The sequence below is a fragment of the Euprymna scolopes genome, chromosome 34, assembly GCF_053919585.1.
Source record: "Euprymna scolopes isolate OS-2025 chromosome 34, ASM5391958v1, whole genome shotgun sequence".
Taxonomy (NCBI): domain Eukaryota; kingdom Metazoa; phylum Mollusca; class Cephalopoda; order Sepiida; family Sepiolidae; genus Euprymna; species Euprymna scolopes.
In genome coordinates this window covers 79,372,127-79,444,215 of record NC_136515.1, presented here as the reverse complement: position 1 = coordinate 79,444,215, position 72,089 = coordinate 79,372,127, and the positions used below count along the sequence as shown (strand labels likewise).

The following is a 72,089-nucleotide window of genomic DNA, read 5'->3' as shown; positions in this document are numbered from 1 at the left end:
AAGTGGCATCAAAAGTTGACATTAAATTAACTTATCAATTGGCAATATAAAGTTCACATATTAATAATTAAGTGGCATTAAAAAGTTGACATTAAATTAACTTTGCAATATAAAGTTGACATATGAAGTTGAAATATCAAGTGGCATCAAAAGTTGACATATTAAATTGACATATCAAGTTGCACTAGAAGTTGACATATAAAGTTGACATATTAAATTACAATATCAAGTTGAAATGTACAAGTCAATTGCTAAATCCAGTTGGCATAGAAAGTTTACTAATATTTAACTCTAAATGTAAAACTTGCTTTTAAATTTCTATCTTGACTATTTTTTTTACATTACTTTCTTCAACTTTTTGCTCATGTTAATAAAAAGAATATTTTGCAAGTCAAAATGGCGTTTTCTGTCGTATTTGTGTGTTGATTATTGAAAACTAAAATATCATCTCAATGTCCATTTAAACGTTTGATTTCTATAGTGAAGCTTCAGTTTTATGTGTAAGTCTAATATAAAATCGCCCACTGTTCGAATTCAACATCAAAATATAATTTGATATGGCAACAACAATAATAAACAGGCATGAAAATTGAAGACAATGTATAATATAATGCCTTCCACATCCAAAATATAGTATCCGGGAACACTTTGGGGATCGTCTCATCTGTAAAAGGTGTTATCCTGAATGTGCTAAATTCATTAGAATTTAATCACCATTCCAGATTTTACTTTTTGGTATATATATATATATATAAGATAAAATTAAAAGCCAAGAACAATGCGAGATTTTTTTTTTATATAGAGTAAAATTAAATGCAAACAAAAGAAAAAAATTTCTTTTTTTTTTGTTGTTGTTTGTTTTTTCTTTTTGACACAAATTTTAACTCTAAACAACAGTAATTTGTTTTTTCTCTATTGTATTCAATGGTGTTGTAAATTTATTTCTTTTGTTTGCATTTAATTTTACTCTATATAAAAAAAAAAATCTCGCATTGTTCTTGGCTTTTAATTTTATCTTATAATTTTCTTCAACAATGCTTCAAGCAAACTACAACCTACTTATATATATATATATATATATATATATATATATATATATATATATATATATATATATATATATATATATATATATATATATATATGTCAGTACCGTCAGGGAAGCAGGAAATTGGGAGGGAATTCCAAAGTCTACCAGTCCTATGGAAGAAACTATTAGAGTAGAAAGTTTTCTTACATCTGGGGATTTCTACTGTGTAGGGGTGGGATTTTGCTGCTTGTCGGGTTTGTTGGAGGTATTTATGTTGACCATTCAGTTTGTATTTTATTTTATTTTTTTTTTTTTTTCATTCACCCCCAAACAAGACACGAGTTACAATTCCGAGGTATTTCAAATAAAGTTGTCAGTAACTGTTTGCATCCTCACTTACAAGCATTCCAAAACGTTCATTTTCAAATATTAATGGATGGTCATTTGTAGATATAGAAGTATTACATTAGTCATCAGATCAGTTATCGGAAAAAGTTGTTTGCATAGTCAAAAAAGTAAAATAAAACCATTTTCAATGCAGACCTGAGGCATTGTTAAATGCTAAATATTTCCCTAGAATATGAATTAGCATGCAGCCTAATATATAATTCAGAAATCCAGAAATGGAGAATCTGTTTTATCATTGTGTTGTTTTTACCTCAAACAATCCAATATGACTGAATCTTATGTCTCTCGTATCTTAATATTTTGTGTCAGGCTTCAAAAAATTGAACACTCACAAGTATTTTTCCATGTGTACACACGCTTCAAAAATTCAATTTTATTATTACTTTTATAAAAACTTGAGAATTTAATACAGGGTGACCCCCCCACCACCAAAAAAAAACGGGCCCCAACTCTAATTAGGCCCCGTTTCTTAGTGTTTTATCTGAATGAAATGAAACTTTGGTCATAACAAGTTTATTATATTCGAAACATCACATCAAAACATTAGGGTCTTTGTCCTTTTTTTCTCTGTTGACCGTAAAATGCTCAGAAAAACAATTGAATGTCCTCTGTTTTTTGGGGGGGGTCACCCTGTATTATTACTCTCCGGTACATATTCTTTATTAATTCCAATTTATTTAGGTTTCATAACTGACAAAATTACAAACTATTGTGCTGTCACACACACACACCCACACACACACACACACACACACACACACACACACACACACACACACACTCACACACACACTCACACACACACACACACTCACACACACACTCACACACACACACACACACACACACACACACACATTTGCACAAAAAAATATGTTTTTCCAGCAATGACGTAATTTCAAATACGCCCACACGTTTTTCTCACAACAACAAAATTTAAATGGACATATTTCTGGTGGACGTAGTTGAAGACAGTACCACATGACACAAGCGACTAATGAGAAAATTTAGAAGATTGTCTTTTTAACGCTTTTCCAAAAAACCAAATACCAGCAGCAGCAATCTTGTGCTGGAGCCGATTCAAAAAGTATTTAAACGCAACAAACGTTCTTTCTTCACTTTTTTCCCCCTTCTTTCTTTTTCTCTTCTCACTCCAACATGACACGAGAACATGCCTCTCGTTTTCATCTCATCGTTGTTTCCAAATCTGTCAAAACCATAATTACACACGCCACGCGAGCACCCAAAAATCACATTTATGCACACATGCACCCATTCTGTATATTTTTCTATAAGAATTAATAACAATGGACTACTTTCCTCATGGGACTTTTGAATAAGGCGAACTTTGCCAGTTAAAACACAAACCTTGAAATAAGGACATTGTTTTCAAACAAAACTTTCACCTTCTAATCTTATTGATTCAACGAAAGACTTTCATCTAACATGACCTTTCCACAAAGGATTTTTCAATATTTCAAGATTTTGGAAGAAACGGGGATATTCACAATTGACTTGATAACACTAAATAAAACATTATCTGAACACTTACTGAATTAAAATAAAATTAATAAAAATTTTAATAACACAAAATAAAACATTTCTTAAGTTTATTTTTATCTATTAAATGTTCAGATGGCTGCAATGTCCTTGACTTGACAAAAACTTTAAAATAAGAAACAAAACAAAATGGTGTTAGAAACCCACTCAAAACTACTGATCTTAAATGGAACACATACATCAAATCTGTTGCCAAGGCTGCTGGAAAAATGGTGGGATCCTTCTATCGATCCAGTAGATGTCTTACTGCTGATGCAATTCTTTATCTATATAAGAGCCAGGTACGTTCAAGGATGGAATACTGTTGCCACATCTGGGCAGGAGCTGCTAGAAAGGACTTGTCCTGCCTTGATAGAGTTCAAAATAGACTTTGTAGCCTAGTAGGAGATGTCCTTTTCTCTTCCCTGCAACCTCTATCTCACAGAAGAGATGTAACGAGTTTGTCTCTGCTGTATCGTTTTTTCAAGGAAAGTGTTTGACTGAGATTCAATCTATGGTCCCCCCTCGCCAAACTTTCACAAGAAACACTCGTCTAGCTGAAAACTGTGGGAACATGATGAGAATTAGCAGCGAACCGGATGTTAACGCATCCACCATGAGAGACAAAATGAAAAATCGTCTTTTGCACATGGCTCCACGCATTTATGGCCTCAATATTTATAAAAGAATTAGGGGTGGGAAAGGATGCCATAGAGGTCACAACAAAGAATACATGAAATGAACAACGTTGGAAGTGTGTAGATTCTGACTCCATATAATTAAAGACAGACGAATATTGAAGGTTGAGAACCGATTTTATTTACTACCAACAATTTGTATTAGGAGAGGCAAAGTGTTCGTAGGATGGAATGTGATTTAACGAAGAATGGATTGCCCGATGGAGATATTTGACAGTTTGTATTACGGTGAAATGTTCGTAGAATGTTTGCAGGTATGTACAATTTAACAAGGAATGAATGTTCATAAACTGTTTGTAGGTATGTATGAATTGACAAGGAATGAATGTTCATAAAATGTAACTTATCTTTTGGACGATGGAGATGGTTAGGGTAGGCCGGTCATCCTGCTGTCGGTGATGTGTGTCCTGGCTTGTAACTGGAAAGTGGGTGACTTTTTCATCAACAGCTAGCAGCCCGGCGTCTTCGTCTTCTTTTTCTTCCTCTCTTCTTTGGTTTGTATGAATTAGGCAGTTTTTAGAATTGAAGGCGTTTGGCCCATAACATGAGAGCGTAATCGGCTTCAGTTCACTGGTGCCTTATTTCTTTTTCTTCTTCATTATGTCTCTTCAGGTTTGGTGACAGAATCCGTCCATACGTTCACTGGTGCAGCGGGGCGAGTTCTCTTCTCTTCATCTCTTTAGGTCGGGTGGGAGAATCTGTCCATGCGTTCACTGACGCAGCAGGGCGAATCTCCTCTTCCCTCCTTTTTGGTTCCCTCAAATCCCTCATTTTATAGTTGCAAACTGGCTCCCAGCGACTGTGATATTTGAGGTGTTTATTTTAGGCGCGGAGCTCTGCCATTGGTTGATAATTATTTTGTGGTTATCTTATTTTTTTCTTCCCAAGCAGAAGCGATGCGTGGAGCCATGTGCAAAAGACGATTTTTCATTTTGTCTCTCATGGTGGATACATTAACATCCGGTTCGCTGCTAATTCTCATCATGTTCCCACAAAACACTATTAATAATTCCCCCCCCCCACTCTTTATCTGTGCCTAAACCTAAACATAGATTCCATAAACAAAGCTTCTTTCTTAGAACTGCACGCCTGTGGAATTGTCTGTTTTCCTGCTTTCCAGCTAACTACAATTTGGTCGTCTTCACGTTTAACGTAAACAAGTTCTTGATGAGCCGTTCCACTTGTTAACAAATTTACCGAATTTCCATTACTAACGATTACTATATTGTCCAATTGACTACTGTACACTCTTTAACCCTTATCCTCGAGTGGCCTATTGGCCTTGATAAGTGGTGATGCCTATGAAAAAAAAAAATGCTACCGTCACATTTATTGGGTGGATTTCTACCACCATTTGTTTTGTTTCTTATTTTAAAGTGATTATCGAAACTTCAAAGATTTAAAGAAACCTCACGGCCATTTTTTCTTCTTTTTCTCTGGAAGCGTTTAATATTAATAATATTATATTACTTGTTTTTCGGACCGAATAAACATTAAAAACAATTAAAAAAAAAAAAAAATTATCCAGTTAGGTAGGAAAGTAACTTATCTTGCCTTTGATATCATTTATTTGTTATATATTTGCTTTTTGGCAACTTTTTCATACCTCTGTGGATTGTAATACAAATCCCAATTATACTTTATTTTATTGCGTTGTTCACTGTGATTGCTGTGATCGCGGAGTTGTAGATTAGTGACATAAAAAAAACAAAAATAAAAAAACAAAAAAAAAACGAAGCAATAAAATCAGGAAAAAAAGAGAGAATGAACTTAGGTTGTCTCCCTTTATTTAGTTTCGTTCATCGCCCGTTTATTAATACAGGTTGTTTCCCTTTCATTTGGAATATCAGTAAAAGTTACGCCCCTTGAGACTCGCTCTAAATTTTCGTTTTTGTCGTATTGCTAATTGCAATTTCAAATGTTAAACATTGTTTTTTTTTGTTTTTTTTGCGTTGACAAAGGAATAGTTCTACCTAATCTCAACTTTGTTCTTGTGATACTTAAAAATAGATAGTTTTGCTTTATCCTAATTTTTTACTTATCGTCTTAATAATATTTTAAAATCATGATTCCTTACTTCCTCTTAAATTTTCACAATATTTCTCCCCCCCCTCTCCACTTTTAACTTTGTATTTTGCAAAACTTAACGTAGAGAAGTTGCGATCTCTTTTATGTAGGGAGAGTGGCGAGAACTTTTCTCTGTTTGGTAAAATAGTCTATTTACTGATAATGCACGCAAAATTTGACTTGCATGCATGCTCAATGAGCTTGTTCACTTCTGTGATTAAATGCCTTAAAAAGAAATTGATACAACCCTGTTTTTATACAGCCTAAAGTGTCCATTGGCAAATAAAAAAAAAAGAAAAAAATGGCTGCTGCTTCTTTTTATATATTTGCGATGTTGCCATCTGATATGCAAACGAAATGCGTCCGTTTTTTTTGTTTGTTTTTTGTTTGTTTGTTTTTTTTTGTTTTTTTTTTGTTGTTTTTAATAAAAACCTATTTTTTTATTTTTTTATTTATTTATTTTTTTTTTTTTTTTCAGAGATTCGAATAGTTTGGAGTTGGATGTTAAGTAGCAAGTTTTGACCGCAGTGTGACGAATTTAACCTCAGAAATTGTTGCTTGAAAAGTGTAGAATAGTTAACACGTGACTATTTGACCACAACTTTGATTTGTATTGTCGTAAACGACAAGACCAAAAATGGCGACCAGTGAAAAAACATAGGAAATACATTAGATAATAAACATCTTTATATCATAAAAACTACTCGTCTGCGACAATTTTAAAGTAACATTCGCTCAAAACAGACCCAACTACCTCTAAAAATCAACTTTTTAAAGGTAAGTTTTTAGTTGGTACATTTTAGTTGGTAGTTTTTAATGAAAAAATATGATTTTCTAGTCAAAATGCAGTATTTTGACTAGAAAATAATAATTTCATTAAAAAAACAAAAACAAAAAAAAAACATAACAAACTTGTCAGTATTTGCACAAAAGAAAATCACGAAACTTTCGTTTCGCAACTTCCGGCGTTTTCCATATATCGCCTGGACGTTTCCGACGATATCACGGTCATTATACTGCATAAATATAAATAAATAAGTAAATAAATAAATAAATAAATAAATAGAAAATCTGGCGCTTTTGCAATCGTCGTCATTGGTTAAAGGGAGATAACTGAGAGATTCGTGCTGTAGAGTACCAACTAATAACTTACCTTTAAAAAAGCTGATTTTTAGACGTAGTTGGGTCTGTTTTGAACGAATGTTACTTTAAAATTGTCACCAACAAAATATATAAATTATATATATATAAGTTTGAGAACTATTTGACATCATTTATCTTTCTAGTTATTTCATTACTTTTTAACGGAATTCTAATTATTTTTTATATACTTATTACCAAAAATATTGAATTTTATCAGGAAGCAATATTGTTCTATGTAAAATAGAAAACGTCGTTGCATTTTTCTTTAATAAAAATTAACTTAAATTGTTACATTTTAAAAAAGCCGTCACAACTTTTTCTTCTTCTTCTTCTTCTTCTTCTTCTTCTTCTTCTTCTTCTTCTTCTTCTTCTTCTTCTTCTTCTTCTTATTATTATTATTATTATTATTATTATTATTATTATGCAATGATCGTTCCAAAAACATTTTTAATAATAATGCTATTATTATTATTTATTTATTTATTTATTTATTGCTATTAATCTCATAAAACTTTGTTACATTAAATAAAGTAATTGAATGTTTTGTTGAAAAATTACAAGTCTTTTATAAGGTTTAATTTTCTTTGTATGAAAATTTAAAAAAAAAATGAACGAATCTCTCAGTTATCTCCCTTTAACCAATGACGATAATAAATAGTAAAATTCTTTGTTAATTATACTTATGCATTATAATGACCGTAATATCGTCGGAAACTTCCAGGCGATTTATGGAAAACGAAAATATTTGTGATTTTCTTTCGTGTAAATGCTTACAGTTTTTTTTTTTTTTCAATGAAAAATATATTATTTCTAGTCAAAATGCTGCAAATTACCAACTAAAAACTTACCTTTAAAAAGTTGATTTTTAGAAGTAGTTGGGTCTGTTTTGAGCGAACGTTAGTTTAAAATTGTCGCCGACAAGTAGTTTTTATGATATGAAGATGTTTATTATCTAATGTATTTCCTATGTTTTTCACTGGTCGCCATTTTTGTTCTTGCCGTTTACGACAATACAAATCGAAGTTGTGGTTAAATAGTCAAGATTTAACTATTCTACACTTTTCAAGTAACAATTTCTGAGGTTAAATTCGACACTCTGCTGTCAAAACTTGCTACTCCAACATCCAATATTATTACGCGCGTGAAGTTTCAGTCATAGATGAGTAGATTTGTTTATGGCACACGCGCACACGCATAAAAAGATGGCCGCCAAAGAATACAATGCATAATATAACATTTTATATCTCAATAACTACTTATTTCTGCAAAATTTCAATGTGGTTTTCGTATTCAGCAGAAGTCGTCATTTAAAAGAAAATTGTGGAGGTGAACCTAATCTGGAAATTTACCCAGACTTTTATCAAATTTTTTTTTTTGAAGCATTTCTTTTTCTTTTTTCTTTTTACATAGGAGTCACCACTTATCAAAGCCCGGAAGCCACTTGAGGATAAGGGTTATAGCGTGTACAGTAGTCACTGGGATAATATTGTAGTAATCGTTAGTAATGGAAGTTTGGTAAATTGGATTACATGGGGAGGGGGGCGGTTCATCAAAAATTGATTTCATCACAGAAGTGAACAAGCTCGTTGAGCATGCGTGTGAGTCAAATTTTGCATGCATGATGATTGGTAAATACACTTTTTTTACCAAACGAAAAAATGTTCTCGCCATTCTTCCTACCCGACAAATTACTTATTGGACAGAAACATCCGAACAAATTATTCTCGTCAAAAAAGTGCAACATGGTAACAGCACAGAGAGGAAATTACCAAATCACCAAGAACTATTCTCTCTTTAAGCCCCCCCCCCCCAAAACATAAGTGCCATATATAGGGAAAACAAGTTACGAGTTGCCTTCAATAAGTTTCTGTACTTTTTTGTGCAGGTATTTAAAATTGTTGTAGATTCATAAATATTCAGTATCTTATTGCTTATGAGATGATTGACTAATTTGTATGATTTCACGTTCAAATAAGCAGCTAGTGTAGGAATTGCAATACACCTTACTAAAGCCTGATTTTCACTTGTAAATTTCAAAAATGCCATCAAGACGTGAGAACACTTTAAAAGAACGATATGCAATTAAATTATGTTTTAAACTTGGAAAAAATGCCACAGAAACGTATGGAATGCTTCAGACTGTTTTTGGACCATCTTGCATGAATCGAGCATCAGTTTTTTACTGGCATAAGAGATTCAAGGAAGGCAGGGAGTCTGTGAGAAATGATGATAGGTGTGGGAGGTGTAAGGAAGTCAGAACACCAGAGTTGATTGGCCAAAAAAAGAATTTCATGGATAAGAACCGTCGTGTGTCTATAGAGACAATAAGTGCACAGTTTGATGTCAGTTTGGAACTGTACACACAATTATTTGCGAGGAACTGAAGATGGGGAAGATTGATATGAAGGCTTTTGGCAAGAGTGCTCAGAGAAAATCAGAAAGAAAGACGTTCTCATGACCAAATATGGGCATCAAGACAGTTACTCAGCCTCTCTATGGTCCAGACCTTGTTTCCTGTGACTTTTGGCTATTCCTTAAGCTCAAGGACAACCTTAGAGGCTGTCATTATGAGAATTGAGATGATGAAAGAGGATGTGACGAGGGTGATTGACATGCTTACACAAGAGGTCTTCCATGGGGCCTTCCAGAGGTTGTTGGAATGGTACTAGAGTTTTACGTGTGTAGTATCAATAAAAGCGGCCATATGAAAAAAGTCTGGAAACTTATTGAAGGCACCTCGTATGTATAATATTATGTTCCCCACCTCCCCTCGCCATGGAGTGTGGATGGAAGATACAGAATGCATCTGTCAACACAGTCAAAATCTTTTTTTCTTTTAGTTTTTTTTTTTTTTTGTTTGCCAATGGACATTACAAGCTGGATAAAAACAGGTTTGTATCAATTTCTTTTTAAGGTATTCAATCACAGAAGTATGCATGCAAGACAAGTGTTGGAACGCTTAATTGGAATTGGAATCGGGAATCGGAAAAACTTTTTGGGGTATCGGAATTGGTATCAGAATTAGAAAAATTATAGTCTAATTTTCGATTCCAAACCAATTCTTTAAAATTTTTGAATAAACACTAAAACAAGCACAAATTATTATTTTTTTTATTAGAAGCTGTTTCTTTACAGCATTAGACTGAGAAGGGCCACGGAATGAGTTATAAATCTCATTTACAGATTTAACATTGATTAGCAGAGTTTAATTTATTTTATTTAGTGGTCATTTATAACTTGCCTATTGCCTTTGTAATCGTTTCGCATCTATTCACTAAAATGTCTATGTGCCCTCATCTGAGGGAGTGCATATGATTATTAACAAATTTTAAATGCTTTGATTGGGAGGGGGGTTAATTTCGTTGGCGCCAGCTGTATATTGGAATGCTTATCATCAGCTTCTGAAATAATTAAAGTTTTATTGCACCTTTTTGGACGCAAGGAAATCCTCAGACTCTCCAAACCTAATTTAATTTGTTTTTATTAGTTTTTCTTGTAAGCAAAATAAATATTCTAGAGGTCACCTGCTTATTCAATATCACAGATTTTAAAAAGCCTTTCGCACCTATTTGATAAATGGCCTTATGGCATCTATTAGAGACTTGGGACTTTATTATCAAAGATTTAAAATGCTTAGGTTTTTTTCTGGTGCAGGTTTTGTATGATCACCAAATCCTTTGAAATATTTCATGTTTCCTTATATTTCGTTTGGTTTTGACACAAGTGAAAATATAGATGAAAATCTCACAAGTTTATCAAACTTTGAAAAGGCAAACATTGAGAAGTTTGTTCAAGATCAGAGGAGAGAGAATCAGAGAGAAGTTGGTCATTTACAGACTTTGAAGTGTTGTCATAGATGGTAGTGTCGTTGGCATAAATGTCTACGAATGATCTAATGATTTGATCTGGGAGATCATTGATGTAGATCAGAAAGAGAGTTGAACCCAGGATGGACCCCTGAAGGATTCCAGCATTAATACTGTGAGTTTCTGATTTCTGCTCATCAATCACTACTCTTATCAACCTATCAGAGAAAAATGACTTAATAACTGAAAAGACATTTCCAGCTATGCCATAACTAAGATCTTGTGGAGTGGACCTTTATGCCATACCCTATCAAAGGCCTTTGATATGTTAAGAGCAATTGCTGTAGAAAGGAAGCCTCCATTGAAAGATTTGCTAATCCTATGAGATATAACTGTTAGCACATCTGCTGTAGATCTAGTAGAACAGAAACAATATTGCAGGTCATTGAAGACGTTATTTTTACTGAGGTGGTTCACTACTTTTCTATTTAACACAGATTCCAACAACTTACTCATCACATACAGGAGACTAATTGATCTGCATTGGGTGGGAGATGACCGATCACCTGAATTCTTAAATACTGGGCATGCTGATGAGGTTTTCCAGAGTGTTGGGAAACAATTCTCTTTGAGACAACGCTTAAACAGCTTTGTAAGTACGGGAACTATTTCTGGTTGAAACGTTTTCAGCATTATAGTTGGAATGCCGTCAGGGCCAGTTGCTTTACTGGAATCGAGGTTTTTGATTAGCTTGGCAACATCACGCACACATATTTTTATGTCGCAGGGCGTGTTTTCAGACACAGGAGGAAATACAGGAAATTAGAGACCCTGATCGCATAGGGTAGAATTAGCTGCAAGGTTCTTGGCAAAGATTTTGGCTTTGTCCGATGCTGACAAGATTACCTCAAGTCCATTAATGATGGTTAGGATAGAGCACACACTTCTTTTCATAAATTACCTTTGTGTGAAATTTGCAAAAGATAGGTTCAGCCATTTCAAAACCTATGAGGAAGGAACTCACATACACAAAGTGATTTTTATATAAGAGTAGAAGTAGAGATAAAGAATCTGTAATTATGTCAGAATCAGGAAAATATCACTATTAGGTGGTTACGTCAACTAGTATTAGAATTAATATTCTTCTCTTTTTTTAAACCTTTTCTTCTGGAATACTATATTATACATATCTATGGCATTTTGTGTGTGCTTGTGTGCGTATGTGTGAGTTCGTTCCCTATGGGCTCTGAAACAGCTGGGCCATTTAAAAAAAATTCACACAATTGTACTTTATGTGTCTGGGAGTGTTCTTAAATATGTTTTGTATTGGAATACCTCTGGCAAGTATCGAAAATCAATAATCCCCCCCCCCACACACACCAAATCTGATGAAAGAAGGATCAGTCGGATTTTAACCAAAGCTAACACTTTTATACAGCCTAACATAACAGGCGCATTTGAGAAGTTTTATCATAACATAAGCAGAAGAATCTGGCATATAAAATCAACAGAGATGCATTCGAAATGAATGTTTATGTTAAGAGCACAAATGAACCATGATACTTGACTTTTGTTTTTTAAATTATATAAAAATAATTTCAAAAAATAAACACCAGATTCTCTACAGTGCAATGGAGATTACAATGCATTGTGGACTGCAGGGGGGGGGGCATGAGTTTCCACCTGGTGCACCATGCTGGGTTTTTGACTGGAGCAGGCAATCAATCGATTTGATTGACAAATGGACGTTTTTCCATAATTTCGATGACAATAAACATATTGGAAGTGTATCGAAATCAGAAAAAATATTGGAATCGTCCCAACACAATTAGATGCTTATGTCAACTAGTATAAGTATAAATATTTTTGTTTTTTTCTTTTTTCTTTAAATATTTTTTTTCTGGATTTTTTTAATTAAAAATCACACACACACACACACACACACACACACACACACACACACACATATATATACATATATATATATATATTATATATATACACACATACATACACATATTATTATATATATATATATACACACATACATACACACACAGATACACACATACACACACACACACATATATATATATATGCATGTGTGTGTATATATGTGTGTGTGTATATATATATATATATATATATATATATATATATATATATATAGTCATCCATATACAGTACTGTTTCGCTGTTTCACAGCTCATCAATGTGGCTAAACAAGCAACTACCTCAAGCCAGGATTGAAACCCGACCGTCCATATTACAGTATATATATATATATATATATATATATATATATATATATATATATATATATATATATATATATATATAGAGAGAGAGAGAGAGAGAGAGAGAGAGAGAGAGAGAGACTTTGCTTATCGTTTTGAACACCCTCTTCATTTTTTAATAGCACATTTTTTTAGGTCAGTGATGCCATATTTACCGCCTCAAAAAAAAAAAAACTGCGATAAAGGAAATAAATTCAAGTGTTTACATGTTTTATTTACATGAAAAGAATAAAAATAAAATCGGGACTTGAAGGACACGCAGATGCTGCAGTATACAGGATGCCGATGGAGGCGCACGCAAGCAAATACAAAGAAGGATGAGATGGTTTTGCTCCAGTTGAAATGAATGACAGATTATAACATGGTCGTCTTCAAATTTTAACAAGTATCTCTCCTTTCAACACCAATGCTCAGATCCTTGTATTTCTCCAGTTGAAATGAATGTTTCTCTCCCTGCGAGGAAATCCCTTGTTTTGATAAGCTCCTAGTGGTTATATAGAATATTGCCGTAAGTAACCTGAACAATTATTATAATGTTGTTATCGTTTTTGATGTTTGATATCAAAACGAAAAATAGTTTTAGGATGAAAATATTTATGTTACAAATTGTGTTGTCTCTCTCTCACACACACACACACACACACACACACACACACACACACACACACACACTCGCGCGTAAACAAACAAACGTTTATTAATTTTAATTTCCCCGTGCATTTGCACAAAAAAACAAGTTCTTCCAGTAACGACATAATTTCAAATACGCCCACACGCTTTTTTCACAACAACAAAAGTAAAATGGACATATTTCTGGCGGACGTAGTTGAAGACAGTACCACGTGACACCAGCGACTAATGAGAAAATTTAGAAGATTGTCTTTTTTTTTAACGCTTTTCCAAAAAAACAAATACCAGCAGCAGCAATCTTGTGCTGGAGCTGGCTCCAAAAGTATTTAAACGCAACAAACGTTCTTTCTTCCCCCTTTTTTTTTTCGGTCTTTCTTCTCTTCTCGCTCTGACATGACACGAGAACATGCCTCTCGTTTTCATCTCATCGTTGTTTTCAAATCTGTCGAAACCATAATTACATGCACCACGCAGGCACCCAAAAATCACACTTATGCACACACGCCCTCATTCCGTACATTTTTCTATAAGAATTAATAACAACGGACTACTTTCCTCATGGGACTTTTGAATAAGGCGAACTTCACCAGTTAAAACACAAACCTTGAAATAAGGACATTTTTTTCACACAAGACTTTAACCTTCTAATCTTATTAATTTAATGAAGGACTTTCATCTAACATGACCTTTTAATCTTAGTAATTCCACAGAGGATTTTTCACCTACTTTGGACATTCTAATTAAAATGATTTCTCAAGAACTCTTACTAATCGGACCTTTGCTTGTTCATCTTGTGTAACCAAGTTATGGGGTTGATATGCCGTTGTAGAGAAAGAGCAAAAAAGAACAAACAATAGGACGATCAAATGACTCTGTGGTTAGAACACACAAAGGAAAAAGTATGTCAAGAGATACTTATTGTTGTAACGGTCAGAGTTTGGAGTGAGCTGGCTGTTTATTTTGAAACACAGAATTCGAGATGAAATGATAGGCGGTTGTTTATTTTAGAAAACAAGGTTTGAAAGCTGATGACAGGCAGGTTTTCTTGTTGTAAACAAATACAAACTCGTGATGTTTAAAGGGCATTGATGAATATGTATATATTCCTCGAACACAGTAAACAGAGGGAAGAAGAGAAAAAAAGAGAAAAAGAGGAGAAGAGAGAATTCGATTTTGGCGAATTCAGATGGTGTTAAAGTCGGGCAGAGAGGGCTTTTGACTTAAAACACGTATCTCGTATGGCCGAAAAACTTATCCGAACTCGAGTCACAAGCTACCGTTTTAAAATAGCTACAGCCAACTTCCTTCAAACTCTGAAATATTATTAGACCATTATTATTGTGAATAAACCCAGATTAATTGTTTATTCGTGTGTGGAATTATTTTAATTTCCTTTTTCACCACACTAAAATCCACGGCTCTCTTATCGGCGATGTTCGCCGGTAAGTGAGTACACAACGACAGGTCCAGAGTATAAATTTAGACGATCAATTGATAATTCTGTCACTACCCCATATCAGCAACATTAAAACGGCTAAGAATTATCACCGGCAGTGGTCACTGGAAGGACGAAAATAGTGAGCTGCAAACCGCCAGAGTCGGGTCGTTTTCAGGCTGCCGTAATTGGAGTGGAAGAATTCTGAGGTCGACGATCGTCTCAACCGACCGGCTGAAGGAGGTGACACTTGTTATTTTTGTTGAAAAATAAATGCGGTGCATCTAAAACAAGGAGGTGTCATTTTATTTTATTCCTTTATTTCTTCATTTTGTTTGGGGCAGAGAAATTTAGTTTCACTTGTGGGGGGGGGTGCAGTTGGGTGTTGTGCTCCCAATTAAATACGTGTTCGTAAACGACAAACTTGTCGCATGCAGTGAGACAGAATAACTAAAACTAACAAATAGAGTAAAGTTTAAAGAGATGTTTTATTTCTCGCGTGCGCCTGTGAGAATAAAAATGTTATTATGTACGTGTGTGCGTGTGTGTGCGTGTGAGGAGTGGAATTCAGTCCGCGTACGTATGCGTGTCTGACGGTAGAGCTAATGTCTCTTGAAGGAAAAGGCTGGAAAAGTGTTCATTTGCTAAAACTCTTACCGGGTTGATGTTGACCGGCGGGCGCGTTGTCTCACCATTTCGTTGCGAGGCTGATTCCCAGAAGGAGCGAGAGAGAGAGAGAGAATTATCCGGGCATCCCCTTTTATATCTCTCCCAAGGGCAGATAACCAGGTCGCTTTTGCGACACCTACCGGCTCGTTGGTGCAGTTATAGCTGGAAAGGAGCAGATAACTGCTACACACTTAAACTTCTTTTCCCCTACAAAATATATATCAGCAATGTTAACGTAGAAATTAAAGTGAAAGGTATTTTCACAGTGTGGTGTTTTATCGTAGAACGGAAGACAGACCAAAACCTCTTTGCTAGGCTTTACCGAACTAATTTCACAGCCAATAATAAACGTAAGAGCAAATAGTAAACTTAAGAGCATGTAGCAGCAGTAAACGCAGGAACTGTTAGTAACGAAAATATTGAAGAAAAAAAAACTCAGCCCTTTTAAAAAGGAAAAGGAACGTGTATAAAATCACGTGCCATAGAAACTTTTACTTTAACGGAAATATAACACACAGACAAAATATTTATGTTAGAAATGTGTATCGGGGAATGTTAACGTATGAATATTAAAACAAACAAGAATGTTGGAACGTAAACAATGGAGATGATTTTAGTGATGACACCACATGATCTTTATCTTACGTTTAGTAATGACGTAATGAGATAGTTAGAAAAGACACGTACAGTTTTAGTTTAGAGTTTGAAGTCAAGACTGGAAAAGTCAAACAAGTTAGCAAGAAAGATATCGTCTTCGCGTTTTGGGAGCTGGGAGAAACGCATCTTTAGCATAATGTAGAAATTACAACAGTTTGCAGCTCCGATGAGAAATAATTGCCCGTGAATATAAAGTTATATAAAAAATATGACTTCGATTTGGTATTTTCTTCCTGAGAAACCTTTAATTACATACCAACCGAGAGGAAGAAGGTATGTGTCCAGCTAGGTGTGTCAGAATTTTGGGGGAATTTTTGACACCCCTAACACAAAACTGCGAATAAAATATAAAAAAAACTCGTAATTTCTCCTTTTAAAGTGGGTTGCTTATTTTCTTTATGGAATATACTTCCAAAATAAACTATTAAACTCCTTTAAAAATAATAGAAATATTATTTTTTATTTTTTTAAAAAACAATGTTTACAAAGTGCCTGCGCGCGTTCATGCAGACATTTTGTTTACATAATGAAATCAATAGAATTTTACGAGTTAAATTTTTTCAATTTTTTCACTTTAAAAATCTATCAAAATTTTTCTATTAGTTAAATTTGTACGATATTTTCAGGGTCAATGTGAAATTTTATGCTCTTTCCAATAAACCGAATATAATATTCTAGACAAGAGGTTCTTTTAATTCATGCCCTCATTTTGAAATGTCTATTAAAATGAAAATAATTAATTTTCTCACCTCAAATTTATATATTACAAATTGAAGATAAAAGATCAATAAATAAAATAAGCTAATTTAAAACAAAAAAAAAAGTTATTTGCAAATTTACCTGTAAAGTCCAAAGTTTAAAACCTTTTTTTTAACCACGTTGAATTTTTTTAAAAGTGAAACCTTATAATCTTGTTACATTACACAGAAAGTTTCATTTGATTACGACAATTATTTCTATTTCATTCACACCATAAAGAAGAATAAAATATATCAAATCAAAAACTCATGTATTTCTTAAAGAGAATAAAAAAGATCAAAAATCGCTCGACTGTTTTTTTTTTATCAGCAAAAACTGATAAGTGAAATGGGACTATTTTTCACCGACGGTGGCCCATATTTACTAAGTTTTGTTTACAGCCAGCAATAGAAACAGACATGAATTCTGTCGCTTACAGGCCACCATAGTTCATAACTCTAAAAAACGGAGACGGTTATCTCCCCTTCTCTTCCATTTGTGACACGCTGAAGTCGCAGTATTTTTAATACTCGCTTAAAAAAGTATTTTATTTAAAAATAACATGGAATATAAAATATAAATATGGATAAATTCTTAACAATGAAGAATGTAAGTACCCATTAAATAGTATTTTTTATAGGTAAGTGATTTTTTGGAATTTATATATACATGTATTTTATTTTAAAGAAAACCGATTGAAAAAAAAATAAATATTGCATAATTTGCTATTAAACCTGTTATTTTTTTTTAAATTTGGTCTTTGCTCCTTTAATTGAAAAAAAATTAGGGTTTGAATTACATTTTTCAAGTAGTTATAAGATTCGAAAGATAGGAGATCGAATTATTCAATTTTTTATCACACATTTTAATGGCGTTTTCTGACACTGCTAGTGTCCAGCATATGTTATGTATTGCCATTGAATGGTCTTTATATGTGTAAACGTTTTACGGGGCCGACCACGTATTGAGAAAGAAAATTACAATAATAATAACTGAATGTATATATTGGCACAGGAAAACAGGGCATAATGCAGAAGTGGCCATCCCTCCTCCTCTCCTTAAATTTTACTTTGAATATCTATCGGTCAGACACCCCCACTCCACCCCATTACTATCGAGACATTCGGCAACGAAATATCCACGCATCAACTCATGAAAGTAAGCGAGTTAGACACCCCCATCCCCATCCCTTGCCTCCCGAGTGGGGAGGAAAACAAGAAGATGCAATGAACACCAGCAACGTGATTTATACAGTAAAATGGCGACTCTCTCAACTGAGTCTTATTCCTGGAGCTGAAAAGGGGACACATCAAAACTACGAAAACACTTTGGCTCAGATATGTGGGAATGAGACGTCCTAACGTCGGTGGTTGAGAAATAAGCGAGAAGGAAAAATAAGAAAAGGCAGCAACTTCGAACGACATCGAATCGCATGTCGGCGAAGCGAGATTACCTCACACATCAGAACATTGACTTTTATCGGATAGCTAACCATCAGTTAAATGCATGTCCTCGCAGCTAAGTATCGTTCAATATAGTCTCCCCCCCCATACTTCATAAATGTCGATTTATTGGACTGATTTGTTTTGTTTTTTTTCTTATTTTGAGATATCTCTACTGCCTCATATGACTCAACCATTATTCCACATGGAGAAAAAAAGAAAAAAGAAGGAAAGAAAAGAGATCATGTTTATCTGAACAATTTTCTTTACCGTGCCCCCCCCCCTTTTTTGGGATCCGTTGGCCACTGTCTGCATGTTTTCTTTTATTATTATTTCCTTTGAATATTTTGTCTTGATTGTTGAATTTTATGACATAAATGTCATGTTTATAATGTATATATATATATATATATATATATATATATATATATATATATATATATATATATATATATATATATATATGACCGTGTTGTTTCGTTATTCATTGCCTGGTATTTCGTCAACCGTGAATTTCATAAGAACATTCCACAACGGAATTACTGTCCAGAATCTGGGTAAAGTGCTACTTGGTCATGATGATTTTACGACCGGCATGTAAACATTTTTATTTTATAATACGTCTCGGGGATAAAGTCCCTTTTGGGACTTTTCAACCAGGACGTATCGTCAAAAAATAAATTATAATCACTATTCGAGCTGTCGACGAAAGTCTTGAAGATAACAGAGGCATTTATAAATATGTAAGCCCATATATTATACACGTAAATATAGACACTGATATTTATGTTAGAATTACGCATTGGGAATATTAGTATGGGATGTTAGAACATAAACAATGGAGATGATTTAGTGATGGCATCACGTGATCTTAATCTTACGTTTACTAATGACGTAATGAGTTAGAAGAGGCACGTACAGTTTTAGCTTAGAGTATGAAGTCAGATGGGAAAGGTCGGACATGTTTATACGAAAGACATCGCCTCCGTGTTTCGGAAGCTCGGAGAAATGCAACTTAAGCATAATGTAGAAAATCACGTCATTTTTTTTTTACATGGTGGTCACCACTTATCAAGGCCCGGAAGCCACTCAGGGATAAGGGTTATTGCAAGTACAGTACGTTAGTGTGGAGATTTGATGAAGTGTTTACTTAAGGGGGCGGTTCATTAGGAATTTGTTAACGTTGGACTTGAAGACATCCAAGTTGTAGTCAGGTGGGAAGCAGGCAGATGGAACAGAGTTTCACAGGCGTGTAGTTCTAAGAAAGAAGCTTTGTTCATGGAATCCACGTTTTGATTTAGGCACAGATAAAGAGTGGGGGAAATATTTCACAGTGGATTCAGCTAAACAGGTGTTTTTCGTGAAAGGGCGAGGGGGGATCAGAGATTGGAGTTCAGACAAGCACCTGCCATGGAAATAAGGATAAAACAAGGATAAGCTCGCAACGTCTCTTCTGTGGGAAAGAGATTGCAGGGTAGAGAAAGGGCATCCTCCACTAAGCCACGAAGTCTATTTTGTACTCTGTCAAGGCAGGATAGGCTGTTTTTAGCAGCTCCTGCCCAGATATGGCAGCAGTATTCCATCCTTGGACGTACTTGGCTTTTATATAGATAGAGAATTACATCAGTAGTGAGATATCTTCTGGAGCGGTAGAAGGATCCCACCATCTTTCCAGCGACCTTGGCAACAGACTTGATGTACGTGTTCCATTTCAGATCAGGAGTAAAGGACAAACACAGAAGCTTGTCAAAACATGGAGCTTCTCCTAGACGAGAGCTATCCATTTCAATTGATGCCAGATGGGGATCAGAACGTTGATGATGTAAAGATAGGAGTTTGGTTTTGGATGCATTAAAGGTAACCAGCCACGTCTTCCCCCACTGAATCACGCGCTCGAGATCAGAGGAGAGAGAATCAGAGAGAACTTTGTCATTTACAGCCTTTGATGTGTTGCCATAGATGGTCGTGTCATCAGCATAGATGTCAACGAATGATTTAAGTATGTGTTTAGGGAGATCATTGATGTAGATCAGGAAGAGAGTTGGGCCCAGGAACGACGTCATGCAGCGCCGATTTAGGAAGTCAAGAATAAAGTTATGTCAATTATAAAATCTATTGTTTGGTTTCCTTCAGAGGGAAATGAACTTGGATAATAAGAAGAGACAAAGACACAATGGAGGAAGGTATGTTATTTGCCCGTGCGCTACACAGACTGAATGTTAATGAACTGTTTTATTACGTGTGAAACATCCACACACATATAACAATAGAAAAACATTTTAATCACTAGACATCACACCCTGCATATATTACAACGTTAAAGAGACAGCAGTTAAATAGACCCTGTTTATATACTGCCCGACAATACAACACTATGACAGACCTTCACCCCAAATCTAAAATGGAAGACTCCTATCGAATCTGTTGCTAAGGTTCTAGGAAAAACGTCTGGATCATTCTGCTGCTCCAGAAAATATTTGCTTCCTGATGCTATCCTCTACCTGTATTAGAGCCATTAATTTACCATAACACAGTTCGAAAATCAGCTTTGAAATCTAACACAGGGCCACTTAATCGTGAGGGACTACTATTTGGGACCAGATTTGCAGGGATACTATTTACAGAGGTAGGCAACGGGATGTCTATTCACATTACATTTGAATTTTTGCATATTAGTACAGTCAGGGAAACAGGGGCCTTGGAGGAAATTCCAAAGTTCAAGGGGAAAAACTATTCGAGTAGAAGGTTTTACAGCATCTAAGGATCTCTACAATGTAGGGGTGGGATTTTGCTGCTTGTCTGGTTTGTTGTCGGTATTGTCGTCGAGGGGGTACTAGTGCTCGGACTTCAGTCAGAGCGATTGCCTTTGAAATACTTGTAAAACAGGCACAAGAATGCAACGTTTTGGTGATGAGACAGAGGTTGGAGGTAGTTGATAGTTCAATCCTACCTGCAGGTCGCAGTTATTCATTGCAGATGCTTATCCAAAACACTGAGAATAGCAAGTCTCAACGTTTGCATATGAAGTCGGGGAAGGTTTGACCCAGAACACAGGAATGGTGAAGAAGCGACATTGTCCTCAACTCTATTGATGTACGGTTCCATGGTTGACACGTTTTTGTTTGCTGCATGCAGAGTCAGAGACGACCAGAGGATGGTAGATTCCACCTCGATTTTCATCAGAACCTGTTAGCTCTGACAATACCATTTTACAATATTGAGGAAAGAGATGGACTTTAGGAGGGGTGAGGCTGTCGCCAATAAGGACGCTTGTGGCGAAACGTGGCTGGTGCATTCTCCTTGATTCCCATGATGAGTCCAGTCTTTATCATCAGAATTTTTACCTGGTTGTTTCCCATTACGAAACGATTGAACGACTACTAAGTCCAGAAACGTGTAATAAAGATGTTTTATTTTAATAAAGATGTTTTATTTTAATAAAGATGTTTTATTTTAATAAAGATGTTTTATTTTAAGAAAGATGTTTTATTTTAATAAAGATGTTTTATCTTAATAAAGATGTTTTATCTTAATAAAGATGTTTTATTTTAATAAAGATGTTTTATTTTAATAAAGATGTTTTATTTTAATTGGATAAAATATTATTTAAAAAAATCGTCCCTGCTCACTCGTCACTTAAGACTGGCAGTTTCCTCTCTCTATGACATCACTGCCTTGACACATAGCCATACTCAAATTCTAACTGGAAAATTCTACTCTAATTTTTAATTGTGAAAATTAGCCATACTAACTCTATCTTTAGAGAGGACGAGGAATCCCGATACCAACTCCTCCTAGTTATTCATCTATCCTGTTATAAAATAATATATTGTTTTTATTTCACACTGACAAATCAGCTTCTGATGATAAGCTATTACTGATGTTTTGACATTTCTGAAAGCATGTGGGGTTGGGGTGTGGTTCGGTTGGGGGTGAAGAAATGTGACAAGCTTGCTTCTCTCTGACCGATAGCCCTTTCTTTTTTTGACGATTTATTTATATAAACATTCTTTTCCCATTGTAATGTTTAATACTTCCCATTGTCTATTGTTTCAATCCTTTGACCGATATCCTCTCATATATTTCTCGGTCAAATTATGCAATGGTAGAAAGTCCCAAATTCCAACACTGTTCATTATTCTAAAGAAAGATTCTTCTGAGAGTATTTTATTTCTATTGGATCTTTCATCTCATTCGGATTATACCTTTTCTAAGGGATGAGTATTCTGTGATTATTAACTCCCCCTCACCTTTTTACCCTGATCTTGTCCACTCCCATGAATAGCTGAACTAAAATCTTCAGGCGTTTGTTTTCGTTTGACTAAATATTATTTTATATAATAGACTAGCGGGGGGTACTCAGCGTTGCCCAGGTGTAGAGAGGTTTTATGGTAAGGGCATTGATCAACAGAGCCCTAAAACATATTTAAAAAAAAAAAATAAACCCACCCCCCTAAAAAAAATGAAAATAGCAGCAAGTATCCGTGTGAGTGAAAAAAAAATAGTAAGCAGGCTCGAACCTGTAATGCTAAGAGGAAAAGGAAGTTTTAACAAAGTGAACAGTTTAGTCGCCGTGCTCACTAAGACATATGACGTTGCCGCCATTCAAATTAAGCTTAGTCATTGCAAAGTGTATGATGACTTTGCAAAAATGGCGATGAAAAAAATTACTCCGCCTTGTAAAAAATGGCCCAGATTTATAGAAGAAGATAAAAAAAAAAGAAAAGAGAGATCTTGGTTAATTTGAAAACTTCCTTCCTTTGCCTTGTTTTGATTTGACATTGTATTTTGTTTTAGTGTTTATTACATTTTTTTTTTTTTTTACACAGTGATCACCACTTATCAAGGCCCGGAAGCCACTCAGAGATAAGGGTTATTGCAAGTACATTACGTTAGTGTGGAGACTTGATGAAGTGTTTACTTAAGGGGGCGGTTCATTAGGAATTTGTTAACATTGGACTTGAAGACATCCAAGTTGTAGTCCGGTGGGAAGCAGGCAGACGGAACACAATAAAATAATTGATGTATATATAAATACATATCTATAATCTTGTCATTTCTTCTTGTTGAATTATGCTCTGAGTTGTTTCATGATGGTACTGATCAAAGAACCTTAGATTACCTTGCCATTTGGGTCGTACATTCCATGACTGGCATATTTCATTTTTTCTTTTCTTAACAAAATACATATTCGGGAATTAATTCCAATTTGGGATTCTCTTACACGGGGTGTATCATATCTAAGGCAATGACTAAAATTCTAGAGGAAGACCTTATAGAATAAGGGACAACGCAATGGAGTTTCATTCGGTATTAATAAACAACTTCATTTGTCATTTTCGTTAGATGAGAGAAACAGGTTAGTAGGTTGAGGAGTTCTTGTAAAAGATGGAATTAATATCATGCCGGCTGGTTGAAGGGGAGAATAGTTCAGTTCCGTTTACATGTGCTTATAGCTAGTAGCCGTCAGCATGAAGGAAGCCCGTCTAGCTGAATCCACTGTGAAAAATTTCCCCCACTCTTTATCTGTGCCTAAATCAAAACGTGGATTCCATGAACAAAGCTTCTTTCTTAGAACTGCACGCCTTTGGAACTCTGTTCCGTCTGCCTGCTTCTCACCTGACTACAACTTGGATGTCTTCAAGTCCAATGTTAACAAATTCCTAATGAACCGCCCCCTTAAGTAAACTCTTCATCAAATCTCCACACTAATATACTGTACTTGCATTAACCCTTATCCCTGAGTGGCTTCCGGGCCTTGATAAGTGGTGACCACCGTGTAAAAAAAAAAAAAAGAAAGCCGATTAAAGGAGAAAGAAAGGGTAAAGTCTTCAGTGTATTAATGTATTAATGTATTAATGTGTTGTCGTGGGTGTGTGTCGGTGTCAGGGTTAGGGTTAGGGTTGTGTGTGTGTGTGTGTGTGTGTGTGTGTGTGTGTGTGTGTGTGTGTGTGTGTGTGTGTGTGTGTGTGTGTGCGTGCGTGCGTGTGTGTGTCAGTGTATGTTCTTTACATCATAAAGAATGTTCTTTTGGGTACAGCATGTGGAAATAAACGGGAGTTTGAAAAGAGCCATTATTAGCTTGTAGTACTCACGTTCAGCCTGGGCCGAAAGCCCCAGGCGGAGTCCGCTGCCCAGCAGGGTCAGAATGAAAAAAGGGTGAGAGTTTCAGACTTCTCCTTTTATATACTCTGTCACATGATTGAGAGCTAGATTGTGATTGGACAAGTCAGGGAGAAAATGGATTTCAAATCTCGAGTCGAGAGAATTAGCTTCTGCCTGTGGTGTAGCGAGTGTTGGCTGCTACAACCTCCAGTCCGTAGTGAAATGGAGCCAAAACTGGATGGTAACGTGTAATGTTCAAGACTAAGCTTGTTTCCTTTAATAATTACAAGAAATTTTCTCAACTATTGATTATCATGTCTCAAAGTATTTACGTCAAGCTCTTAGGCTTAACATTCACAAACAACCATGAACTGGAATAAATACATTCTGCAAGGAAAGTGGACTCTTTCTGCCGTGCTAGTAGGTTACTCTTGTAATTATTAAAGAAAATAAGCTTAGTCTTGGCGGCATTACCATCCAGTTTTGGTCCCATTCCACTACAAACTGGGGGTCTTCCTCAAGAGTTTTAGCCATTTCCTTAGACATATCTGATGCGTAATTAATTAATTATGAATCAAAGAAAACATACCTTGTTTGTTTTAAGAACGATTCACACTGGAAGTCACCGATGTCAACAAAAAAAAATAAATAAATTAACGCATAACCATGTTTTTCATTTTACACACAGACAATAGGAGACGCCTGCTTTTATTTCCATTTTGAGATGAAGAGAAATAAAACACGCTAATATTTGCTCATATACAGATCAAAAGGAAACAACTATAAGTTACTCAAAAAGCTTATGTCATTGAAAAAGAAACATGTCATCAAAGCGTAAAGAATTCATTCGTTTTTCCTTTGAATATTACGATATACCTCACAACTTTTTATTCACTTTCATACTAGAAAGAAGTCAACACAGACAATGCATGAAAATTTTTCACCAACGATTTCGACTGAATCAAAGGAAGGCTACGTTCTCAATCAGAATACCTAGATCTTGGAATAAACCTTGATATCCGATGTTGAGGATCTAATTTCAGGTTTTGGCATTTTTTAGATAAGGATAATTTGTATTAACTTGGATTATTCACATTACTATTCTCATCTTACAAGTTTCTCACATTTCAGTTGGTCAATATATGACTGACGGAATGAGAACATGCAACCCCCATGGATTAAATAAAGTATTATGTTCAAAATTCCATGCAGATTTCTGAGTTCAACAGATTTTGGTCTATGATATACCTCAGAGCTTTATATTCACTTCTGCACCAGAAAGAGGTCTACACACACACTATATGAAACTTTTTCACCGCCAATTTTTGATTAGACCAAAGGAAGGCTGCGTTCTTAATCAGAATACCTGGACCTTGGAATAGACTTTCAAGTGAAGCAGTAAATGTAACAATAATGCAACAATTTAAGGGGAGAAAAAAAAACACTCGACTAGCTACAACCACAATCAACAATTTCCCCTACTCTCTGTCTGTGACTAAATCTAAACGCAGATTCCATGAACAAAGCTTCTTTCTTAGAACTGCCCGCCTGTGGAACACTGTTCCCTTGGTCTGCTTCCCGACCGACTACAGTATGGTAGCCTTCAAGTCTAACGTAAACAAGTTCTTGTTGAACTGTCCTCTTAAATAATCAAATTGTACCAACTTATACCATTAACAATTACTACACTACCACCTTAAGTACAACATAATCATGTTAACACACCGGTTCCTGCTGGATCACCAAAGTTAAGCAACATTGAACCTAATCACTACTAAATGGGTGACCATTTGAGACTTCCAGGTGCTGCATGTGCTCTCTGCTTATCTCGGCATTGTTTTCAGTCGTCCTGGACTTCTGCTTGCCACTGGACCCAAACAGTGCCGATTCAGGAGAGGTGTGGTTGGAGATTGCGCAACTCTTGCCTCACAATTACACATGCATCTACCCCTACAGGGGGTATCCTTTGTTTTCCGAGACTTAATGGAGGCATTGTACAACCACCTTATATTCATTAACCCTTATCCTCGAGTGGACTTTGGGCCTTGATAAGTTGGGACTCCCTTATAAAAAGAAATTTTAGACAGGCGCCGTAAATTTTTACCATCTTTTCAATAGATGGCATTGAAGAATAATTGTTTTGTTTTTTTGCCAGATAAATTGAACGGAATTGAGTAAATTGAAAGCTTATGAAAACAACAGCATGAACAGTAGAAGGAGACACGTTCAAAACAGGAGGCTTTGTTGGTTTGGTCACATTAAAAGTATGAATGAGAGTGTTCGGATTAGATGTAGAACAGTTGAGGCAGCAGCATCAGTTGGCAGGGGAAGGCGAAGGATGTGTAGAAACTAGTGTTAGGATGATTAATCAGAATCAGAAATCGGGAAAATCGCAACTTTTTAAGGAATCAGAAAAATTTTTGTTTATTTTCCAATGCCAAAAACGATACCTTTAATTATCCTTTTTGATTTGATTTTACTTAAAACAAAATTTTCCAGTGTTGGTAATAATTAGGGCTTTGACAACAGCATATTCTTTTCATTGTTTTGACTCTCGAGTATATATCTGACACAGTTAATCAACTCTATATAAAAGCATATAAGATATCAATGGATACACACTCGGGGGTTAAAACAATGGAAAGAATATGCTGTTGTCCTAGCCCTAGTGATAATAATAAAATAATGAATATTTATTGATTTTAAATTATCAGAAGTGCTAAAATGTGCAGATCACCCCCCCCTTACACACGCACAAGCAAGTTTGTTTTTACGTTTGAGAAAATATATGCACATTTAACGTGCGTTTTAGAGTAATCGGGAAAAACATAACTTTTTATATTATGTCAAATATTTAAAGATTTATAAAGAATCGGAATTCGTAATTGTATCGGAATCAGGAATTTACTGTGGAATCGATAATTTGATCTGAATCGGGGAAAATATTGGAATCGTCCCATCACTAGTTGAAACTAACAGAAAAACTGCAAGAAAGAACTTTTTTTAATGCCAGATGGCATTGTTTATACGGGACATTTTAAACTCCTTCACTAACGTTCACAGAGAACATGAGTTGGAACAGATACATTGAGAGCATTGCCAAGGCTGCTGCGAAGAAGGTGGGCTCTCTCTACCATGCTAGAAAGCTACTTATGCCTGAAAGTATCCTGTACTTCTATAAGACCACCATTCGCCCATGTATGGAGCACTGTTGTCATATTTGAGCTGGCGCATCTGCTACTAGCCTCTCACTCCTGGACAGGGTTCAAAAGAGAGTCGCCAATCTGATAGGTCCTGAACTGTTATCATCAGCCTCTGTCTCATGGACGAAATGTTGCATCCCTCTGCCTGTTCTACAAGGACAAACACGACAAGCAGCAAAATCCCACCCTTTCACAGTAGAAATCCATAGGTTTAAGAAAGCCTTCTACTTCAATAGTTTCTTCCCCAGAACTGTTGGACTTTTGAACTTCCTTCCGGGTTCCTGCTTCCCCAACTGTACTGACATGCAGAAGTTCAAGTGTAATGTGAACAGACATCTTGCTGCTCAACTCCCTTCATAATATCCCTGCAACTTATGTCCCTGATAGTAGCCCCCTACTTCAAAGTGACACTGTGCCTTGTTTGGGGTGAAAATAAAATAATTTTTTTTTTTTTTTTTCTAAATGACGTATGTTTACATGCTTGTTATGAGGTGATCGTTTATGAAAACGTGGTGCTTAAAAAGGACGACGGCGACGATGATGATGATGATGATTTCACCGAGATTGCCAAAAATAAATGAACTTTAAGAACGCGATGGTTATGTAAACAAGACCAGATGAAAGCAACACATTGCAGCTTTGATTAAATCCTATTAAATCGGATAAAGGGGGATTATCCCCTCGTTAGTCGATTGCCCATTATTGTTAAGTCGAGAATAATAACTCGTGTCTCTTGTCAGTTTTTTTTTTTTTCTATTTTTATTTTATTTTTTAAACAATTAAAAAATGTAACAGACTTGAAACAATGCATACAAGCGGTGACCGGGTTGACTAAGATTTATTTGGATAATTAATATGGACGATGAAGATAAATAGGATAGAACATCATGAAAAGATGGGATGAGTGGAGATTTACGGATGTTTACTCGTCAGCTATCACAGACAAAGTGTGCAAACACGTCACTATGCATAGGCTCGACGTACCAATCCAGTCAAAAAGAAACAAATATTAAAAATTAATTAGCCAATGGGAGCAGGAAGTGATCAAAATAAGATTTAGCAATCAACATATCTGTGGGAGCCGGCAAAGAGAAATAAAAAACCCAGGATCTTTGTAAACAAGCAAGAAGGGAAACAAGACACCAAGAAAACAAGACACAGGTGCAGTCAAGCAAAAAGTCACTCTGCTTTCGCTGTTAAAGCTGGCAAACACTCCTCTTTGTGACCGCTAATTGACCAACAAAAAAAGAAACAAAGAATAAGTACTCTTTATGAACATTCATTTGAAGACATAAAGAACTTAAAACATAAAAACTTTCTCCAAAATTAAATTAGATTCGGCATTAAATAACCCGAAAAGGGTTGATATGCTATAAAACAAAAACAACCAAACCAAACCAAACACCATGAATAAATATTTGAAGATGTAAAAGTTTTAAAACATAAAAACTTTCTCACAAAATGACTGGCTTCAGCTCAAAAAGGGTTGATATGCCATAAAACAAAACAACCAAACAGAATTAATTTTAATCAACAAACTTAAGACAATTGTGGAAACGCAGTTCCCACATACAAGCAAACACACAGACACAAACTGGTGACATTGTGGTAACATAATTATCCATCTTTAATTCTGACAATATCATTATTTGCCGCAAGGTGGCGTTAGCACCTTACTTCCATATCCACTTTACTTCTCTCGCTCTCTTTTCTATTTGGACGCCCCATACTAGTTTTCACAATGTTTCGGTTGATATAACCTTCGACCTTCTTCAGGTGTATCTTGTCGAACTCAGGAATGTTTCTGTTGAACTCAGGAATTTCGACGGAATTTTGAGCGGAACCCTTTATTTACTTCACGGGGATAGTGTGCTCTTGTTTCGTCAGCCATCAGTGAATTACTTAGGACCTCTATCCAGTCATGGCTGACGGAACAAGAGCACACTACCCCCGTTAAGTAAATAAAGGGTTCCACTCGAAATTCCATCCAAATTCCCGAATTTGACAGAAACATTCCCGAGTTCGACAAGATACACCTGAAGAAGGTCGGAGGTTATATAAATTGAAACGTTGTGAAAATCACACTCAAGATGAGAATAGTAGTCTGATGAATAATAATACAAATAAGATATCAATGGATATATACCTGAGAATCAAATCAAGTACAAGAATATGCTGTTGTCATAGCCCAAATGATAATACTTAAAATATTATATAATAATATGAAATATAAAATATAATAAAAATACTTATAAATAATCAAATAAATTAAAAACAATAATAAAATATTATATAATAATATGAAATATAAAATATAATAAAAATACTTATAAATAATCAAATAAATTAAAAACAATAATAAAATATTATATAATAATATGAAATATAAAATATAATAAAAATACTTATAAATAATCAAATAAATTAAAAACAATAATAAAATATTATATAATAATATGAAATATAAAATATAATAAAAATACTTATAAATAATCAAATAAATTAAAAACAATAATAAAATATCATATAATATAATACAAAAAATATTACTTTAAATAAAATTAGAGTATAAAAATGTCTGAAGACTTCTAAAAATAGAACAGAAAATTTATTCTTTTTTGTTCGCTTCCAGAAAGTTCTAAACAAAAAGAGTTCTTTTTTGTTTTTCTAGAACCTTCTTCAGCGACAACTATAAATAATTGGCAAATGCGTCTGCGCATTCAATTATGAACAACATCCATTCTGAGAAGGGACGCAACTGTGGCAACCTCTCAAAAACCGTAACTCTGACAGAAGACGCAAGGAGAATGAAAAGATCCCAATTGTGAAAAAAAATCTGAACAACAAGACTAAGAAAAACTATCCTCACCAAGAAAACTGGCGATTCATGGTAAATATATATTTTTTTAAATCTTAGTTTGACCAAAGTCATTATATCTTTAAATATTATCTATAATATAAATCTCACCTGTCTGTTTAAATATATGTATGCATGTAAGTATGTATGCATCTATCATGTGTATATTTGTGTGTATATTTGTGTGTGTGTATATGTGTATTGGGGTGGAGAGGGCTCCTGTAAGCCGTGGTGAAGGCAACCTTTCTAGGAGAAGTAAATCTCTGATTTAAAAAACCATAAAGCGGGAGACCAGTACCCGCATTGAGCTGGTCTGCAGTTTAATTTGTTGCTGGCTATCTTGCTCTTGCTTGTTGCTGGATCTCAACATTTTTAACCGAGAGAGAGACTTAGCTGTCGTACAAAGCTAAGACTTTGTAACATCATCTTTGTATAGATATTCCCTCAGGCATTTGGGCTCATGGATTTAAATGTCTGAGGGAGTGGCATTCGTCTGACAAGACGTTGCAATCATCATCTATCATGTATGTATGCATGTATGTATGCATCTGCCTAAAACTTTCAACAGATACGACGGATTTTCACGAGATCAGTATCGTTTTGAAGCTGACCCTTCAAATGACAAATATCGAAAAATTAGCTAAAAACATAAATTCCGTCACCCTCAACTGAACACTTTTCTACAAGGAGGGGTCCCTTTTTTTCACTGATATTTTCAAAAGTAATTTCTGCTTTTCGATTGACTAGCCTTAATTTAAACATTTGTCACTTCCGGTTTGGCAATGGGCGCAACAGCAAAGACGTCACGTTTTGTTTTTTGCACATTCTTTTCCTCCTTTGCGGTACGGGTTCGAGCCTGCTACCTGCCTGCTTGCCTTTTTTTTTTTCTTTTTTTACATGGAGTTCACCACTTATCAAGGCCAAATAGCCACTCAGGGATAAGGGTTATTGTGTATACAGTAATCAAAGGGATAGTGTAGCAATAGTATTGGAGAATTGGTAAGGTGTCATTACTTAGGTGGGGGGTGGTTCATCAGGAATTTGTTTGTGTTGGACTTGAAGACATCCAGGTTGAAGTTTTGCCTACTACTACTTTTTTTTTTTTTGCTTAACACACACCTCCAAACACCTGGGCAATGCCAGTCATCCATGCTAGTTAAATATAGATATTAGACACAAAGCAGAACTAGAATCCAAAGCTGAATTATTTTCCTTTGACCATTTTGTGCCCGTAAATAGTTTTCTTTTCTATTTTCAATAAATTTCCTTTTTTTTTTTCTCCACTCTCTTTTTCTTTTACTCTTTTTCTTTCATTTTGAATATATATGTTTGCTGTGTTTTACCTCTAGACTAAATACGATAATGTAACACTCTCTTCTCCCAACTCCCTGCTGTACAGCACCTTGCCAGGCGCTGTGGTCGTCTGCTAACCGCTCCCAGCTGCTTCCAGCTGCTCCCAGCTGCCCAGGTTGATGCCAGTCAGTTTCAGGTTGCGTATATCCTTGTAGCAGAGACCCAGACAATCTCCGGTTGCTAGTTCGCCATATAAGACGCCCTTTTGGGATACAGCTGTCATCCATCCGGTGGACATGATCCAGCCAGTGGAGTCTCGGCAGAGTTGTCTGGAGGAGAGAAGACGCAGGAAGAAGGAACGCCAACTAGCCCCAGCCCCAAACCCAGACCGGTACCTAATCTGCAGCTGTCGCGGGCAAGCCTGCTTATCACCCATTAGACTCATCAACCACAAGCATGCATGCAGAAAATGTGGATAAGCCGAGATCTTTGTTCGCAAAGCCAAGCCATAATGATATTTGCACAATGATATGATGTCATCGACATCATTGTGAACAAAAAGACAGGAATTACGGATTTAATACAGTGTAACCCGGATATAAGATACCTTTTCTTCACGCCCCGTACCTCTCTTATATCCAGGTCACATTGTACATTAACACATGCTCTAATTTAGGACGAGAAAAAAATCTCTCTCCCATCTGCTTTTCTTATATTAGAGTCTCTTATATCCGGGTTAAACTCTATACAGATATACTTGTATTCTTTGTCAAATGATAAATTTGTTGCAAATATCCGTGCATGAGGTTGCCAAGCTAATCAAGAACCTAGATTCCAGTAAAGCAACTGGCCCTGATGGCATCCCAATTATAGTGTTAAAAAAGCTTCAACCAGAACTTGCTCCCATACTTACGAAACTATTTAAGCGCTGCATTAAGGAGAAGGGCTTTCCGACTCCCTGGAAGACCTCATCAGTTTGCCCTGTATTTAAGAATTCAGGTGATAAGTCATCTCCCTCTCAGTACAGACCAATAAGTCTCCTGTGTGTTATGAGTAAGTTGCTGGAATCCATATTAAATAGAGAAATAGTCAACCACCTCAGCAGGAATAACCTTCTTAGTGACACACAATGTGGTTTCCACTCTGCAAGATCTACCGCAGATGTGCTGACGGTTATATCTCACAGGATTAGTGAATCTCTTGACAAAGGCTTCTTTTCTAGGGCAATTGCTCTTGACATATCAAAGGCCTTTGACAAAGTATGGCATAAGGGTCTACTTCACAAGATTTCCAGCTACGGTATAAGCGGTAGCTCTTCAACTTCGGGTCGAGAGTTTAGGATGATACCTATCATTATCACAGCGTGATCAGCATTCCCAAGAGAGCAATGAGCATTCGTTACACAATCCTCAGGAGCTGAGGTCAGAAATAGGTCCAGAAGTGAGGCTTGCTGGTCATGATGATCTTGGAAATGGATTGAAAACATTACTGTTTGTATCAAGGAATGGGATATAGAAAAGTTATATGTGATGCTACCAGCTATGTAAGTTCTAAGAAGCTTTGTTGATGGAATCCACATTTGGGTTTAGGCACCGATAGATAGTGGGGGAATTTATTGATAGTGCTTTTGGCTAGACAAGCGTTTTTTGTGAAAGATTGGCAAAGGCAGACCATAGATCGGAGCTCAGTCGATCACTTGTCATGAAAATAGCCATAGAGCAGAGACAGACTCGCAATGTTTCTTCTGTGGGGAAAGAAGTTGCAGAGAAGAGAGAAGGGCATCGCCTACTAGATTACGAAGTCAGTTTTGAAATCTGTCAAGGCAGAGAAGGTATCACTGTCCTCTTATACAAGTCATCAAATTTTATTTATTCTATTCATTATGTTCAATCTTCTCATAATATTCATTATCATTCAACTTTCATTAACACTTATCCTCAAGTGGATTTTAGATTTGATAAGCTTTGACTTCTTAATGAATAATAAAGCAAAATCATACAGCATCTGGTATTCCGAAAGAGTCACTGATTTTTTATTGACCGGGGTAATAGAAATCAGTGTGTCAATGTGACTGTATATATATATATATATATATATATATATATATACTAGCCTGGGTGCCCAGCGTTGCCCAGATATTTGGAAGTGTGTGTTAAACAAAAAAAAAAAAAAAAAGTAGTAGAAGGCAGGCAGGCAGGCATGATCGAACCCGTACTGCAAAGGAGGAAAAGAAAGTGAAAAAAAAACGTGACGTCTTTGCTGTTGCGCCCATCGCCACACTGGAAGTGACGAATATTTAAATTAAGGCTAGTCAATCGAAAAGAGACAATGACTTTCGAAAATATCAATGAAAAAAGCGACTCCTCCCTGTAGAAAAGTGCCCAGCTGAGGGTGAAGGAATTAATGTTTTTAGCCAATGACATTAATATTAATCTTAATATTTATATAATATATATATATATATATATATAATATATATATATATATATATATATAAATATATATATATATATATATATATATATATATATATATATATATATATATATATATATAATTTAATATTTATATAAAGTTTGGGTTGATAGCTCAATAGTTTTTATATTCCTAGAGCTTATGTAGACAATTATGCAAATTAATTGCATGATTTGGCGGATGAATGTGACATCGCGTCTCACCCACTGACATTTATATGGTTGAATGCATTCGATGAAAATTTATCGATTAAGCATCCAATTTCCAGATTATTGAAAGTCATACGAACAAGAGAGAGAAGGGGGAGGATAAGAGAGATATGAAGGAAGAGAGAAAAAGCGAGAGAAGGAGATCAGAGATTGGCAATGTGTGTGTGAGAGAGAGAGAGAGAGAGAGAGAGAGAGAGAGAGAGAGAGAGAGAGAGACTAAGGAAATGTGTATGTGTATGTAAGAGAAAGAGAGAGAGGCAGACAGACAGATGGGTGAGAGAGGGAGATATAGAGGAAGACGAAGGTAAAGAGATATAAGGAAATAAAAATACAAGACATAAGAAAGAGACTAAGGAAGTGGATGTGAGAGAGAAAGAGAGACGGATGGGAGAGATAGAGGGATGAGAAAGAAGGAAAAACGAGAGAGAAAGGATCAGAGATAAGAGTATAGTGCAATGGAAATACACCAAGTAAGAGAGAGAGAGAGAGAGAGAGAGAGAGAGAGAGAGAGAGAGAGAGAGGGGGGGGAGGGAGGAGAAAAGCGAGTAAGCAAAGAAGTGTGTGTGTGCGCGCGCGCGTGTGTTCAAGGAAAAGAGAGAGAGATATATAGAAAATAAGAAAAAAAGTGATAAAAATTAGGAAGATAGAGAGGTGTTAATACAGAACGTAAGTTAGAGTGAATGAGTTCTAAAAGAGAGAGAGAGAGAGAGAGAGAGAGAGAGAGAGAGAGAGAGAGAGAGAGAGATTGAGAGAGAGAAAGAGAGAGATTGAGAGGAGGGAGCAATAAGAGAGACACGAGAATTTAAGAAGAGAAAGGGTGAGAGAGAATCAATACAATTCTGTAGATAAAGTCATTTATTCATATCTCAGTCTGTATGTCTGTCTGTCCGTTTCACTTTCTCTCAGAAACTACTGAGTCGATCTGGCTGAAAATTTTGTATGGACTGTTGTCGTGCTAAAGTGCAGCGAACTTAGGATTATAGTATCCGTTCGATACACAGTAAGAGACTGACATGAAATAAAAAAGCTGAGCACAAATGTAACCATATTCAACCATCAATTTTGGCATAGGGTACTAATTTTAGATCAACGGGTTATAACTTTTTCCTGTTTTTAAAGTATAGTTTTAAGATAATTCTTTTTTAAAATATCAAAGGGAGCGAGAGAAGGGGGGGAGAGAGAAAAATAGAAAAAAGAGGCTAAGAGAGATAAAGAAAAAAAGAAGACAGTGCCAAAGAAAAACAAGTGAAGCATGCATGATTCCTAGTGAACGAGGCGTAAAAAAATGACTAAGTTCAGCATTTGCACCCCCACCCCCCGCCGCATTTATCCCCAAAAGTCCCCAGGGCACGTCAAATCTTGATGAAAATGAACAAATGGTGCAAGTTGAGGCCTTAATATATGTAAATTTGAGTTCTTCACCATGCAAAAAAAAAAAAAAAAGAAATGACTAAGTCCATCATTTGCCTCACCATTTAGCCCCAAAAGTCTTTATATATATATTTAAATTTGAGTTTCAGCACCATGCAAAACTGCTAAATAGACATACTCAGAAAATTTTGGACAAATATGGTAAAATAGTCCCCAAAATGGAGTGTTTTTATTAGCCCTAAAAGAGACCCTGAGGCACACCCAAGAGTTATCACAAAGTATAGACAAACAAAATTATACAGAAATGTTACAACTTTTCAGAAAGTTTTATAAAAGTCTAATGCATCAATTTTTTTTTTAATAAGCACAAAAGTGTCAATTTTAGCTATTTTAACACGAAAGACACCCCTGGGGGGGGGGGCAACCGAAATTTTCCTGGAAAATCCGTTCTCTTACATATTTACTCATATCATGTTTAATGTTTGTGCAAAATTTTAAAAAATTCCAATGCGTAGTTATTAAAGAAAGTGCGGACAAACAAACGGACGAACGGACAAGGGGAAATTTACAGGTTCACCCTCGTTTTGTCGGGGGATCAAAAAGGGAGGTATATAGAGAAAGAAGGAGAAAAGATCAGAGATTGAGAAATGGGAATATGGGAGAGTGAGACACAGGGTGAATGAGGAAGTGTGAAAGAGAAAAAGAGAGACGGAAAGAGAGAGAGAATAAGACAGATATAGAGAAAGAGAGAGAGAGAGAGAGAGAGAGAGAGTGAGAGAGAGAGAAAGTAAAATGTAAAGGTGTGAGTAACAAGAGAAGGAGTGATTGAGAGGGAAGGATGGCAAGGTAAATCTTCTTTCATAATATAAATCTCACCTGTCTGTTTAAATGTATGTATGTACGTATGTTTGAATGTATGTTTGTATGTCTGCCTAAAACTTTCGACATAGGCAACAAATTTTAACGAGATTGGTATCGTTTTGAAGCTTCGGACAACAAATATCGAAAAATTGGCCAAAAATATTAATTCCTTCACTCTCAACTAGGCAGCTTTTTTACAGAGAGAGTCGGTTTTTTCACTGATATTTTTTGCAAGTCATTCAAAGCTCGCATAAACACCGCCGCATAAAAGGCGTTATTTTAATCATGGTAGGCTCATCGATAGGAGCGTTTTTTTTTTTTTTTTTCACCTCTTTTTACTCTGGCGTGTTATGGGTTCGAGCCTGCTTACTACTCCTATTTTTTTTTTTTTTTTCACCTCTTTTTACTCTGGCGTGTTATGGGTTCGAGCCTGCTTACTACTCCTATTTTTTTTTTTTTTTTCACCTCTTTTTACTCTGGCGTGTTATGGGTTCGAGCCTGCTTACTACTCCTATTTTTTTTTTTTTTTTCACCTCTTTTTACTCTGGCGTGTTATGGGTTCGAGCCTGCTTACTACTCCTATTTTTTTTTTTTTTTTCACCTCTTTTTACTCTGGCGTGTTATGGGTTCGAGCCTGCTTACTACTCCTATTTTTTTTTTTTTTTCACCTCTTTTTACTCTGGCGTGTTATGGGTTCGAGCCTGCTTACTACTCCTATTTTTTTTTTTTTTTCACCTCTTTTTACTCTGGCGTGTTATGGGTTCGAGCCTGCTTACTACTCCTATTTTTTTTTTTTTTTCACCTCTTTTTACTCTGGCGTGTTATGGGTTCGAGCCTGCTTACTACTCCTATTTTTTTTTTTTTTTCACCTCTTTTTACTCTGGCGTGTTATGGGTTCGAGCCTGCTTACTACTCCTATTTTTTTTTTTTTTTCACCTCTTTTTACTCTGGCGTGTTATGGGTTCGAGCCTGCTTACTACTCCTATTTTTTTTTTTTTTTCACCTCTTTTTACTCTGGCGTGTTATGGGTTCGAGCCTGCTTACTACTCCTATTTTTTTTTTTTTTTCACCTCTTTTTACTCTGGCGTGTTATGGGTTCGAGCCTGCTTACTACTCCTATTTTTTTTTTTTTTTCACCTCTTTTTACTCTGGCGTGTTATGGGTTCGAGCCTGCTTACTACTCCTATTTTTTTTTTTTTTTCACCTCTTTTTACTCTGGCGTGTTATGGGTTCGAGCCTGCTTACTACTCCTATTTTTTTTTTTTTTTCACCTCTTTTTACTCTGGCGTGTTATGGGTTCGAGCCTGCTTACTACTCCTATTTTTTTTTTTTTTCACCTCTTTTTACTCTGGCGTGTTATGGGTTCGAGCCTGCTTACTACTCCTATTTTTTTTTTTTTTCACCTCTTTTTACTCTGGCGTGTTATGGGTTCGAGCCTGCTTACTACTCCTATTTTTTTTTTTTTTTCACCTCTTTTTACTCTGGCGTGTTATGGGTTCGAGCCTGCTTACTACTCCTATTTTTTTTTTTTTTTCACCTCTTTTTACTCTGGCGTGTTATGGGTTCGAGCCTGCTTACTACTCCTATTTTTTTTTTTTTTTCACCTCTTTTTACTCTGGCGTGTTATGGGTTCGAGCCTGCTTACTACTCCTATTTTTTTTTTTTTTTCACCTCTTTTTACTCTGGCGTGTTATGGGTTCGAGCCTGCTTACTACTCCTATTTTTTTTTTTTTTTCACCTCTTTTTACTCTGGCGTGTTATGGGTTCGAGCCTGCTTACTACTCCTATTTTTTTTTTTTTTTCACCTCTTTTTACTCTGGCGTGTTATGGGTTCGAGCCTGCTTACTACTCCTATTTTTTTTTTTTTTTCACCTCTTTTTACTCTGGCGTGTTATGGGTTCGAGCCTGCTTACTACTCCTATTTTTTTTTTTTTTTCACCTCTTTTTACTCTGGCGTGTTATGGGTTCGAGCCTGCTTACTACTCCTATTTTTTTTTTTTTTTTCACCTCTTTTTACTCTGGCGTGTTATGGGTTCGAGCCTGCTTACTACTCCTATTTTTTTTTTTTTTTCACCTCTTTTTACTCTGGCGTGTTATGGGTTCGAGCCTGCTTACTACTCCTATTTTTTTTTTTTTTTCACCTCTTTTTACTCTGGCGTGTTATGGGTTCGAGCCTGCTTACTACTCCTATTTTTTTTTTTTTTTTCACCTCTTTTTACTCTGGCGTGTTATGGGTTCGAGCCTGCTTACTACTCCTATTTTTTTTTTTTTTTTTCACCTCTTTTTACTCTGGCGTGTTATGGGTTCGAGCCTGCTTACTACTCCTATTTTTTTTTTTTTTTCACCTCTTTTTACTCTGGCGTGTTATGGGTTCGAGCCTGCTTACTACTCCTATTTTTTTTTTTTTTTTCACCTCTTTTTACTCTGGCGTGTTATGGGTTCGAGCCTGCTTACTACTCCTATTTTTTTTTTTTTTTCACCTCTTTTTACTCTGGCGTGTTATGGGTTCGAGCCTGCTTACTACTCCTATTTTTTTTTTTTTTTCACCTCTTTTTACTCTGGCGTGTTATGGGTTCGAGCCTGCTTACTACTCCTATTTTTTTTTTTTTTTCACCTCTTTTTACTCTGGCGTGTTATGGGTTCGAGCCTGCTTACTACTCCTATTTTTTTTTTTTTTTCACCTCTTTTTACTCTGGCGTGTTATGGGTTCGAGCCTGCTTACTACTCCTATTTTTTTTTTTTTTTCACCTCTTTTTACTCTGGCGTGTTATGGGTTCGAGCCTGCTTACTACTCCTATTTTTTTTTTTTTTTTCACCTCTTTTTACTCTGGCGTGTTATGGGTTCGAGCCTGCTTACTACTCCTATTTTTTTTTTTTTTTCACCTCTTTTTACTCTGGCGTGTTATGGGTTCGAGCCTGCTTACTACTCCTATTTTTTTTTTTTTTTCACCTCTTTTTACTCTGGCGTGTTATGGGTTCGAGCCTGCTTACTACTCCTATTTTTTTTTTTTTTTTCACCTCTTTTTACTCTGGCGTGTTATGGGTTCGAGCCTGCTTACTACTCCTATTTTTTTTTTTTTTTCACCTCTTTTTACTCTGGCGTGTTATGGGTTCGAGCCTGCTTACTACTCCTATTTTTTTTTTTTTTTCACCTCTTTTTACTCTGGCGTGTTATGGGTTCGAGCCTGCTTACTACTCCTATTTTTTTTTTTTTTCACCTCTTTTTACTCTGGCGTGTTATGGGTTCGAGCCTGCTTACTACTCCTATTTTTTTTTTTTTTTCACCTCTTTTTACTCTGGCGTGTTATGGGTTCGAGCCTGCTTACTACTCCTATTTTTTTTTTTTTTTTCACCTCTTTTTACTCTGGCGTGTTATGGGTTCGAGCCTGCTTACTACTCCTATTTTTTTTTTTTTTTCACCTCTTTTTACTCTGGCGTGTTATGGGTTCGAGCCTGCTTACTACTCCTATTTTTTTTTTTTTTTCACCTCTTTTTACTCTGGCGTGTTATGGGTTCGAGCCTGCTTACTACTCCTATTTTTTTTTTTTTTTCACCTCTTTTTACTCTGGCGTGTTATGGGTTCGAGCCTGCTTACTACTCCTATTTTTTTTTTTTTTTCACCTCTTTTTACTCTGGCGTGTTATGGGTTCGAGCCTGCTTACTACTCCTATTTTTTTTTTTTTTTCACCTCTTTTTACTCTGGCGTGTTATGGGTTCGAGCCTGCTTACTACTCCTATTTTTTTTTTTTTTTCACCTCTTTTTACTCTGGCGTGTTATGGGTTCGAGCCTGCTTACTACTCCTATTTTTTTTTTTTTTTGCGCTCGCAATTTTTATTTTTATTTTTTGCTCAACTAACACCCTTACACACACCGACACACGTGTTATACTAAATGTCTTAGAAGTGGTCTCATGAAGATGTGAAGATGGCCAGTCATTAGGGTCTGTAAGAAGAAAAGGGGTTTATGACAATATATATGTAAAGAAAACGAGTGAAATCCGTGTAAAAATGTAGCGACAGATTATTTTATGAAACAAATCATATTAAAATAGTCGCTATTATTTGGAAGATATACACTTCAATATATAAATATATATGAAATGTATCCGTACATCGCCACAGTACATTCATTTTGGCCATGATTATAATGGGCGGGAAGTGACTACAACTAACAACATTACTTAAATTGTTTTCTTTTATATGTGGGGTGGGGGCATATTTCCAGCGGGCAACGCCGGTACATGGGCCCGGCTACTTTCATAATAAAACCGAATTTATTTTCTTCCTAACTTAATGTCATGAAATTCTCTACTCAGCTAAATAAAAACAAACACTATCTCCTTCTCAGTGTTGACAAATCATTATCAATTTATAACCGATATTATCGCTTTAGCACTCTTTAAAAAAGCTGATGTTTGGGCTTTACGATCTTAAAAATAGTTTTCCTTTTGTAATAGATAAAAATAAGAATTTTTACAGGGGAATATTTTACGTTACACTGGCCAGGATTACATCGGTGTATAACACGATCAGCCAGTCACTGGTGTATGACCTACACATGTAATATACTGTCTTAGAAGTGGTCTCATGAAGATGCGAAGATGGCCAGTCATTAGGGTCTTTAAGAAGAAAAACATACCTGCGATGTTGGATGTGGCTGTGTGGCTCCTTCTTCTCCCAGGAAACGTCTGGACCCCTAGTGGAATTCGGGTTGGAATCTTCCTTTTCCTCATGCCCGTCTCGTTCTTCAATGAAGGCATTTATGACAGACACAAAAAAAAAAAAAAACGACACACGACACAATTGTAATATATATTGTGTAATCTTAACTATTTATTTTACAAAAATATATTGCAATACAATATACACATAATAATTATTTTTTACAATTAAACCAAGGCAATAGACTTTTCAAAACTAACATAATACCCTAACTAGTGTTGAAGGAAGGAGGTGCTTCCCCACCCCCATTTACGGAGAGACAGAAATATGTGTGCTCACCTCATGACGGCCTGGACAGAAAAAAGGTCGATCTAGAAAGGGATTCTGGGAATGCATTTCTTTGTATCTCTACGCTCATGGCAAAATCACCACTCGGCCATGTTGTAGAGTGTGTTAGAAACCGTGGAACTGAGATATAGTGCCACATTCCTCCCTAATACAATACAATATACAAATTATTACAATACAATATACAAATTATTACAATACAATATACAAATTATAAGTAAATTTACAATTAAACATAGGCAATAGGCTCTTCAAAACTAACTAACCTACCCTAACTAGAGTTGAGGGAGGGGGTGCTCCCCTCCCCATTTACGCAGAGACAGAAATATGTGTGCTCACCTCAGGACGGTCCAGATAGAAAAGAGGGTGATCTAGAAAGGAAATTCTAGGAATGCATTTCTTTGTATCTTTACATTCTTGACGTTCATGGCCAAATCACCACTCAGCCATGCTGTAGAGTGTGTTAGAAACCGTGGTACTGAGATATAGAGCCACAATATAAATAGAAGGAAAGAAGGATATAATAATAGTGAAATTTTCGGTGATCATACACTTCTCACTATATCAAAAACATTGCAACATATACATTGAGAGAGAAGGAGAGATAGAATGTTAAAAGGAAAGAAAGGTAAAAATTGGCGAGAAAGAGACTTGGTTCTAAATTAGGATGTTGGTGAATTTAGACATAATTTTGTTTTCCAGAAGTAGAGAGTACATTCTCTTGTTGGCTAGTATGATTCAAGAGAGATAATTTGAATTTGGGTGAAAGATGATCTTAGTCCTGAATATTCTGAGTCTACATCTTATTTAAAATTTAGTCCTTTTTTTTTTACATGGCGGTCACCACTTATCAAGGCCCGGAGGCCACTCAGGGATTAGGGTTATTGCGTGTACAGTAATCAGTGAGAGAGTATTGTAGTAATCATTAGTATTGGAGATTTGATGGAGTGTCTTACTTAAGGGGGCGGTTTGTCAGGAATTTGTTTATGTTGGATTTGAAGACGTCCAAGTTGTAGTCAGGTGGGAAACAGGCGAACGGAAGAGAGTTTGACAATCGTGCACTTCTGAGAAAGAAGCTCTGCTCATGGAATCTACTTTAGATTTAGGCACAGATAAAGAGTGGGGAAAATTATTGATAGTAGTTTCAGCCAGACGGGTGTTTCTCGTGAAAGATTGGCAAGGGGGGGGGACGAGAGATTGGAGCTCAGACGAGCACTTGCTATGGAAATAACGATAAAACAAAGACAGGCTCGCAACGTCTCTTCTGTGGGAGAGAGGCTGCAGGGAAGAGAAAAGGGCATCCCCCACCAAACCACAAAGTCTATTTTGTACTCTGTCAAGGCAGGATAGGCTGTTTTTAACAGCTCCTGCCCAGATGTGGCAGTAGTACTCCATCCTTGGACGTACTTGGCTTTTATACAGATAGAGAATTGCATCAGTAGTGAGATATCTTCTGGAGCGGTAGAAGGATTCCACCATTTTCCCAGAGTCCCTGGCAACAGATTTGATGTACTTGTTCCATTTCAGATCAGGAGTAAAGGACAAACCCAGTAGCTTGTCAAAACATGGAGCTTCCCCAAGACGAGAGCCATCCATTTCAATTGATGCCAGATGGGGATCAGAGCGTTGATGATGTAAAGATAGGAGCTTGGTTTTAGATGCATTAAAAGTAACCAGCCACCTCTTTTCCCAATGTACTACGTGCTCAAGATCAGAGGAGAGAGAATTAGAGAGAACTTTGTCATTTACGGCCTTTGATGTGTTGCCATAGATGGTCGTGTCATCAGCATAGATATGAACGAATGATTTAAGTATGTGTTTTGGGAGATCATTGATGTAGATCAGGAAGAGAGTTGGGCCCAGGATGGACACCTGGGGGACTCCAGCATTAATACTGTGGGCCTCTGATTTCTGCCCATCAACCACTACTCTTATGAACCTATCAGAGAGAAATGATTTAATGATTGAGAAAACATTTCCAGTAATACCGTAGCTGGTAATCTTGTGAAGTAGGCCCTTATGCCATACCTTATCGAAGGCCTTCGATATGTCAAGAGCAATTGCCCTGGAAAGGAAACCTTTGTCAAGAGATTCACTAATCCTATGTGATATAACCGTTAGCACATCTGCTGTAGATCTTGCAGAGCGGAAACCATATTGCATGTCACTAAGAAGGTTGTTTCTGTTGAGGTGGTTGACTACTTCTTTATGTAATATGGATTCCAACAACTTACTCATGACACACAGGAGACTTATTGGTCTGTACTGAGAGGGAGATGACTTTTCACCTGAATTCTTAAATACAGGGCATACTGATGAGGTTTTCCAGGGTGTTGGAAAGCACTTCACCTAAGAAAAGTGGCCTGATGTACAAATTTATTGGGTAATGTAAACATAGTTAAACATCGAGATTGTATCACTTCTTGTCTTCCATATAATCAAATGATGATGGACCCAGATTAAGAAAATTCAAGAGGGTCAACACAAGAATATAACACGTGACTCGAATAAAGAGATATCATTGGTTCATAAGGCAAGTGGTTCTGGATTTGCAAGAAAACACAATAAAAGAAGAACGAATGAATAGCGCACTTAGGAAACTGGAACAAAAAAAAAAAAAACAACAAAAAAACGAGATTTCTCTAGACTGAAAGCCATTGCTGCAAACGAGCGAGTCATTGTCTAGAGAAAGAACGGAAAAATTGCATCAGTTTGAAGTTGTCTTGAGGGTTTACATTTTTTCTAACACGATGGGACGCGTTGGAATTCTTGTTTTGGTGCTGGTCGCAGGTTAGTTATATTTATACTTTACACCACGAGGTTAATTAATTATTTTCATATATATATATATATATATATATATATATATATATATATATATATATATATATATATATATTTCTTTAGAAATATATATATATATATATATATAATGTATACCAATCCTTATTTAAGAAGCTCAATGTAATTACAGAGCAATAAAGTGAATTCACTATATATATATATATATATATATATATATATATAAAATATATATGGCGATTAAGCTACACTGAATATTCCGCGTTTCATCCACTCTAGGACTCTTCAGGCTCTTTAGACATAAGCCTGAAGAGTCCTAGAGTGGATGAAACGCGGAATATTCAGTGTAGCTAAATCGCCATATATATTTATAAATTACTAACTAGCTCTACCTACGTATTGAGCACTTTTGAAGTAAATACTTAAAGTTTACGCATAAATCTATACTTTCGTATATTAATTTTATGTGAGTAAATTAAGTATATATATATATATATATATATATATATATATATATATATATATATATATATATTAGACTTTTTTTTATCCCGTTAAAAATGGGCAAAAGTTATAGCCCGTTGACTTAGAATGAGTGCTTTATGCCAAATAGATGGTTGAAAAAAAATGGTAAAGTTTATGCTCATTTTTGCATTAAATACTAATACCTATTAATCCATGTAAATCCCTAACTTTCATTGAATGGATATTGTAATACCTAATTCACTGCACCTTATCATAACAAAGATCCTTACAAAATTTCAGCCAGATCGTGCCAATAGTTTCTAAGAAAAGTGGAACAGATAGACTTAGATATATATATATATATAGATATATGTATATATCTCTATATATATATAGTGTGTCAGAAAGTGATGAAAAAAATACAAGTAAGTGCTCGATCGTGAATGTGAGCGCTGAAAATACAATATTTATTTCAAAATTATATTTTCAAAGGCATACCAGTGGTTTCATTGCGTTGAATCAACAAGAAGAGGTTGAATGGAATTAGAGCAAATTCATTAAAAAAAAGTCGCTGATGAATTTGCGCTGATTCTATTACACCTCCTCTGGTTGAGTCAATGCAATGAAACCACTGGTACGCCTTTGAAATATGTATATATAGTTTTGAAATAAATATTATATATATATATATATATATATATATAAACATGGTCTGAAGTTCGATCCCTAGAAACAGTTGAACTACGCTGATGAGAGGTAGTTACCTCTGGTTAACATGGTCTGAAGTTTGATCCCTAGAAACAGTCGAGCTACGCTGATGAGAGGCAGCAGTACTCCATCCTTGGACGTACTTGGCTTTTATATAGATAGAAAATTGCTCCAGGAGTGAGATATCTACTGGAGAAGTAGAATTCAGGTCATTACCTTTCCAACAAGCCTTCATTTGTTAAATTCTGATCAATAGTCGCAGAGATTTGGAACTTATCAAATGGACAAAAACAAGTGGTATAATGAATAAATGACAAAAAACTATATTCCAAAAGTTCATGATGTTAATCATCTTATAATTTATTCCTTTAATTCAGTTGACATTTGCAATTCTTGACAGTATCTGTTTTGTGTTTCGTTGCGCTACGAAACAGATACTGTCAAGCATTGTAAATGTCAACTGAATTAAAGGAATAAATCATAAGATGGTCAACATAATGAACTTTGAAATATAGTCTTTTGTCATTTATTCACTATATTGCACTGTAATTACATTGAGCTTCTTAAATAAGGATTGGTATATATTATAAGGAAATGAAATATATTTCCACAGAAATATATATATATATATATATATATATATATATATATATATATATATATATATATTTGAAAAGTAAAACGCAAAAAATATAACTTGAGTGCCATCAGCAAGAGTTAAAACCAAAGTAGCTCTTCTGCCTTATCCATTACCGTTTGATCTACAAAAACTTTACAAAATAACGTTATTAAAGATGTAAATGTATATTTGTGCATGCATAGAAAGAACATGTTTATTCGACTTATGCCTGCTCCAATTTTTTTCAATTTTGACCGCTTAGCAGCTATTTTTACTTAGACTAAATCGAATTTGTCCCACAGGTCTAACTACTCTATGTATCAAGTTTCAAGTCTGTAGATGAAAAATTGACAGAAAAATTTGATAGAGTCTGTTCCTCAAACAGACAAGGCCACCTGATGTTGCCTGGTCATAAAACACACAAAAATATCATATTTTAATTCATACAGAAACTGAGACGTGTGCATGCAAGTATTATGTGTTTTCTAAACAGTTCACCTCTTGTATGTAAAATAAAAATATCCAAGCTGAGATCGAAACCAAGAACCTAAAGACAGTGAGTCAAATACGATAACCATTAGACTATCTTGCCACGTTCCTTATAAAGTGTTTGTAAACCTAATTATTCTTAACATAAGGAAGCTGTCATGTGAATGATTCGTGCATGTCCAGTTGTGAAACAGTTGACAAACATAAAAATCCGATGACCTCCCCCACCCCCCGCCAAGTAACAATTTTTCAATTTTCACCGCTTAGCAACCCTTTTTTTCTGGATGAAAACCAATTAAAAATGTTTTCCACATGTCTGAATGCCCTATATACAAAATTTCAAGTCTAAAGATAAAACATTCATTGAGTATATAGATCAAGGGTTGTCCTCTCTTACACACACACACACACACACACACACACACACACACACACACACACACACACATTCTCACTTTTATAGATGTACTAGCAAGCCGCCCGGCATTGCCCGGTCGTAAAATATGCATAAATATTATATATGTATTAATGCAAAATTATAAACAGAAATATCGTAGGTATTAAACATAACGTTAAATTCATATAAAAAAAAGGAAATAAAAAAAATGGAAAGAAAGAAAGGAAGACATGTGCACGCGGGTATTATTTTTTTATTTTTTTCCTAACCAGTTCACTTCTTGTAAGTAAAAAAAAAAAAATACTCAAACTGGGATCGAAACCCAAACCTTAAGATATTAAGTCACGTGCGATTACTATTACACCAGCTTGATACGACACCCACGTACCAATTTGCTGATTTTAACCCCTTAGCAGCCCTTCCTCCTGGATGAAAACAGATTAAAACGTTTTCCACATGTTTGAATATCCTATATACCAAATTTCAAGTCTGTAGATACAAAATTCGTTGAGTATATAGGTTGAGAAGTGTCCTCATACACATACATTCTCACTTTTGTATATATATATATATATATATATATATATATATATATATATATATATATATATCTAGCAATTTAAAACTGATTTGTATAGTTGATTCTACACAATTTCTTCCCATGCAAATATATCTTTAATAATATAAATGAACTTTTTCCTATTTCTAAATTCCTGATATCGATTTTAATTTTTTTTTTTTATATGGAAATTAACCCCAGACAATGCATGAAGCCACTTGATGTAAGGAGCTAAAAAGACATACTATTTCATGGTTTAAAAGCAGCCAACGAAAAGTGTAAGGTGGAATTGACTACGAGACCCCCCCCCTTTAGGTAGAGCACTGTCATAAGCGATTTCACCTGCACTGTAAAAAGGGCAGTCAAATGTTTATATAAACAGACATTTGAGGATGCTGTTTGCAAACCTTCCTTCGTACTACTTCAATTGCTCTACATCTAATAACCCAAGAACTCTCAACCATTCTTTCAACATGGCCATACCATTGAAGTTTGCCCTTCTGCGCACATCTCTTTATTCTGATCTATACGGGTGTGAATTCAAACTCTGGTTCGGGATGGGTGCTAGTGATACAGCGAAATAGTCTGTCTGTGGATGACTATTTAAGCCCCCCCCCCACTCCTTGGATTGAGCACTGTTGTAAACGATTTTATTAGATGACTGCAGGTTCAAACTCTGGTTCAGGATGGGTGCTAGTCCAGCTGAAAAAAAGAGCTGTGATACAGCAAAACAGTCAGTATGTGGATGACTATTATATATATATATATATATATGTATGTATGACTAATTATATATAATTACATTCCAAGATCCAAATATTTTCACGCAAAACAACTCTTCAAGCATGTTAAAATTTTGGTGCATTTTTTACAGATCCGTTTCGTAAGGCAGAAACAAACTATTATTATTATGTCAATACTGTCTTTTTTCATGCATATACTCTTCAGAAAAATTAGAAACTCTTTGCTCAGATAGAAAAAAAAATGCATGACAATATAATGCTGCATGAAGAAAAGGTTCATGGAAGATTCAGCATCATGTGTTTGTTCCTGCAGCCATTTTTGTTCACCAACATACTGTTATTCTTTTATATAGGCTCTGTTGTTATCTATAATATAAATCTCACCTGTCTGTTTAAATGTATGTATGTATGTATGTATGTATGTCGGGTCACCGGCGACTAAACTGTTCCCCCCACCAGACTTGTTTGATGAGGAGGGTGGCTAGTCTCCCTGAAGGATTAAAAAGAAGACCTTCTAAAGGGTGAATGGACCCTTTTTTGGGGTCAACGGCCAACTAGCACCGTGTGTGTTTGTGTGTGTGTTGGGGTGGAGAGGGCTCCCGTAAGCTGTGGTGAAGGCAACCTTTCTAGGAGAAGCAAATCTCTGATATAAAAAACCATAAAGCGGGAGACCAGTACTCGCATTAAGCTGGTCTGCAGTTTAACTTGTTGCTGGCTATCTTGCTCTTGCTTGTTGCTGGATCTTAATATTTTGAACCGAGAGAGAGTCTTAGCTGTCGTACAAAGCTAAGACTCTGTAACATCATGTTTGTATAGATACTCCCTCAGGCATTTGTCTATAAAAATGGTCCTGTGGCGATGGAAAAGTTGTGATGTGTGGAGGCTTGAAATGCTGGAAACATGTAATAATTGATCTCAATGACCGTCTTCAGTATCATGCCTGCTTGAACGTGTGAATTCACCGGTAGGACTAAAAAAAAAAAATCCTTTTTGGGCTTATGGACTTTAAGTGTCTGAGGGAGTGGCACTCGATCATCAATCATCATGTATGTATGTATGCTTAAAACTTTCGACAGAGGCGACAGATTTTCATGAGATTGGTATCATTGTGAAGCTTGACCCTTCAGACAATAAATATAAAAACATTGGCTAAAAACATTAATTCCTTCACCCTCAGCTGGGCACTTTTCTACAGGGAGGAGTCGCTTTTTTCATTGATATTTTCGAAAATCATTGTCTCTTTTCGATTGACTAACCTTAATTTAAGTATTCGTCACTTCCAGTGTGGCGATGGGCGCAACAGCAAAGACGTCACGTTTTTTTTTCACTTTCTTTTCCTCCTTTGCAGTACGGGTTCGGTCCTGCCTGCCTGCCTGCCTGCCTGCTACTACTTTTTTTTTTTTTTGTTCAACACACACTTCCAAACATCTGGGCAACGCTGGGCACCCAGGCTAGTATATATATATATATATATATATATATATATATATATATATATATATAGTCACATTGACACACTGATTTCTATTACCCCAAAATCAGTGACTATTTCGGAATACCAGATGCTGTAGATTTTGCTTTATTATTCATTAAGAAGTCAAAGCTTATCAAATCTAAAATCCACTTGAGGATAAGTGTTAATGAAAGTTGAATGATAATGAATATTATGAGAAGATTGAACAGAATAAATAAAATTTGATGACTTATATAAGAGGACAGTGATACCTTCTCTGCCTTGACAGATTTCAAAACTGACTTCGTAATCTAGTAGGCGATGCCCTTCTCTCTTCTCTGCAACTTCTTTCCCCACAGAAGAAACATTGCGAGTCTGTCTCTGCTCTATGGTTATTTTCATGACAAGTGATCGACTGAGCTCCGATCTATGGTCTGCCTTTGCCAATCTTTCACAAAAAACACTTGTCTAGCCAAAAGCACTATCAATAAATTCCCCCACTATCTATCGGTCCCTAAACCTAAATGTGGATTCCATCAACAAAGCTTCTTAGAACTTACATAGCTGGTAGCATCACATATAACTTTTCTATATCCCATTCCTTGATACAAACAGTAATGTTTTCAATCCATTTCCAAGATCGTCATGACCAGCAAGCCTCACTTCTGGACCTATTTCTGACCTCAGCTCCTGAGGATTGTGTAACGAATGCTCATTGCTCTCTTGGGAATGCTGATCACGCTGTGATAATGATAGGTATCATCCTAAACTCTCGACCCGAAGTTGAAGAGCTTCCGCTCAAAATGACAAGGTACTACAATAAGACTAACTAAGATGTCATCAGGGATCACATCAGAAATGCTCCATGGGGAAATATCAAAAGAGAGTCACCAACCTAATAAGTTCCACTCTATCAGCTAGGCTTCAACCGCTATCCCATCAATGAAATATCACATCCTTCTACCTATTTTACAAGTATTTTAATGGTAGGTGCTCTGACAAACTACAAGCTTTTGTCCCCCACTCGACAAGCACCAAAATCCCACCCCACACAGTAGAGATGCCTAGATGTAAGAAAACCTTCTACTCTAATAGTTTCTTCCTTCAGACTGCTAGACTTTGAAATTCCCTTTCGGGTTCCTGATTTTTGGACTGTACTAACATGCAAAAGTTCAAATGTAATGTAAACAGACATCTTGCTACTCAACTCCCTACATAGTATCACTGAAAATTATGTCCCAGATAATAGGCTCCTACATCAAAGTGGCACTGTGCCTTGTTTGGGGTGAAAATGCAATTAAAAATTAAAAAAAGAAAGAGTTCCTTGTCTATAGAACTCTGTTCTGCTGGTCTGATTTCCAGCTGACTACAACATTGTCGTTTTCAAATCCAACATAGATAAGTTCTTATTAAACCATCCTCGCAAATAATCTGATTATACCGAATTTCCCCCACAAACGATTACTACACTACTATCCCAATGACTACAATACCCACATTAACCCTTATCCTCGAGTGGCCTCCAGGCCTTGAGATGTGGTAACCCCTTTGTAAAAAAAAAAAAAAAAGTAGATCTTTTTTTTTTTTTTTTTTTTTACACAGTGATCACCACTTATCAAGGCCCGGAAGCCACTCAGGGATAAGGGTTATTGCAAGTACATTACGTTAGTGAGGAGATTTGATGAAGTGTTTAATTAGGGGGGCGGTTCATTAGGAATTTGTTAACATTAGACTTGAAGACATCCAAGTTGTAGTCCGGAGGGAAGCAGGCAGACGGAACAGAGTTCCACAGGCGTGCAGTTCTAAGAAAGAAGCTTTGTTCATGGAATCCGCGTTTTGATTTAGGCACAGATATAGAGTGGGGGAAATTTTTCACAGTGGATTCAGTGGATTCAGCTAGACGGGTGTTTTTCGTGAAAGATATAAATCTAAAGTCGTCAAAGCAATTATTGATTGACAACCGCAAATAGAGGGACATTCTAAAACTAAGTTTTTAAAAATTTGAACCATCCCTTTAAGTGCAATTGTTTGTATCTCTGTTGCACTTGGTTCATCGGGTATATTAGCTCCTATAATTATTGAAATGATGGAGACCTTTCTAAGATTCAAACATAAGACCTTGATATTTTATTATCTTTTTCCTCTCGGTCCTGTTTAACCCAGCATCATCGAGGACACTAACTTCTACTAAGGTTGTTACTTTCTCCTTCCTGTTCTATATCGCTATGTCAGGCTTAATAGTTTCGTTTTCTAGGTACATAGCTGTTGGAATTGCATATCGTCTTATAGGGGGGGGGGAAATAATTATCAACAATTTTTCAGCACATTTCAGTAAAAAAATACTATTTCTGTACGATTAAATCCAAAAATTCAGTCCCAAACTTATGACGCCGGAAGTGGACACGGTTTAGCTAAAATATGGAACGGAATGGAATTCGCTAAACATGAAACGAAATACGAAACAATATGGAAATAATTTATTTCAAAAACGTTTTTTAGTTTTAACATTTCTTGTTTTATCATGAAACAATAAAAAAAATAATAAAGTTTTATTTTTTACATTTTTTTATTATTTTTTTTAAATTCCATTTTCACCCCAAACAAGGCACGGTATCACTTTGATGTAGGGGACTACTATCAGGGACATTAGTTGCAGGGATATTATGTAGGGAGTTGAGCAGCAAGATATCTGTTCACGTTACACATGAACTTCTGCATGTCAGTACAATTGGGAAAGCAGAATCCCGGAAGGGAGTTCCAAAGTCCAACAGCTCTGGGGAAAAAAACTATTGGAGTAGAAGGCTTTCTTACATCTAGGGATCTTTACTGTCTAGGGGTGGGACTTAGCCGCCTGTCAGGCTTGTTGGGGATATCTACTTCGAGGGGGTAAAAGTGCTTGTAGTTCGTTGGAGCATTAACCATTAAAATACTTGTAGAACAGACAGAGGAATGCAACATTTCGTCGATCGGACAGAGGTTGAAGACATAAATATTTATTTTTTTATTTAACACAAAGCAATAAAAAAGAGAATTAAATTAATATAAATCTCACCTGTCTGTTTAAATGTATGTATGTATGTATGTATGCCTAAAGCTTTTGACAGAGACGACCGATGTTCACAAGATCAGTATCGTTTTTAAGCTCCACCCTTCGGATGACAAATATCGAAAAATTAGCTAAAAACGTTAATTCCTTCACTCTCAACTGAGCAATTTTCTACAAGAAGGGGTCGCTTTTTTCACTGATATTTTCGAAAATCATTCCCTGTTTTCGATTGACTAGCCTTCATTTAAGCATTTGCCACTTTTGATTTGGCGAGGGACGCAATGGCAAAGATGCAACGTTTTTTTTTTGGGGGGGGGTTCACGTTCTTTTTCTCTTTCGCGTTACAGGTTCGAGCCTATCTGCCAATTACAACTTTTTTTTTTTTTGCTCAACACACACCTCCAAACACACGGGTAGTAAATAATAAAAGAAACTCTTTTTCTGAAATTTTTAGATGAGGATTGATAATTCATACTATTTGGAAATATATCGGACTACTGTTTCTTAAGCACTATCAACAAGCTTGGTTTTTGCTTTTATATATCTTTAATCTAATATATGGCCTCGGTATTTATAAAAAGGATTAGGGGTGGGAAAGGATGCCATAGAGGTCACAACAAAGAATACATGAAATGAACAACGTTGGAAGTTTGTAGATTCTGACTCCATATAATTAAAGACAGACGAATATTGAAGGTTGAGAACCGATTTTATTTACTACCAACAATTTGTATTAGGAGAGGCAAAGTGTTCGTAGGATGGAATGTGATTTAACGAAGAATGGATTGCCCGATGGAGATATTTGACAGTTTGTATTACGGTGAAATGTTCGTAGAATGTTTGCAGGTATGTACAATTTAACAAGGAATGAATGTTCATAAACTGTTTGTAGGTATGTATGAATTGACAAGGAATGAATGTTCGTAAACCTTTTGTAGGTATGTATGAATTGACAAGGAATGAATGTTCGTAAACTGTAACTTATCTTTTGGACGATGGAGATGGTTGGGGTAGGCCGGTCATCCTGCTGTCGGTGATGCGTGTCCCAGCTTGTAATTGGAAAGCGGGTGACTTTTTCATCAGCAGCTAGTAGCCCGGCATCTTCGTCTCCTTTTTCCTCCTCCTCTTCATCTCTTTAGATCGGGTAGGAGAATCTGTCCGTGCGTTCACTGACGCAGCAGGGCGAATCTCCTCTTTTTTCTTTTCGGTTCCCTTCAATCCCTCGTTTTATAGTGGCAAACTGGCTCCCAGTGACTGTGATATTTGAGGTGTTAATTTTAGGCGCGGAGCTCTGCCATTGGTCGATAATTATTTTGTGGTTATCTTATTTTTTTCTTCCCAAGCGGAAGCGATGCGTGGAGTCATGTGCAAAAGACGAGTTTTCATTTTGTCTCTCATGGTGGATGCGTTAACATCCGGTTCGCTGCTAATTCTCATCATGTTCCCACAAATATATATATATATATATATATATATATATATATATATATATATATATATATATATATATATATATATATATTAAATTGGCTATAAAGCGAAACTCACTGTTTGTTTGTAAATAAACAAACAGCTCGAGCACTGTAAAAGCGGTGGGCGAGTGTTTATTTGAATGGACATTTGATGAAGTCGTTGGCGAGCAGTGATCTCATGGGCCAGAGGTTAGAACTGCAAACTATCAACGTGATGGTTGTAGGTTCAATCCCCGGCTAGGGAAAAGTGCTAGTCTAGCCGCACTGATGAGTTGTGACGCAACGAAACAGTACTGTATGCGGATGACTATATATACGCGTGCGATATATGTTTGTATATATATATATATATATATATATATATATATATATATATATATATATATATATATATATATATATATATGCTTGTAATTTTAACTATTATTTATAATTAACGGTTCTCATATTGTATTAACATTCTGTAGTAAGGTCTGTTTAGTAAGTGACCGTAGAAAGATTCCCGAGTTCACAAGGTATACTTGAAGAAAATCGGAGGATACATCAATAGAAACATTGTGAAAATAACACTCAAGATGAGAACAGTAGGCGAAGAATCTAAATAATATGAATAACAGCATTCATATATTTTTTTAAGTTTATAAAAAAAGAAAAGAAAAACAAACGAAAGATTAAAGTGATGCAAAGTGTGTTGTGTGTGGGGGTGGGGATGGGGGGGTCAAATGCTAAGAGACAAATCGCCAGTCATTAAAAGTGGGTGAGTCTTTTGAATTTGCTTTTTTTTTTTTTGAGGAGATATAGAATGTACAGAGGAGAGAATAACAACGTTCCTAATATTAACTAGGGCGCACTTGTTTTGTAGTTTTAAAGTGGTTGTGATTTTACTAACCGAGAAAGCGGTCTCAGATGACCTCGCCTGGCTCATAATATTACAAATCCGCCCAGCTCTCCTTCTCCCCCCTCTCGCTCTCTTACACACACACACACACACACACACACACACACACACACACACACACACACACAGATATTATATATATATATATATATATATATATATATATATATATATATATAAAGCTGAACGTCTGTGTGTGTATCTGGTCACGAATAGGTTCCTATATGGTTGACTATTATAGGAAACTGATCACATATAATGATAGAAGATGTATCGAGACAAAGGAATGGGTATGTTTGATCTGGCATAATGATGATTCATTAAAATTGTGGAGTCTGCGTACGCGTCTGGTCCACAAAGTATGGAAATAAAAAAAATTAAAAATTAAAAAAAAAAAACGTTTACAAGTGTTTTTGATATAGATGTACATAATAATACTTTGATAAGTATGTTTTAACTTAAATAGGGATGGTATAATAAAATTGTGGGGTCTTCGTTCGCGCCTGGCCTCCATAGAATGGAAATAGGAACAAACTTTAATAAAGACTTTTCATATCTATCTGCGTAAGTATACTTTGATAATTATGTTTCAGTTTGAAGAAATATGGTATAATAAAATTATGGGGTTTTCGTTCGCGCCTGACCTCCATAGAATGGAAATATGTCACAAAGTTTAACAAGGTTTTTTAATATAGATCCACAGAATATTGTGATAAGTGTTTCAGTGTGAACAGGTATGGTATAATAAATTATGGGGTTTATCTATTTTATTTTTACTTTCATCATATTTTGCTTTGGTTTTGATATCCCCAAATTCGAAGCTATCTCTTTACAATCCTTCCTTTTCATAACCTATCATACTTTCATAAATCAGGATCCATTTTCTGTAGGCTGTTTTTGAACCCAGTCAACGACGGGTACTTTTGCTAGTATATATATATATATATATATATATATATATATATATATATATATATACACATATATTAAGAAAAGTCGATCGGATTCTCAACTTCAGACCTAAACAAAATTGCATCTGATAAATCGATATTTGATTCTGTCTAGCCAGTGATAGTGGAAATTTTTAGTTAGTTACAATGGACCGAAGAGAAACCGGTATGTCAATGTAATTATACCATATATAATTCTGAAAAATGCGTCTTAAAGGAGGTGTGGATTCTGCTCTTAGATCAACCATTTAACTGTGATGCTGCAACACACATACACACATACAGACAACTTTTACCAATGCAAAACAAGTGTATTTATGCCAATAACGTACAAATCTTGCGTTCTGGGGATGATGAAGTTGTCGAGATGCTTGAAAAAGTAGTAGTCGGTAGGTGAGATGTCTGGACAGTATAGTGGATAAGACAGAGTTTCGTAGCTTAATTCGTTGTAGGGTCGATTTAGCAACACGTGGTCGGGCATTGTCGTGGATGAGAATTGGGCCTTTTCTGTTGATTAATGCCGAGTGTTGTTGTCTGATGCATTTCATCCATTTGTTGACAGTAATTCATCCGCTGTAATGGTTTCATCTGCATTAAAAAAAACTGTAATGCATAACCTTCTTTTGGTGCAACTTTGGTTTTGGGAAGTGCCGTGAAGCTTCATCGGCGTCTAATCACTGAGCTGAGTATCACCGGTTTTCATAAAGAAGCCACTTTTCATCGCAAGTCACAATCCGGTTGAGAAACGAATCATTCTTGTTGCGTAAAAGAAGGGAAGATGACACTCCATAACAGAGTTTCTTTTGGTTGTTTTTCAATTCACGAGGCACCAATCTATCAAGTTTTTTGTTTTTCCAATCTCTCAAGTGATTGAAAATCGTTGTATACATTATGTCTGATTCAGAAGCAAGTTCTCGAACAGTTGTACATAGATTGGCTTCAACTATGGCTCTTAATTGATTGTTGTCAACATTTGACTACGCCCATCATCTTCAAGACTCTCATTGTTGCCATGAAATTTCTTAAGCCACCATTGTGTTGTGTGCTCAGTAGTCGTTCAGGGCCAAACGTTTCGTTGATATCACAAACTGTTTTAGCAGCTTTTCAGCTTAAATTGAAATAAAAAATTTTGCGAATCTGCTTTTTTCTATCTTCTATTAAACGTTCAATTGTAATTTAAACGATTAGATAGAGCGAAAAACGCTATTTAAAAATGATGAATAAAGTAAAGTTAAATTATAACGAAAACTCATTTGAAATCAAAATTAAAAATTCTACAAGAACTTTCTATCCAACCACACACATGCACACATATATATATATATATAGCAACAGCAGGCTCCTTCAGTCTTGGACAGACAATGGATACTCACGAAGGGTTGCTTTCGCATGAAATTTTTGTGGCAGGAGCTGTGCAATCTCCAACCACAACCTGAGACGACATTGTTAAATACCAGGGGCAAGTGAAGTACAGGACGACTGGAAACAAATACCGCGACTAGAATTCCCAAATGGTCACCCATCTGATACTAACCAGGATCAATGTTGCTTAACTTTGGTGTGTCAACGCGATTATGACATACGTACATACATATATATATATATATATATATATATATATATATATATATATATATGTACAGTTTCGCTGTTTCACAGCTCATCAGTGCACCTAGACAGTTTTGACGTCGTCCGAACTACCTAAGCTCGATTTGTTTACACAAAGAGCATCACTTATACGCTAATGGTAATTCGTGTATCGCTTATATATATATATATATATATATATATATATATATATATATATATATATATATAAATCACAATAAGTTTACCAAGGTAATCAAAATGGTAAGCTTAAAATATATTATAAATATTAAAGATAAAATATGTTATACATATCTATAACGATAGGTTAAAGTTAATATATTTTTTCGATAGGTTAAAGTTAATATATTTTTTCGATAGGTTAAAAATATATTTTTTCCATCCGGGAATTTAAACTGCATTCTTTATTTTTATTTTTGCATTTTTTTATTTAAAGCTTCTAAGTAAGTTATAAAATTAAATATATTTTTAACTCTTTTTCAAGATGTTTTTTAACATGTTTTATTAATCATTTGTTCATATATATATATATATATATATATATATATATATATATATATATATATATATATATATATATATGAAATCAATAAAGAAAAAAATGACAATATAAAACTATATAGTAATATATATATATATATATATTATATATATATATATATATATATATATATATATATATATATATATATATATATATATATATATATAGATTTATTCATTTATTCAATAAGGATATGCATCAATTAAGGTGTAGGATAATTGAAAACTCTTTATTCTATGGTATTTCATTTCGAGGCCTAATGCATCAGGGTTATAGCTATGGAAAGGGTTTACATGAAATAAGGGGTTTATGCTATAATTCCAATATTTCATTACAATTTGTTGAACTTTGCATTATCCTGATAAGTCTCCTCTTAAAGAATTGATCTTATTCTCCCCCTTTAACTCCTCCATATATATATATATATATATATATATATATATATATATATATATATATATATATATATAGTCATCCACATACAATACTGATTCGTTGTATCACAACTCATCAGTGCAGCTAGACATACACCTTTTCCCAGCCATGGATCGAAGCTACAACCATCGTGTTGACAGTCAGCAGTTCTAACCATCAGACCAAGAATCAGTGCCCGTAAATATTTCTCCTTAAATGCCTATTAAATTAGCATTTGCCCGTCGCACGGTGCTCAAACTGTCAGTTTGTTTACAAACAAAGAGTGGGCTTCATCTAATCGCTTAAATACGTGTCGGGTGAAAATATATGTACAAAGTGCTCAACCCAAAGAGGGAGACTGTTTAGTCATCCAGATACAGTACTGTTTCGTTGTATCACAATCTCATCAGTGTGGCTAGACAAACATCTTTTTCCAGCCATGGATGGAACCTACAACCATCATGTTGACAGTTGGCAGCTCTAACCATCTATATATATATATATATATATATATATATATATGTGTGTGTGTGTGTGTGTGTGTGTGTGTGTGTGATGATCCCCGTTTTCTATTTACAAAATTTTAGTTAAGTTTTTCTCTTTTCATCCTCATGTAATTAAATTCTATTTTAAAATTGAAGACTTTTGCGAAATCGGCTTATGAAAATGCTAAGTCTATTTCTATTTAACAATTTTAGTAAAGTTTTTTTTTTTTTTTCTCGTCCTTATATAAATTAATTCTCTTTGGTCATTATAAACATTTTATAAGTTGGATTATGTACGTGCTAAGTCTGCTATAGGTTAAAGTTAATATATTTTTTCCATCCGGGAATTTAAACTGCATTCTTTATTTTTGCATTTTTTTATTCAAAGGCTTTAAACTATATATATATATATATATATATATATATATATATATATATATATATATATATATAAGTAGATTGTAGTTTGCTTGAAGCATTGTTGAAGAAAATTATAAGGTAAAATTAAAAGCCAAGAACAATGCAGATTTTTTTTATATAGAGTAAAATTAAATGAAAACAAAAGAAATAAATTTCTTTTTTTGTTGTTTGTTTTTTCTTTTTCACACAAATTTTAACTCTAAACAACAGTCATTTTTTTTTTCTGTTGTATTCAATGGTGTTATAAATCTCAATATATTTCAGACCTATTAGTCCTTTTTCAAGAGAAGACAGCGGAAGAGTGTTCAAAATTGGAAAAGCAGCCGCAGAGTTTGCCACGTGATACCGCGAAATATAGAACAAAAAATGACGTTAGGAGAACGTTAAAATAAATCAGTTGGTGTTTGAAATACTTGTTGCGTTTGTGAATCAAGGGAGATGACTATTCAAGCAAGGGTTTTTTTTTGTTTGTTTTTTTTATTATTATTTTAATTATTGTTTTTCTTATGTTTTAAACTTATATTATAAAAGCTGAGCTCAATTCCAGTCTATTGTTTAGTGTGGGAGTATTTTTTGAAATAATTAAAGATTCGAGGATACGAAGTTGACCTACGTTTCTTGAAGAAGCAAGAATGTTGATGTGAAAATCTGGTTCTGAATTAATACAAGTGCGAATATGTTTATAGAACGACGAAGCAGTAGTGTTTAAGTGCTCTTTAATGCGGTGGTGAAGCAATCTGGTAGTGCTTCCGATGTAAGATGCACTGCATTTAGCGCATTGTAGGTCGTAAACAACTTGGTTCTTAAAGCATAAACCTGTGTGTGATATTGGGCAATTAGAGAGTGAACAAGGGGGAGGTGCATGCGATGGATGTTTTCGGTTGAGCTGTTGTCTTAAAGTAGATCCAGTGTGGATGAGTTGAATGTTGAGTCCCTCGCTGCGGATGGCTTTTCGGATTGAAGATGAGATTTTGTCACTGAGGAAGGGTAGTTTTAGAAAACAATTGTTAGAGAAGGGTCGGGTGTTGCGTTTTTTCTTTTTAAGTGAGGATAGGATTGTATTAGGGTAGCCGTTTAGTGAGAGGGTCTGTAGGAAATTGTTAGTGTGTGTATGTTTGTCGGAGATGTTAGTGCATTTGTCTTGTATGCGTGAGATTTCGGCATATGCGTAGTTTAGTTTGCCTTGAGAGGTAGTGCAGATTTGAAATGTACGAAGAGGCGTTTGCTGGCGGGTTTTCTGTAGAATTCAGTGCATATGGCACCATTTTTTTTTATTTGTATTTTAAAATCAAGTAGAGAAAGAGATTCAGAAGAGTCTGGGTGTTCTTCAATCCGAAAAGCCATCCGCAGCGAGGGACTCAACATTCAACTCATCCACACTGGACATTTTCGGATCTGCACTGCAGATCCGAAAATGTCGAATAATTAACGTTTCAAAATCGGGCAAATTAAATAGAGAGGCGACCACTGTTGTTAAGTCATAGATATTATCATTTAGACGTGATATAAAATGTTTTAAAAATGAGAGACGGCCTCGAGAATCCGCCGGAAAAAAGCCTTTTGAAGACATACAGAAAAAGCGAACACACATACACACATACATTTTCGCTTTTATATATATAGACTAGCGAGGGTACCCGACGTTGCCCGGGTGTTTGGAAGTGTGTGTGGAAACTCCGGGGGTGGGGGTTAAAAAAGAAAAAGTAAGTATGAGGATCGAACCCGAACCGTTGAGGCAAAGTTGTAAATTAAAGTGTGAAAAAAAACGTGCGACGTTAACGATTGCCCCACCATGAGATGCTAACGGAAACACGTTGGAATTTATTTAAATACTTGGATTTGGCAGGTGCCCGTTTTAATGAGCTAATGAGGTCAAGTTTGACTGCGGGATAGCATTTACTGCGGAACGCTTTTTTTTATTTTTATTTTCCCAAGATGTTATAGGAAAAAGATTAACCCACATGCGACGAGTGACAAATGTTGAATATTTATCTTCCCGAAATCGAGCAAATTAAATAGACAGGCGAGCTCCGTTGTTAACTGTGAGATATTACGATTTATATGTGATATAAAAAGTTTTAAAAAGTTGTGAAGCGAGCGACCACTTCTCTGAAAAAAGCCTTTTGTAGACATACAGAAAAAGCCTTTTGAAGACATACAGAAAAAGCGAACACACATACATACATCCATTTTCGCTTTTATATATATAGAAGATTTTAAAATATTTACTTCGCTTATTCTTATGTTTTGATTAATTTTTTACAGCTCAACTTGGAATGATTGTGGCTGCTCCTACTTGCCAGATGCCTCTCGTTATGGCCTGTATCGATACCTTTTTCTCTCGCTATCATGCAGTCACCACAGTGGAAGCCATGTGCAGGTAAAATAGACCACCATAATTGCATCATTTCTGTTTTTTTTTCTTTTACTATTGTGTCATTGAAGTCTCGAAATAAAGACGAAACGTTGATGAACACATAACTCGGTTTGTTCCTATTTTATCTCTCTCTCTCTCACTCTCTCTCTCTCTCTCTCTCTCTCTCTGTCTATATATATATATATATATATATATATATATATATAATGTGTGTGTATCAATATAGTTAAAAAAATAAATATATTGAATATATAAACGGCTATATGTCTGTCTGTCTGTCTCCATATTTTCAAACTCTATCTCCTCTGAAAGTAAAAGACACAGAGCGGCACTAGCAGCATCAAATGATTGGATTTTTTATGGGCCATTCTGTTATGGGTCTTTAGCCAGTTTAAACTGTTTTTTAAGGGGTTAAAAATGGGTCCAAATTGAAAAAAATCTTATACATTTTGTACATTCATCTTAGTTTATTTTTAAGTTTTAATTTTTAATCAGCTTATATATATGTCACGTTGGTACAGTGGTAACGTCACCAGCTTTGAATGCTACAGTTTCGTTTCTAGGTGATGACACCCAAATTCATTTGTTTTTACTTTTGAAATCACGACTCTATTAGAATGTATACGAAATCTGGACAAATTAAAATATCATATTTAAGCATATTTTACGCCCCGGGCAAAGCCGGTCGACCCTGCCCCCATATTGCTAGGCTCTTATTAAAGGCCAAGAGCCACTCGAGGATAAAGGTTACTAAAATGGGACGCTTGTCAACTAAAAGATGAGGAACACTATGGAAGTACTAACATTGATCAATGGTATGAACTGCAGCTGATTACTGATCAGTCCTGCAAAAAAAAAAGACACATTCATTTGGAGTAGCTGAAAGGTAAAGTAATAATCTTGTTAGAATATAAATGGTATAATGAAAAAGCGAATGATCAAAGAAAATTGGAAGGTTCTACTTAGAAACACTTACGATAGAAACTGACCAATCAGATGGGGCCACGTTCTACTAAAAACCAATCAGAAACCCGAATTGCTCTATAATAATATTGGATCTTTTAGATTTCCTGAACATAATTTTTCATGTCCACACGAGAAAGATCTTTGCTCTTTGCCAGCAAAATTTTTAAGTCCAAGACTTATACAGATCAGCTACCCACCGGAAACACTTTTTCATCTCCAAGACTTATACATATCAGCTACTCACCGAAAACACTTTTTCATCTCCAAGACAGATCAGCCACTCATTGGAAACACTTCTGAAATTAAATATGGTTTTCAATTCAAAAAATCTAGTAAATCGTTTTACTGAACAAGTGTTCATGGCCGGAGCGGGTATACCATTAAGCATGAGATTTTTTCGTATATTTTGATGTCTTACCCAAACTGGTCTGCCAGGCAACATTTATCAGTTAATCAGACAATCATATTCTTGTGAGGAGAAACTAGGATGCACTTGTTGGATTAATTACTTATGGAGTGAGTTACGTGCTGAAGATCTGCTATTTTTATATAGACCCAGGCAACGTTGCGAGCCTTTCTCTGTTCTAGTGTTATTATCATGGCAAGTGGTTGACTGAGCTCCAATCTATAGACCCCCCCTCTGCCAATCTTTCACAAAAAACAATCTAGCCAAAATCACGATCAAAAATTCTTTCCACTCTCTATTGGTGCCTTAACCTAAACGTGGATTCCATGAACAAAGCTTCTTTCTTGAAACTGCCCACCTGTGGAACTCTGTTCCACTAGTCTGCTTTCCAGCTGACTACAATATTGCCATTTTCAAGTCCAATGTAAACAAGTTGAACTATCCTCTTAAATAATCTAATTACACCAAATTTCCACTATTAATGATTACTACACTAATATACTAATGGCTACCGTACACACATGAACTCTTATCCTCGAATGGCCTCTGGGTCTTAATATGTGGTGATCCCCTTTGTAAAAAATCAAAAACAAAAACAAAAAAACAAAAACAAACTTCTGAAATTTTCATAATAAATAAAACATAAATGATCGTTAAAATTTATCTGAACAGTCGTTATTGGAACCCCTGTTCTTCTGAAATTGCATTATCTCCCCCTGATAAGTGCTCCTCAAACGGAAACCAAAAACATTATTCGGTGATGGTAATGCACAAATGTGAATGTTTTTTTTTGTTTTTGTGCTTGTTAAGATAGAGTCCACAGATCGACTTTTTAAATATGTTTTTAAGCAAAAACAATATTACTTATTTAATTACTGTTGTGAAGGAACATAACTGGATATACACCGGTTACAAACTGTATATATATATTGGACTGTTTGGCAGACAGCGGCAGACAAGCAGTCGCAGTAAGACGGATAGTCTTACGTGTTGATTATCAGACTTTCTTCCCCATACTTGTTACTATGTACTTCTATTTACCTTAGGCGAGCAGCCTTACATTTCTGTATTATAAATAAACCCCATTACACATACCACTCGGTGTAACTCACGTTTGTCTTTATTTCCTAAGTATTTAGGAATATAACAATGGCGACGAAAGGATGTTCTTTCTCTTAACAGAGATAAATTACCGTACCAAGGACTGTGTACAATGCAAGGATTTTTTGTTTTACGAAAAAAACAAACTACACAAGGATTTTTGACCACGTGCGTCAATGAATTTAAAAATTTTTCCTACCTAAAGTAGCGAAAAGTACGGATTTTTCTTCGTAAAGAACTCACAAGAAATTATAGAAACATGTTCAAGGTAAAGTGGAATTTATATTTATTTTGACAAGTAAAAAAAAAAAAAAAAAAAATTGGTCGCAAGTTGAATTCGAAACTACACTAAAGGATTACGAGTTTCGAAAGAAAAAATATAAATACAACGACTATTGTACCATTTTATGCCACGTGGGAACGGCAGCCATATATTTTTTTTTTTTTTGGAAAATTAATTGTTTGTTATTGCCTTTATATAAATAATTGGAACTATTTGTCGTGGGAAGTAAGAAATATTTTGTGTATGAACTTACGTTGTTGAAAAAAAAAAAAAAAAAAAAAAATTATTTTACAAAGCCTGTTGAATTACTATGGATGAACTTTGTGGAAACGTGTTGTGTCTGCATATTGCTACTAATTTACGATATACGTAAATTTACGATTTTTCTTTGGAATTATTGTGTAGAATTCGAAAAGACATTTTTGTACTAGAAGCTAACATGGAACAATTAGCAGAGTTAACTAAGGCTCTAGCCCTTAGCATCCAGGAACAGACAAAAATGACTCAACAATTTTTAGCGCAACAACAACAACAACAAATTCAACAACAACAGCTACAGCAACAGCTGCAACAACAACAAGAAAGAACACAAAAAACTTTAGAGGCACAACAAGAACAAACAAACATACTACAACGACAAATGTCGACACAGCAAAAGAATTTAGAAAAGCTAATTCTAACGTCGACCGGGAAGAAGACTAATTTTTCTGCCGAGGGTATTTCAAATTCACTAACGGAATTTCGTTACTCCCCGGATACTGGTGTTACTTTCCCTGCATACTACAGAAGATACGAAACAATTTTTACGAAAAGATGTTTAGACTGGACCGATGAGGAAAAAGTTACCCTGCTACTACAAAAACTGGGTACTGATGAAAACACCAAGTATGCAAATCTAATTCTACCAAAAAAACCGGAGGAGGTTTCGTTCGAGGAAACAATTAGTACCTTGTCGAAAATATTTGATAAAAGGGATAGCCTATTTCACTCTAGATACAAATGTTTGAACATTCAGAAGGCAGAAGCTGAAGACTATCTGGAATATGCTTGCACTGTGAACTGTTTATGCGAATCATTTAAATTGAATGAAATTTCCGCAGACCAATTTAAATGTTTAATCTTTGTACAAGGTCTCACAGCACCAAGGGACAAAGATATACGTTCACGGATCCTAACAATTATGGAGGCGGATCCTAACATAACATTGCAAAAAGTCACTGAAGAGTGTCAACGTCTGATTAACATAAAGAAAGACAACACTCGCATTGAAGAGAAAAATATTTTTAAGGTGCAGCAAGTAAAAAGGCAAGGGACCACAAGAAAGTCCAGGTTCCAAGAACACAGGATCCTTAAAGGATACAAAGACCCAAAGCTAAAGTGTAAATGTTGTGGTAGTTTAAGACACAACAATAAGACCTGCTGGTTTAGGAACAAAATATGTTATGAATGTGGTCTCAGAGGTCACAAGGGAACATACTGTGCCCAGAAGAAAAGACAAGGGACCGATAATGTAAATACGCTTCGCATGAATAAAGAAAAAAGCTGCGAAAGACGGAAATATGTTGATGTTCGGATAAATGGACATCTGGTTACATTGCTTCTGGATAGCGGTGCAGATATTAGTATTATAAATGAAGATATATGGAAAAGGATAGGTCGACCTGAATTAACGAAAACCAGAAAGACGGCGAGAAGTGTGTGCGGCAAAAGATTAGAGTTCAAGGGAGAATTAAAATGCAAAGTGACATTCGCTAACCAGACTCATAAATCCAAAGTGTACGTCGTACCAGGAAAGAATACATGCCTGTTTGGGGTAGATTGGATTGTCCTGTTTAATTTATGGGAGAAACCCATAAATTCGTTTTGTAACGTTTTAACTGCAGAAAAAGCAAACCAAAGGGAAGACTTCCTGAAGGATTTGAAAACTGAATTTCCCAATGTTTTTGCCGAAGGACTAGGACTCTGTATTAAGACAGAGGCAAAATTTGAATTAAAGAAAAATGCCACTCCAGTATTCAAACCTAAAAGGAATGTGCCTTTTTCAGCGATGGACGCAATCGAAAAAGAGTTGGATAGACTTCAACAACTGGAAGTCATTGAAAAAGTTAACCACACAGATTGGGCAAGTCCAACCGTGTATGTAAAGAAAAAAAATAACAGAATAAGGGTCTGTGGAGATTTTTCAACGGGTTTAAATGACTGTCTATTGGACCATAATTATCCCCTTCCGTCCGCAGAAGATCTGTTCTCTAAGCTTAACGGAGGAAAAATTTTTTCTAAGATAGACCTCTCAGATGCTTACTTGCAAATTAAGATCAGCGATGAATGCTCCAAATACTTAGGCATAAATACTCATAAGGGCATTTTTAAGCTAAAGAGGCTTCCTTTTGGATTAAAGGTTGCTCCTGCTATTTTCCAGCAAATTATGGACACGATGCTGGCAGGGTTGGAATTTTCAATGGCCTACCTTGACGATATCCTAATTAAAAGTGAAAATTTGCAAGATCATAAGAAGCATGTAAAAGAAGTATTCAAAAGAATACAGGAATTTGGTTTTAAATTGAGCCCAGAAAAATGCGATTTTTTTATGAAAAAAATTAAATATCTAGGTCAAATAATCGACAAAGAGGGTCGAAGACCGGATCCACAAAGGACTGAAGCAATTGAAAAGATGCCTGCTCCAGATTCAGTGACAAAATTAAAATCGTTTTTGGGATTAGTTCAATACTATGCAATTTACATCCCTAACATACATAATTTAAGAGCTCCTCTTAACGAGTTACTGAAAAAGGGTGTTAAATGGAACTGGAATAAGGAATGTGAATCTGCTTTCCAAAATATCAAAAGATGTCTACTGTCAGACTTAGCATTGGCACATTTCAATCCAGAAAAGGAACTAATACTAGCAACGGACGCCAGTGATTACGGTGTTGGCGCTGTATTACTTCACAAGTATGAGGATGGTAGGACAAAAGCTATCGCCCATGCTTCAAGAACGTTGGTTGCAGCGGAGAAAAATTACAGCCAAATTGAAAAAGAGGCGCTGTCGATAATATTTGGAATTACAAAGTACAATCGATTTCTCCATGGACGATCTTTTATTTTGCAAACCGACCATAAACCCCTACTTACCATATTTGGATCAAAGAAAGGCATTCCCACACATACTGCGAATCGATTACAGCGATGGGCTGTAACCCTCTTAAACTATCAGTTTAAGATGGAACATGTATCCTCAAAAAAGTTAGGACACGCAGATGCATTATCACGGTTGATCCCTAAAAGAAGCGAAAGTTTCGAAGAAACGGTAATTGCTGCGCTTAAAGACGAAAGTGAATGTACAAGTTCAATGTGTAATATGATACGTGAACTTCCGGTAACTTTCGAAAAAATAAAAAAAGAGGCAGTAAATGACATTTTCATTAAGAAAATGAAAAATCAATTGGGATGGATAAAAAAAAATAAAAAGGTAGATCAAACAACGCCTTTTTCCATCTGTGAAGATGTGCTCATGTATGGTGAGAGGATCGTAATTCCACTAACGTTACAGAGGAAAATTCTGAAGGAATTTCATACAGGTCATCCGGGCATTTCGAGAATGAAATCCCTTATGAGAGGATATGTGTACTGGCCTGGTATGGACAAGGAAGTTGAAAAATGTGTCAAGACATGCAGAGGATGTCAATTAGCAGCTCGAGATCCTCCAGTAAAAACGACGCCATGGCCAAAGACGGACCTACCCTGGTCACGTCTGCATATTGATTATGCGGGACCTATAAATGGTTATTTTTACTTGATTATTGTAGATTCTTTTTCAAAATGGCCAGAAATATTTAAGTTTAGACATCCAACAGCAAAAAACACTGTGAGTGCGCTTAATGAAATTTTTAGCCGTTTTGGAGTGCCAAAAACCTTAGTGAGCGATAATGGAACAGCATTTACTGCTCATGAATTCAAAGAATTCTGTGACTCACTAAATATTCTACATATGACAACACCTGTGTACCATCCACGATCGAATGGGTTGGCCGAAAAATTTGTAGATACGTTTAAAAGGGCACTTAAGAAAAATCTTACTACGGACACAGACGAACAATGTATTCAAACATTTTTAGCAATTTACAGGGTGACACCAAATCCTAATAATAATGTCAATTCTTCCCCGGCTGAGCTAATGTTTGCAAGAAAGATAAGATCTGTCTTCGATAGGCTGCTACCAGAGAAAAAGAAAGTTTTCAAAAAAGAAAACCTTAATACCAAGTGCTTCTCCCCAGGTGAAAATGTATATTTCAAAAATTTTCAAAATGGACGAAATCAGTGGGTTGAAGGTATTATCAAAAAAAGGATTGGGAGCATGGTCTATACCATCCAAGGATTAAGTTTTGTCTGCAAAAGACACAGAAATCAAATACGTCCCAGACTGTCTCCAAATGTGGAAGAGACACCAATGGAAACATTGTGCGATATTTTTGATATACCAAAACCAGCGTGTGTACCGCAAACAATGAATATTTCGCCTGAACCGACCATACGGGCTGGACAGAAACCTTTACCCCGGGTAACGCTGACCAGAAGGAAAAGCGCAAGAAAGAGAAAAGTTACCAGGAGATTAAGCCCTGACCCTAAAAGGAAGAGGTATTTAAGCTAAAATCAGGAAGATTTCAGCTTCAGGGGGAGGTGTTGTGAAGGAACATAACTGGATATACACCGGTTACAAACTGTATATATATATTGGACTGTTTGGCAGACAGCGGCAGACAGCGGCAGACAAGCAGTCGCAGTAAGACGGATAGTCTTACGTGTTGATTATCAGACTTTCTTCCCCATACTTGTTACTATGTACTTCTATTTACCTTAGGCGAGCAGCCTTACGTTTCTGTATTATAAATAAACCCCATTACACATACCACTCGGTGTAACTCACGTTTGTCTTTATTTCCTAAGTATTTAGGAATATAACAATTACCATGTCGAAAATAGTAATATATCCCAAAATTACGAAAATTCTCCCGTGTAGAATAACTGCTATTGTGTTTTTAGTAAAAGAAAAAAGAAAAAAAAAGTCTATCACTATTAGACTACAAATGTCGGAAGGTGGCAAAAAAGGAGATAAGTATGTCCCGTGTATTCGCAATCTTCAAGGTGTTCACATCTAGAGAAAATACCCCCCTCCCCCCATTTTCCATGAAAATTACTTTTAACTATAAATAATTTTCTATTGGATGAATCTTCGTAATGTTTTTATATATTACTATTTTCGACATGACAAGTAAGCACTGTTGTTTTTTTTTTATTATTTAAAACGACATGTTTTAAATAACAAATCGATTTTAACAAGCACCTTTTTTTTTCTTTTTTTTTTTTAATTTGGTTGAATTCTAGCCAAGAATAAGGAAAGCCAATTCAAGAAGCACTGGTTATTTTTCTTTTTTTTTCTGGGTTTTTAATTTTTTTAATTTTTTTTATTGCAGAATCAGTCGCGAATTCATCAAGTGCGCAATCCCCGTGGCGAGTGGATGTGGAGAACAGACGCAGTTACTTTTCCAGCAGACGTCAGAAGCGATGGGGCGGGCCAGTTGCAACTTATAAGCCCTATTTGAAGACTCACCAGTTGTGATTTTCCAAAATATATAGATGCACATAAAAGCAAATAAAAAAGGAGCGAAAAAACAAATATATAACAAATGAATGTAACCAAAGGAAAGCCAAGTTACTCTTCTACCTACCTGAATAAGTTTTTTTTTTAATGCTTTAACTGATTTTAGACTGTCTTTTAGTTAAAAATGTGTCGAGTTAAAATGAAAAACAAAATGGTGACCTCGACAATAGCTCAAAAATCAGAAATTAAGCCAAACACTGGTAAAAACATACAGATAAATGTCATCAATCATGCGAAAATATAATATTCGACCATTATTTTGTTTGAATGTTTTTGTTTTTGAGTGATTATAGAAGTTCAATTATAGCCATATCGTTTTTTGTTCTAACTCGACAGGCTTTACACTACCTTTTTATTTTTTTAAAATTTTTTTAAAGTAAAAAACACTTTAAAATAAGTTAAAACACAAGAAACTTATCCAGGTATGTAGAAGAGTAACTTAGCTTGTTTATAGTAACATTTATTTATTGAATTATTTTTTTCAACCATTATTTCTTTTTTTTTTTTTTTTGGTTATTCTGAAAATCACCTATAAACAATTTTGTGTATAATTCTTAGTGGGTGTTAGTAAAAAAGGACCCCTATCTATCCCGAAAAATAAAACAGATCCATACGAAATAAATCTTCTTAACTTCCTGAAATCCTTCACGACTGAGACAATTTTTATTTTTGTTCCTTTTCTCCACGTTAAAAAACGACCCTGGTGTCTAACTCTGTCCCGTGGGGAGGCATTGTAAATAGGAACTTCCTAATTATTAAATGGAATAATCAATTATTTTTCTGCAGAGGAGTGTTTTTTTAGATTTAACATGAACTAGCAGGCCACCCGGCGTTGCTCGGTCATAAAATATGCTTAAATATGATATCTTAATTTATGCAGATTTCATATTTATCACTATAGAGCAAGTTCTCTAGTGATCATTATATTGTACCCAATATATTATATATTATATAGTAATGATGTTACAAGTTAAAAAAAAAAATGACTTCGGTACCCTCAGCTGGAATCAAAACCAAAACATTCAGCACTCCAGCCATAGTTGTTATTTAGTGTCTTCATTGTTACCGTCTAAACAATTGCCAGATTGATAAAAAAAAAATAGGCTAAAACTTAACTAACTTCAAGCTACAAATGTATGCTCAGAAGTTAGTCAATTTACTTTTGCTACAATCAACTGTTTTTGTTATTTATTTTTCAGTTTTGACGCTTTAGCTTAGCAGCTATTTTTACAGGCTAAAAACCAAATTGAAAGTGTTCCCGAGGTCCAACTACTCTATATAT

General features: G+C 35.4%; 1 protein-coding gene and 1 long non-coding RNA gene across 3 annotated transcripts in view; both read left to right on the top strand.

Annotated features, from left to right (window-relative positions):
- Positions 1 to 397, top strand: part of LOC145259305 (uncharacterized) — a 43,974-nt gene extending 43,577 nt beyond the window's left edge. Inside the window, exon 7 of the mRNA XM_080117190.1 lies at positions 1 to 397. This exon is cut by the window's left edge and continues 884 nt beyond it. The gene's annotated coding sequence lies outside the window, so the exon portion shown is untranslated.
- Positions 398 to 13,211: 12,814 nt separating this feature from the next.
- LOC145259304 (uncharacterized) lies at positions 13,212 to 71,448 on the top strand. 2 transcript variants are annotated; one of them, XR_013864155.1, is made up of 4 exons: positions 13,212 to 13,496; positions 30,539 to 30,757; positions 62,281 to 62,395; positions 70,620 to 71,448. It is a non-coding gene; the product is annotated as an uncharacterized LOC145259304 (long non-coding RNA). The 2 variants fall into 2 exon arrangements; XR_013864154.1 differs by lacking the exons at positions 13,212 to 13,496; positions 30,539 to 30,757 and adding an exon at positions 44,483 to 44,733.
- The last annotated feature ends 641 nt before the right edge of the window (positions 71,449 to 72,089 follow it).